The 72,089-nt window shown below is 31.4% G+C and overlaps 1 protein-coding gene and 1 pseudogene across 2 annotated transcripts in view; one reads left to right on the top strand and one right to left on the bottom strand.

Annotated features, from left to right (window-relative positions):
* Positions 1-3,516: 3,516 nt before the first annotated feature.
* Positions 3,517-52,571, bottom strand: LOC143257771 (glycine receptor subunit alpha-1-like). Its single transcript, XM_076516805.1, has 8 exons — positions 52,482-52,571; positions 49,650-49,717; positions 41,091-41,323; positions 33,594-33,676; positions 24,382-24,507; positions 19,958-20,307; positions 17,355-17,495; positions 3,517-3,696 (listed from the first exon to the last, which is right to left on the bottom strand). Exons 1-8 carry the CDS (start codon positions 52,501-52,503, stop codon positions 3,517-3,519), a joined length of 1,203 nt encoding a protein of 400 aa, XP_076372920.1. The 5' UTR covers positions 52,504-52,571.
* A 13,087-nt stretch (positions 52,572-65,658) lies between these two features.
* Positions 65,659-72,089, top strand: part of LOC143257772 (SLIT-ROBO Rho GTPase-activating protein 1-like) — a 28,162-nt pseudogene continuing 21,731 nt past the window's right edge. The window contains exons 1-2 of the transcript XR_013031995.1: positions 65,659-65,729; positions 70,556-70,562. The product of XR_013031995.1 is annotated as an SLIT-ROBO Rho GTPase-activating protein 1-like (transcript). The remainder of the gene's footprint in view (positions 65,730-70,555; positions 70,563-72,089) is intronic.

Raw genomic sequence — 72,089 nt, forward strand, 5'->3', positions numbered from 1 at the left:
TGAAACACAGCATATATAGTAGTAAAAGTAGAACTTCAGTCTTGATTCATAGTATGAAACACAGCATATATAGTAGTAAAGTAGAACTTCAGTCCTGATTCATAGTATGAAACACAGCATATATATAGTAGTCAAGTAGAACTTCAGTGTTGATTCATAGTATAAAACACAGCATATATAGTAGTAAAGTAGAACTTCTGTGTTGATTCATAGTATGAAAACACAGCATATATAGTAGTAAAGTAGAACTTCAGTCCTGATTCATAGTATGAAGCACAGCATATATAGTAGTAAAATAGAACTTCAGTATTGATTCATAGTATGAAACACAGCATATATAGTAGTAAAGTTAGAACTTCTGTGTTTATTCATAGTATGAAACACAGCATATATAGTAGTAAGAGTAGAGCTTCAGTCCTGGTTCATTATAGGTATAAAACAGTATATATAGTAATAAAGAGTAGAACTTCTGTGTTTTATTCAATGAGTATGAAACACAGCATATATAAGTAGTAGAGTAGAACTTCTGTCATTATTCATAGTATGAAACACAGCATATATAGTAGTAAGATAGAACTTTAGTCCTGATTCATAGAGTGAAACACGTATGAGCCACAGCATATATATTGTGAGTAGTGGGAACTTCTGTGTTTATTCATAGTATGAAACACAGCTTATATATAGTAGTAAAGTAGAACTTCAGTTCACAGATTCATGAGTATAGAACACAGCATTATATAGTAGTAAGAGTAGAACTTCAGTCTGATTCATAGTATGAAACACAGCATATATAGTAGTAAAGAGTAGAACTTCAGTTTTTAGTTCATAGTATGAAACACAGCATATATAGTAGTAAAGTAGAACTTCTGTGTTTATTCATGAGTATGAAACATACAGCATATATAGTAGTAAAGTAGAACTTCAGTCCTGATTCATGAGTATGAAACACAGCATATATAGTAATAAATTAGAACTTCAGTCCTGATTCATAGTATGAAACACAGCATATAGTAGTAAAGTAGAACTTCAGTGTTGATTCATGAGTATGAAACACAGCATATATAGTAGTAAAGTAGAACTTCAGTCCTGATTCATAGTATGAAACACAGCATATATAGTAGTAAAGTAGAACTTCTGTGTTGATTCATAGTATGAAACACAGCATATATAGTAGTAAAGTAGAACTTCTGTCTTGATTCATAGGTTGAAACACAGCATATATAGTAGTAAATAGAACTTCTGTGTTGATTCATAGTATGAAACACAGCATATATATAGTAATGTAGAACACAGCATTCATATACACAGCATATAAAGTAGAACTTCAGTTTGATTCATAGTATGAAACACAGCATATATAGTAGTAAAGTAGAACTTCAGTCCTGATTCATAGTATGAAACACAGCATATATAATAGTAGTAGAACTTCATGATTCATAGTATGAAACAGCATATATAGTAAAGTAGAACTTCAGTACAAACACAGCATATATAATAGTCTGATTCATAGTATGAAACACAGCATATATAGTAGTAAAGTAGAACTTCAGTGTTTATTCATAGTATGAAACACAGCATATATAGTAGTAAAGTAGAACTTCAGTCCTGATTCATAGTATGAAACACAGTAATAAAGTAGAACTTCAGTCCTGATTCATATAGCATATATAGTAATAAAGTAGAACTTCAGTCCTGATTCATAGTATGAAACACAGCATATATAGTAGTAAAGTAGTATTGTGTTTTCTCTCGCTAATAGTGTATGCAGCGTTGTGGTTGGCCGGTCACAGCATCATTCGCTACTCAGGTACTATGCTTGATCTTAACCATAAATATGTCAGGTTTCATTTTCACGCATATACAACCCTCTCAAATTACCGACTTGTTTAAACCTTCATATCAACTTGTTTTTTATAGTGTTAAGTGCTGGTGAGGTTCTCGTATTGAGTATGTGTAAGGTATTGAGTATAAAGAAATATCCGACAACTCTAGTCAGATCATATATTTTATATGTAAAGCACTAGAGAGACTCCATCTGTGATTCACTTATTAACACAACGGATAACAGTTAATTTGGATCATAAAAAACTTAGAAAAATACTCTTAAGAAATCGAGGGACAGGAACCCCACCAGTAATTCCAAGAGTTCAACATCACGTGATTACTGAGGGGTTATGGGCTCCACCAGTAATTCCGAGAGCTCAACATCACGTGATTACTGAGGGGGTATGGGCTCCACCAATAATTCCGAGAGCTCAACATCACGTGATTACTGAGGGGGTATGGGCTCCACCAGTAATTCCGAGAGCTCAACATCACATGATTACTGAGGGGGTATGGGCTCCACCAATAATTCCGAGAGCTCAACATCACGTGATTACTGAGGGGGTATGGGCTCCACCAGTAACTGCAGGATTCAACATGACGTGATTACGGAAGGGATATGGACCCCGCCAGTAACTCTAGATTTCAACATCACGTGATTACTGGGGACTATGAACCCCGCCAGTAACTGTAGAGTTTAACGTAACGTGATTACTGGGGATCACATCACACAAAGTAACTTTAATTTCTGAACATGTTAAAGCCGTCTAAATGTTAAATAGTAACATTATAGTTTAGCAGCTGAAAGGATTAGTTATTAATATATTCATGTAGAGAGATCGTAGATGATGTGAAAAGTGTTATTTGATATTGCACATGTGTCATGACGTTCACCGCAAGAAAACACCTTATTGTTAGCTCAATAATCAAGGTCTGTCCTACTACCGGAATTCATCAGATAAGTGTAAAATGAATCTAATACTTATTATGTAAATATTAAGAAACTCTGCGTTAGAGAGTATACTAAATAAGAAGAGATCACCTTTGTATGCATATTTTAATATGAGGTTTATGTAAGCCGGACATAACAACAAGTAAAGCAAACCACACACAAGTGACAAAAACCACGAAGTTTCGATTCAGGTACAAGTAGACGAAGTCTTCTTGAATAGAACACTCCAAGGTTTATAGGTGGGTCTTCTTGAATAGAACACTCCAAGGTTTATAGGTGGGTCTTCTTGAATAGAACACTCCAAGGTTTATAGGTGGGTCTTCTTGAATAGAACACTACAAAGTTTATAGGTGGGTCTTCTTGAATAGAACACTCCAAAGTTTATAGGTGGGTCTTCTTGAATAGAACACTACAAGGTTTATAGGTGGGTCTTCTTGAATAGAACACTACAAGGTTTATAGGTGGGTCTTCTTGAATAGAACACCCAAGGTTTATAGGTGGGTCTTCTTGAATAGAACACTACAAGGTTTATAGGTGGGTCTTCTTGAATAGAACACTCCAAGGTTTATAGGTGGGTCTTCTTGAATAGAACACTCCAAGGTTTATAGGTGGGTCTTCTTGAATAGAACACTACAAGGTTTATAGGTGGGTCTTCTTGAATAGAACACTACAAGGTTTATAGGTGGGTCTTTTTGAATAGAACACTCCAAGGTTTATAGGTGGTTACGTTCTGACTTTTCCTAGCCTCGACTGGACTGATGGGATTCCTGAACTCGTACAAGGGGACCAGGAAGGACGAGGACACGGGCCTCATGAGGAAACATGTGAGGTACTACTCGCATGAGGTCCGAACTTTCAGAAAGTAGTCCAGGAGAAGTATACAGCGACACAGCTTTCACAGAAGGAGAGCAAGCGAAGGACTAGAACAAACTCGTTAAAAACAACACTGATATTTCCTCTTCTCTATAGTTGATTCATTCTCAAGAAATCTCGGCGTAATTGTAGCCTTCGCTATTTGATAGCTGCTCCGAGCCATTATAAATCTAATTGATAACTATTTCGTTAGCTTTTCGTCGTAAGATGTATTGTCAGCTTCATTCACTGTTAAACCATCAATATGTTCCTTACAGGTAGAAAACCTATTGTTTGAAACGTACAGTTTGCTCAACCTGAAACGAACACACACATTTCCGTAAAATTAAAGCAAAATAGTTTGTGCCATCAGCTACATGTTTTCGCTTTCCAAGGTTAAATTTTCGAAAAAAAGGAATTAAAAAATCAAACTTCACAGTATGAAATTGTAGACAAATAATCACCTCTTCTTCCTTGTAGACAGATTCAGTTTATTCTAATGTTCAGAACAGCCGTATTAATTAAACACAGATAATCACCTCTTCTTCATTATAGACAGATTCAGTTTATTCTAATGTTCAGAACAGCCGTATTAATTAAACAAAAATAATCACCTCTTCTTTCTTATAGACAGATTCAGTTTATTCTAATGTTCAGAACAGCCGTATTAATTAAACAAAAATAATCACCTCTTCTTCCTTATAGACAGATTCAGTTTATTCTAATGTTCAGAACAGCCGTATTAATTAAACACAGATAATCACCTCTTCTTCCTTATAGACAGATCCAGTTTATTCTAATGTTCAGAACAGCCGTATTAATTAAACACAAATAATCACCTCTTCTTCCTTATAGACAGATTCAGTTTATTCTAATGTTCAGAACAGCCGTATTAATTAAACACAAATAATCACCTCTTCTTCCTTATAGACAGATTCAGTTTATTCTAATGTTCAGAACAGCCGTATTAATTAAACACAAATAATCACCTCTTCTTCCTTATAGACAGATTCAGTTTATTCTAATGTTCAGAACAGCCGTATTAATTAAACACAAATAATCACCTCTTCTTCATTATAGACAGATTCAGTTTATTCTAATGTTCAGAACAGCCGTATTAATTAAACACAAATAATCACCTCTTCTTCCTTATAGACAGATTCAGTTTATTCTAATGTTCAGAACAGCCGTATTAATTAAACACAGATAATCACCTCTTCTTTCTTATAGACAGATCCAGTTTATTCTAATGTTCAGAACAGCCGTATTAATTAAACACAGATAATCACCTCTTCTTCCTTATAGACAGATCCAGTTTATTCTAATGTTCAGAACAGCCGTATTAATTAAACACAAATAATCACCTCTTCTTCCTTATAGACAGATTCAGTTTATTCTAATGTTCAGAACAGCCGTATTAATTAAACAAAAATAATCACCTCTTCTTTCTTATAGACAGATTCAGTTTATTCTAATGTTCAGAACAGCCGTATTAATTAAACACAAATAATCACCTCTTCTTCCTTATAGACGGAATTAGTTCCACGTTTTATTTATACAAGTATATTTGATGTAGTTTCTAAATGTGTTAAAGCAAGTAAAGTTAGATCCTATACCCACATTCTAAAGATGGTTCTATTTTTACATTGTTTGTATCAATTTATAATGTCTAGGATAAAAAATTATATATTTAAATACGGCTGGTATGGATAGAGAAACCACTAGTGGAGGAGCGAACAACGTTTCGACCTACATCGGTCATCGTCAGGTTGGTGACGATGAGTGGTCTCTCTGCCCATACAAGCTGTTTAAACATATAATTTTTTTCGCTACAAATGGGTTTTCTCGTCATCACGAATGTCTAGGATAATAAATTTTCTTGTATTGGTCAGGTTGTCTTTAGGTAGCTTTTCAGTAATCTGTAGCTTTTCACTACAGTGTTATGGTTGAAAAAAAGAAGAGAAAATAACGTTTGATTCTGTTTGAAATTCCCAGGTTTAACATAACGTTTTATATCAACTCAGCTCACATTATCAAGAATCAAATAATTACGATTGGGGCTGCGCACAATATTACCAAGTAATGCTTGGCTTATCTCAGAATGATGATGAAAGATTGGATTACAAAACAAAGTGTAGCTAGGGACTGACATATACTGAGGCTAAAATATTTAATTTGTATAATTTCTCTGTACCAGATTTATACAAATACAACTTGTACGTATAACGATATCAGGACAAATATTAAATAATGGCATTATTACTCAGAGTTGTAATGAAAATAATAAATTAGAACTTGTTTGAGGAAAAATTAAATATTTGTAAAAATTATATTACCTAAAATCAAAACAAACAAAAACGTCTTAGAATAGTTAGTTTGCCCAACAAAAACAAATATTTTGTTGAGTGTGGCTACTTCATAAAATACATATGTAAAAAGATGATATAATGTAAGCTTTGCATACCTCAGGTAAAATACTTTAAATGATAAAGCAAAAAATGTTACACAAAATTTACAATAAGTGGGATAAAAATTTGATTTTTCTAAACTGAAAAGTGAGAATATATAAATGAATTGAACAAGTTCAGTTGTTGTTCAATCATCACATTAAGTCTTATATAAATAGGATTTACATAAAGGATTATATGAATTTCGTCAAACTTACAAAATATTTTACCACTTACTTCTGACGTAATTGGCTTTGTTTCTAATCCTGAACACAAATTAATCATACTGTTATACGTTATGTTATTCTAATACAGTACATAAGTTAATTATAGTAGCTATAAGATATTAATTTTATTCTAATACAGTACATAAATTAATTTTAATAGCTATAAGATATTAATTTTATTCTAATAGAGTACACAAGTTAATTATAGTAGCTATAAGATATTAATTTTATTGTAATACTGAACACAAGTTAATTATAGCAGCTATAAGATATTAATTTTATTGTAATACTGAACACAAGTTAATTATAGCAGCTATAAGATATTAATTTTATTGTAATACTGAACACAAGTTAATTATAGCAGCTATAAGATATTAATTTTATTGTAATACTGAACACAAGTTAATTATAGCAGCTATAAGATATTAATTTTATTGTAATACTGAACACAAGTTAATTATAGCAGCTATAAGATATTAATTTTATTGTAATACTGAACACAAGTTAATAATAGTAGCTATAAGATATTAATTTTATTGTAATACTGAACACAAGTTAATTATAGTAGCTATAAGATATTAATTTTATTGTAATACTGAACACAAGTTAATTATAGCAGCTATAAGATATTAATTTTATTGTAATACTGAACACAAGTTCATAATAGTAGCTATAAGATATTAATTTTATTGTAATACTGAACACAAATTAATTATAGCAGCTATAAGATATTAATTTTATTGTAATACTGAACACAAGTTAATAATAGTAGCTATAAGATATTATTTGAAAAATAACAACAACAACAACTTAAATTATTAGATGAAAGATTTACTCCAATGATTTATTGAAGGTTCTTGGTTTAATATAAAAAAATACTTTTTTGTTTTTTAAGGTAAATTGTATTCATCAATAGGGGGTAATTTGTCATGGGAACAAATACAGTGCTTAGAAGTTATACGTTTTTATAAAACTGTAATGGATAACACAGTTAGAGTAGTTTTATCTGTATTAATATCATTATACGCGTAAAAATTAGCGAAGATATTTAATCACTGTTTCTTGAGTGAAATCATTTATTTAGTTTTCTAATTGTCTGGTATCATGATTAAAGCATAAATATACGAACATTACATCCACAGTGGATAGCATCGGAAAATATCTGTTTAAAAATGAAACGGTAATAATAAAGCATAATAATTAACCATTTTGTTTTATAACCTCCAAAATAGTCATTACAGACAAGATAAACTGGGAATTATTTTTACTTTATCTAAAACGTTCATTTAGACCGCTAGTGAAAGAGAGATATGCGAAATATAATTTCATAGTACAGAAACTTAACTGGAAACAGTATTTCTCGTATGAAACATTAGGACTCACGGCCTCAATGTACTAGCCCAGTGCTACCATAAACATGGTATGAATGAAACCTTTGGATCATAAACTTGAGGATGGAGTGTACATATTTGTTATAGGAGTGTATTAAGAGGTTGATGTTAAATTTTGTAGCAATCATTACCAGTCGATCTAACAATTATTGAAGCAACGTTGAAACTAGAGCAGATATTAATTATTGAAGCAAATTAATTAATATTTTAGTGCAATTATGTTATGAAACAGGTTTTATCACAGATACGAGTTAATAAACTTACCGTCGGAAACGGTTTAGATATTATAGAGACTCAGTATATTTGTTAGGTTAGGTCAACCCACTTTTTTTATGGATGTAGCCTAACTTGACTAGTAACCATGGTAACTTAGATGTCAACAATTCTTGTCATATACATAATCATCTAAGATTTCTAAACTAAATAAGCCTACATCGGTTCTTATCTTTATATACATGCATTTAAAAGTTACTTCTTGATACATTTTTAAAATATAATTAGACAGGTTTAAGCATGTCAGACGATTGCAACTTTAACCACTAAACCCAATGTTATCAGCTGTGGGTATACATTTGTTGCTTAACTAGTACTAATAATAGGCTTAGATCTATCTAATTAGTATAACAGAGTAAAATTTAGATCTACGCAATCACAATTATTAAAAACCAATATTATAAAGGCATACATCAAATACACACTTCTAGGAAAGGAAAGTTAACTGCGTGTATTAAAAAAATATATCACATTACTTTTGGCCGAAAAAATACATAGGGTGAAACCTCTAGATTGAATGAACTGTTCAATTTGTAAGTTACAATGAGAACTTACACAATACAGAAACGTGTATTTCAATTTCAGAAATTGCAGCTGTGGTAACTCACACATATAGTTCTTATGTTAGATGTCACGTAACTTTGTTAGATCTAAACATCGTTTATTACAGATCTAATCAACAAAAGTTAACATAAGACTGGGATAAGCCTAGTTTTAATACGACGCGTTTAGCAGTAACAATAGTCCGTTATGCGTGTAGTTTAATGAATACTGTCAACAGTAATAAATTACAAACCAAATATGCATTTTTGTTTTGCCTTAAATGTACGTAAACATTGAAAAATATTGGTAGGGCAGCCACAAGACTGCCCAATTGTCGCTCATATACGACTACCTTTATTTAATGTGAATTGGTGGAAAGGCAGTTTCCTCTGTCGTTTAAGTCCTGTTTGTCTTTATAACTCCAGTTGCTGCAGTTCGACTCCGAGCAATGAGTCATTTGTTAGTAAAGATAGGTCTCCCTTTGAAATTGTAATGACAAAAGCATGGTTTATGCTTATTAGGCCTCGTAGAGGAACGCTTAACTAATTCACTTATGTACCCAGAATTTTCCATTATGTAAGACATTCTATTAATATCAGTTTATCGTAAACCTATAAAAAATTTAAATAGTTAAGAAAATGAAATTTAAAGGTATTGAAACTTGAGAAGATGGTAGATGTCAAATATGTTTCAATAGTAATTGGAAAAATAAAGCTATTAAGTGTTTACACAGGAAAGTATTTCAAACTTTCAACTGTCATTAAAGAATTTGCCTTTTTAACAGTATGCTAACCTATCGGGCCCGGCATGGCCAGGTAGGTTAAGGCGTTCGACTCGTAATCCGAGGGTCGCGGGTTAGAATCCCGGTCTCACTAAACATGCACGCCCTTTCAGCCGTGGGGGTATTATAATGTTACCGTCAATCCCACTATTCATTGGTAAAAGAGTAGCCCAAGAGTTGGCGGTGGGTGGTGATGACTAGCTGCCTTCTCTCTGGTCTTACACTGCTAAATTAGGGACGGCTAGCAAAGACAACCCTTGGGTAGCTTTGCGCGAAATTCAAAAAACAAACAAACAAACAAAGCTAACCTATCGAGCTTACGAGGAAAATTATGTGAGGCATACGGTGATATTTAGAATTCGTATGAACGTCCACAAATATCACGTAAGAAACCCAGAAAATAGACTTGCAAGTTAAACCATTGAAAACCTTTGGATGAATTAAATCAATCATATTCCGTTATACTGGGAACGTGGTAACTTACAGATAAGACTGGAATCTAAAAACACTTTTATTAAAATATTCAGTTGTCTGTTAAAATGGAGTTTAATTCAGAGAAATAAATGTGTTAAATTTTTATCAGAACAACTTTTATTTTCTAATTATTTTGAAGGTATAAAAAATTGAAATTATTTAGATACATTTATATAAATCTTATATCACATGTTACCATGGCGGGGTTTCAGACTAGAATTTTGTAACAAACAAACAGTTATCAGTAATGTCGTGTGTATAATATATTTCACATTTCACACCGTGTGACTTTTACTGTTAATTTCTTTGTAGATGCGAGAGACTGAGGACTAAACTTTTTTAAAAATTCCAAAATTGTTCTTTTTAGTTACTTACAATTGCACAGACTGTTATTAATTTTGTAGACAACGTGTTTAAATTCTCAAGTTTAATGCACATAAATAAGTTTTAATAAAATATTGTTTTCATTTTCATCTCAGATTTAATTAAGGATCTACTAGTTTAAACATGCTTATGATATCACGTGTAACAGTGTGGAGAGAAAATGGTTTAATTTTTTATTTAAAACGTGCTAACGCCACATATATAGATATATTTCGTCAGTAAGATATTAGCTCTTTCGAAAATGATACAGTGTATTTTTTATAAACTTGTTTCGTCCATTACGCAGCTTTAATGCTTAATAACGATTACTATGTGGACATTATTGGTCCACATCGTTTAATTACAATCTTGGTAAATACATAGCATGGGCATTCTCCAAATATGTAACATCAGCCAGCTCATTCATCAAAGACTCTTTTAATTTCAAGTCTAATCTAAATCAACTTAATCATAAAGCCTTAATGGCCAGATTCGATGTTATATCCCTCTTTACAGAAGTTCCAACCACTGAAGCCTGCAAGATAGCCTTAGAACTCTATATCCGAGACCCTAACCCAACTATAGAAATTCCCAGTAACCAGTTAGCAACCCTCATAGAATTCACCACGATAAAGACAAACTTCATGTTCAACAACCAAACCTATATACAAACAAATGGCCTAAGCATGGGCAACCCAGCATCACCAGTTCTAGCCAATATTTTTATGACACAAGTTGAAACACAAGCATTTAACACAGCATTACATCCACCGCTATACTGGTACAGATATGTAGATGACACGGTTGCGGGATTCAAATCTACAGAACACATACTTAATTTTTTCAATCACATTAACTCTATACATCCCAACATTAACTTCACATGTGAACAGGAAGAAAGCAATCAAATATCATTTCTTAACCTCAAAATTACAAGAACTGACACACAATTCAAAACAGAAATCCACCGAAAAATCACCCATACTGGACTATACATTCCTTGTCTCTCAGCACATGAAACAAAACAAAAACTCAACATACTAAGAAACCAAATAAACACAGCCATAAAACTATGCTCACCAGATAAAATTAACGATGAATTAGACAAAATAAAACAATACTTCATCAACATCAATAAGTTTCCTCCACAAACCGTAGAAAACATTATACGCACACACCTAGACAGAAAGCAAAATCAACCAACTAAAGTAAATACAGCTCACGAATAAAAAATCCACGAAACCATATACTGCTGTATACCATATATTCCTGACATCAGCAAACAAATAACCAACATTTGGCAAAAATTAGTAACAAAATATGACATTCCAGTTAATAACAAATTTATTCAAAAAACCAGGCACAAAACTGAGGTCTATACTATGTAAAAACTACACTGACAAACACCACACCAACATTATTTATAAAATACAATGTGATAACTGCCACGACTTCTATATTGGAGAAATAAGTAGAAAAATGGAAACCAGATTCAAAGAACATAAAAAAGTCACCTTCACACATTTTCGAACACTGCAAGTCAAATAAACACAACATAACCATAGAAAACACTCAAATACTAAATAAAGAAACAAACATAAACAAACGCAAAATTAAAGAAGCCTTACTTATACAACAACTTAAACCCAAAATAAACCAATATAAAGGAACGCCTTTATACCTATATTAATATAATAAAATAAATAAAATTATATTCAAACATCTAATACCGCCCTCTACATTTCGACACACAGTTACACAACCCCTTTCAAACATGTGGTCAGCTTCCGGTCAGTTACCTCTTTCTTTGTGAACCTGATGATGACCGAAGAAGGTTGTTCGCTCTTCTATGTAAAATATTTCTCAACCCAAACGAGCCGTATTTGCATATAAATTTGCGAGGTTTATTTATGTATTTCATAATTTAGTGGGTGGCATATGTGTTAATGTTTTGTCAACTACAAGCTGGTATCTTTATTGGTTAGGAACCACATCACAGTTTTATTTTCTGGTATGTTTTTTTATACGGAATATTTTAACCACGTTTTACTGCCGTAATCCTAAACTTTAGGTGTTTGTTGTGCCATTTACCTGTTATACACTCTGTTTTGTTTTTGTTTACAACTTAGTAAGTGGAATGGTTGTTTGAAGAAATATCTGTTTATAATTCTATATTTCTCTGAACAATACACAAAACTACAATTCATCTTGTGATCACCACTTTAGCTGCAGGTTAACAGGTTTTCTTCTCTCGTCTATTGCAGAAAGAGAAAGTTTAGGAAGAGAAGTCGAAACACAACATTGGTTAATTCTTTAGTTACCTTTGAAACTGTTTGTCTGGTCTATCTAGTTAATTCATTTTGATATTCTCGTATATTAAGTGAAATTTTTAATAATCTAATTATGGTTTTCATATTTGTCTGTGGTTAGTAGTTGTTGGTAACTTTCCAAATGTAAACTCAAGTGTTCAACCGTGAACGTTATTAAACAATGCGTTTAGATACATGTTTGTGTATACTGCCAGCACGCGAATTTATGCTTAATTGAGGGCTAAACTTGTTGTTGTCGAGTTGTAGCAATTAAAAATGCATTGTTAAAAATTTATAAAATTTATGTGTTATATCCCTATTCGAAATTAGCAGTTTTCTCTCATTAATTAGTTCTTCGAGGTATTTTATTGTACCGTGAAAAAAGCAAACACTTTTTTTATCGATCTTAAATTTAATAACCTTTGCTTATGTCTGAAAATTTGACGTGAGGGGGGAGCTTGTAAATATAAGAGTAATCATTGAACAAGAAAATTGATTAGAGAAACAGTGGCCGATCTGACGCTGGTGTGAACTAAACAAGGCACATTGTAAAGAACACTGACCGATCTGACGCTCGCTGATGTGTACTATATAAAGCACGTGATTAGAATAATATTGTTTGATCTGACGTTGGCTAATTCTTAAGGTTTTGATGTTCCTTCAGGTGACTATTAAGCAGTTATATATATATATATATTTGTGTGATGTATTGTAATTGAAAATAAACCTTTTAAACATCTTAGAGTTTGTTGAAATCAATGTATTACAGACTACATTATTGTGAACTAACTTTACTATACAATCTGCATTGTTAAAATTACAAAACCAAAAGTTTACAGTTGCGAGTCCTGACTGGCAGATACTATACATCAACACCGTGTATTGTTCCACTCTATTCATGCTACAATTAGTTACCAAAATAACATATATACGCAGCGAGATTTTTTAAACGAAAACGAGCCAAAATGTAACACCTCACTTGAATGTTCTCTATACAAGTGGAAAATTCGTTCAAGTTTCGCACAGCAAAAGGCTTCAAAACCATACTAACCCAGTCAATTGAAAAAATTTCATCAAAGTAAAGCCTGATTACGAAAATGAACCTTTTGACTCTAAAATTCATTACGATAAAGCTCGGCATATAACATGGTATTGTTACCAAACCAAGATTTAAAGCTAATAAAGGCTCAAAAGATAAAATGTTCATAAGTTGTAACAGTTGTTTTATCAACTTCTCTGAACAACGTGGGTGATTAAGTTGAATTACGTGACTTCCATTTAAGCAATACCATTTAACTTTCAGTTTCAGCAACTCTGGCTTTTTTGAAACATGACATTAGAAGCCTAGAAGCTCATAGTATATGGTTTGTGGAAAATATGCCAAGATGTTACTCTACAAATTGATCTCTGGACTTCATAAACAGTTAATAATATTACTGGTGAGACTTGACACGATACTGATGAAGGAAACGTTTAGTTGAAACACCAAACCTCGAATATAGTTCGTAATCACAACTCGATAATTTAAGATCATGTCCAATCTTCAATATGGTGGGACTTTCCTCTGTATAGTTTAAACACGTTGATTCAGTACAATACCTAAGTAGTGAACAGAATAACAAACATAAAACCAGTTGACGACTGATGGTGGAGGACAATAGTATAAATAATGGTGTTATTAAGTTTGTATTAAACTGACAGCTAACAGTGGAGGACATTGAGTTAAAGGTTGGTGTGGTTTAGTTTGAACTAAGCTTACAGCTAATAGTGGAGGACACTGAGTTAAATGTTAATGTGGTTCAGTTCATATTAAACAAATCATTGACAGCAGAAGACTAGTGGTAGAGAACACCTATATACATATTGGTGGGTTTTAGTTTGTATTAAGCTGAAGACTAGTTCTGAAGGACACTTATAGAAATATTATCGTGGTTTAGTTTAAAGTTATCTGACGACTTGTGGTGGAGGATAACTATATAAATGCTGATATGGTTTAGTTTGTACTAAGCTTGAGACTAGTGATGGAGGACACCTATATAAATGTTGATGTGGTTTAGTTTGGAGTTATAGGACGCCTAGTGGTGGAGGATAACTATATAAATATTGATGTTGTTTAATTTGGAGTTATCTGATGACTAGTACTGAAGGATAACTATGTAAATGTTGATGTGGTTTAATTTGTACTAAGGTTGAGACTAGTGTGGAAAACACCTATTTATAATGTTGATGTGGTTTAGGTTGTACTAGGCTTGAGACTAGTGATGGAGGACACCCATATAAATGTTGATGTGGTTTAGTTTGTACTAGGCTTGAGACTAGTGGTGGAGAACACCGATATAAATGTTGAAAGTGTTTAATTTGTACTAAGCTTGAAACTAGTGATGGAGGACACCTATATAAATGTCGCTGTGGATTAATTTGTACTAAGTCTGAAACTAGTGATGGAGGACACCTATATAAATGTTGATGTGGTGTACGTTGTACTAAGCCTAAGACTAGTGGTGGAAAACACCTATATAATGTTGATGTGGTTTAGTTTGTACTAAGGCTGAGACTAGTGGTGGAGGACACCTATATAAATGTTGATGTGGTTTAATTTGTACTAAGCTTGAGACTAGTGATGGAGGACATCTATATAAATCTTGATGTTGTTTAATTTGTACTAAGCTTGAGACTAGTGATGGAGGACACCTATATAAATGTTGATGTGGTTTAATTTGTACTAAGCTTGAAACTAGTGATGGAGGACACCTATATAAATGTTGATGTGGTTTAGTTTGGAGTTATCTGATGACTTGTGGTGGAGGATAACTATATAAATATTGATGTTGTTTAATCTGGAGTTATCTGATGACTAGTACAGAAGGATAAATATGTAAATGTTGATGTGGTTTAATTTGTACTAAGATTAAGACAAGTGATGGAGGTCACCTATATAAATGTTGATGTGGTTTAGGTTGTACTACGTTTGAAACTAGTGATGGAGGACACCTATATAAATGTTGCTGTGGATTAATTTGTACTAAGTCTGAGACTAGTGGTAGAGGACACCTATATAAATGTTGGTGTGGTTTAGTTTGTACTAAGCCTGAGACTAGTGGTGGAAGACACCTATATAAATGTTGGTGTGGTTTAAGTTGTACTAAGTCTGAGACTAGTAGTAGAGGACACCTATATAAATGTTGATGTGATTTAATTTGTACTAAGCTTGAAACTAGTGATGGAGGACACCTATATAAATGTTGATGTGGTTTAGTTTGGAGTTATCTGACGACAAGTGGTGGAGGACACCTATATAAATATTGATGTTGTTTAATTTGTACTAAGCCTGAGACTAGTGTAGAAAACACCTATATAAATGTTGATGTGGTTTATGTTGTACTAAGCCTGAGACTACTGGTGGAGGACACCAATATAAAAGTTGATGGGGTTTAATTTGCACTAAGCTTGAAACTAGTGATGGAGGACACCTATATAAATGTTTATGTGGTTTACTTTGTACTAAGTCTGAGACTAGTGTGGAAAACACCTATATAAATGTTGATGTGGTTTAGTTTGGAGTTATCTGACGACTAGTGGTAGAGTATACTTATATAAATGTTGATGTTGTTTAATTTGTACTAAGCCTGAGACTAGTGTAGAAAACACCTATATAAATGTTGATGTGGTTTATGTTGTACTAAGCCTGAGACTACTGGTGGAGGACACCAATATAAAAGTTGATGGGGTTTAATTTGCACTAAGCTTGAAACTAGTGATGGAGGACACCTATATAAATGTTTATGTGGTTTACTTTGTACTAAGTCTGAGACTACTGGTAGAGGACACCTATATAAATGTTGATGTGGTTTAATTTGTACTAAGTCTGAGACTAGTGATGGAGGACACCTATATAAATATTGGTGTGGTTTGGTTTGTACTAAGCCTGAGACTAGTGGTGGAAGACACCTATATAAATGTTGATGTGGTTTAGTTTGTTATAAGCCTATATAAATGTTGGTGTGGTTTAGGTTGTACTAAGCCTAAGACTAGGGGTGGAAAACACCTATATAAATGTTGATGTGGTTTAGTTTGTACTAAGTCTGAGACTAGTGATGGAGGACACCTATACAAATTTTGATGTCCTTTAGTTTGTACTAAGTCTGAGACTAGTGGTGGAGGACACCTATATAAATGTTGATGCGGTTTAGTTTGTTGTAAGCTTGAAACTAGTGATGGAGGACACCTATATAAATGTTGATGTGGTTTAGTTTGGAGTTATCTGAGGACTAGTGGTGAAGGATAACTATATAAATATTGATGTTGTTTAATTTGTACTAAGGTTGAGACTAGTGTGGAAAACACCTATTTATAATGTTGATGTGGTTTAGGTTGTACTAGGCTTGAGACTAGTGATGGAGGACACCCATATAAATGTTGATGTGGTTTAATTTGTACTAAGCTTGAGACTAGTGATGGAGGACACCCATATAAATGTTGATGTGGTTTAATTTGTACTAAGCTTGAGACTAGTGATGGAGGACACCCATATAAATGTTGATGTGGTTTAGTTTGGAGTTATCTGATGACTAATACTGAAGGATAACTATATAAATGTTGATGTGGTGTAATTTGTACTAAGCCTGAGACTAGTGTAGAAAACACCTATATAAATGTTGATGTGGTTTATGTTGTACTAAGCCTGAGACTAGCGGTGGAGGACAGCTATATAAATGTTGGTTTGTTTGGTTAGTTTGTACTAAGTTTGAGACTGGTGTTGCAGGACTCCTATATAAACGTTCTTGTAGTTTAGTATGTTGTAAGCCTGAGACTAGTGGTGGTGGACATCTATATGAATGTTGGTGTGGTTTAGTTCAGATTAAATTCAGTGAGGAATATATATAAAACAATAGCTGGTGCAGAATATCACAAAACCTACAGGGAAAATTATTCTGGAGAGACGATCAATTGTGTTGTAGCTGATTTTGATCTTGCCGGAGGATTGTTGAAATGTTCCGGTAGGTGGCATTGTATTATTTCTTTTAAACAGTTCATTCGTATTTCCATATATACTTGTAACCTGAAATGAAAACATTATTTAATTACGTACATAATATTTAAATTATACATTCTAATTCATCAGATCAACATTTTTCAAATAATAATATTTAAAGTGAACACCAAGGTTTTGTCCATCGTTTAAAGTAAAGTGTTGAACGTTAAGTAGTATAATGTTTACATTCTTTAAACTAACGTGTTGGATGTTATGAAGTAAAATATTAACATCCTTTAAACTAACGTGTTGGATGTTAAAAAGTAAAATATTAACATCCTTTAAACTAACGTGTTGAATGTTAAAAAGCTAAATATTAACATCCTTTAAACTAACGCGTTGGATGTTATGAAGTAAAATATTAACATCCTTTAAACTAACGTGTTGGATGTTAAAAAGTAAAATATTAACATCCTTTAAACTAACGTGTTGGATGTTATGAAGTAAATTATTAACATCCTTTAAACTAACGTGTTGGATGTTAAAAAGTAAAATATTAACATTCTTTAAACTAACGTGTTGGATGTTATGAAGTAAAATATTAACATCCTTTAAACTAACGTGTTGGATGTTAAAAAGTAAAATATTAACATCCTTTAAACTAACGCGTTGGATGTTATGAAGTAAAATATTAACATTCTTTAAACTAACGTGTTGGATGTTATGAAGTAAAATATTAACATTCTTTAAACTAACGTGTTGGATGTTATGAAGTAAAATATTAACATTCTTTAAACTAACGTGTTGGATGTTAAAAAGTAAAATATTAACATTCTTTAAACTAACGTGTTGGATGTTATGAAGTAAAATATTAACATTCTTTAAACTAACGTGTTGGATGTTATGAACTAAAATATTAACATCCTTTAAACTAACGTGTTGGATGTTAAAAAGTAAAATATTAACATTCTTTAAACTAACGTGTTGGATGTTAAAAAGTAAAATATTAACATTCTTTAAACTAACGTGTTGAATGTTATGAACTAAAATATTAACATCCTTTAAACTAACGTGTTGGATGTTAAAAAGTAAAATATTAACATTTTTTAAACTAACGTGTTGGATGTTAAAAAGTAAAATATTAACATTCTTTAAACTAAACGTGTTGGATGTTATGAAGTAAAATATTAACATTCTTTAAACTAACGTGTTGGATGTTATGAAGTAAAATATTAACATTCTTTAAACTAACGTGTTGAATGTTATGAACTAAAATATTAACATCCTTTAAACTAACGTGTTGGATGTTATGAAGTAAAATATTAACATCCTTTAAACTAACGTTTTGGATGTTAAAAAGTAAAATATTAACATTCTTTAAACTAACGTGTTGGATGTTAAAAAGTAAAATATTAACAATCTTTAAACTAACGTGTTGGATGTTAAAAAGTAAAATATTAACATTCTTTAAACTAACGTGTTGGATGTTATGAAGTAAAATATTAACATTCTTTAAACTAACGTGTTGGATGTTATGAAGTAAAATATTAACATTCTTTAAACTAACGTGTTGGATGTTATGAAGTAAAATATTAACATCCTTTAAACTAACGTTTTGGATGTTAAGAAGTAAAATATTAACATTCTTTAAACTAACGTGTTGGATGTTATGAAGTAAAATATTAACATTCTTTAAACTAACGTGTTGGATGTTATGAAGTAAAATATTAACATTCTTTAAACTAACGTGTTGGATGTTATGAAGTAAAATATTAACATCCTTTAAACTAACGTTTTGGATGTTAAGAAGTAAAATATTAACATCCTTTAAACTAACGTGTTGGATGTTATGTAGTAAAATATTAACATTCTTTAAACTAACGTGTTGGATGTTATGAAGTAAAATATTAACATCCTTTAAACTAACGTTTTGGATGTTAAGAAGTAAAATATTAACATTCTTTAAACTAACGTGTTGGATGTTATGAAGTAAAATATTAACATTCTTTAAACTAACGCGTTGGATGTTATGAAGTAAAATATTAACATTCTTTAAACTAACGTGTTGGATGTTATGAAGTAAAATATTAACATTCTTTAAACTAACGTGTTGGATGTTATGAAGTAAAATATTAACATCCTTTAAACTAACGTGTTGGATGTTAAGAAATAAAATATTAACATTCTTTAAACTAACGTGTTGGATGTTATGAAGTAAAATATTAACATTCTTTAAACTAACGTGTTGGATGTTATGAAGTAAAATATTAACATCCTTTAAACTAACGTGTTGGATGTTAAGAAGTAAAATATTAACATCCTTTAAACTAACGTGTTGGATGTTAAGAAATAAAATATTAACATCCTTTAAACTAACGTGTTGGATGTTAAGAAGTAAAATATTAACATCCTTTAAACTAACGTGTTGGATGTTAGTAAGTATACCTGATGTTATAAGAACGAATTTTAGAGTGTAGTTGGATGTACAAACTTTGTCGTGCAGTGACGGAAAAACCTTAATTAATACTGAGCAGACAAAGTCCAATCACCTTTTCTCTAACAAATACAGGGCGAAGAGGCGACACTTGGTTTTCTTTGACCGCAATGACCAGAGCGTATTCCAGGAGAGTACTAAATACGAACCCAATGCACGACAACATCCAGATGTTTAAAGCAACCACGTAGGATACGGACGGCATTGCAGTCTGGTACTGTTGCGTCACGATGGTGAGGAGTGAGGTCACACTCAGTGTTACCCTTGCCGGGTAGGCCTCAGCTGGGATCCAAAATGTTATCTGAGACATTGTAACAATAAGAATGCTGGGAATGAACTTATTTATAAGAAAGTAGCCTAGACGTCTAGACAGTCTGATATTTCCAACCAGACACGAGAATGTTCCTGAAAGACAAAAACAGACTTGTCAGGAAATAACGAAACCTTCTGAGCGTATTTATAGCCAGTGAGTGATACATCCGACTGAAAACAAACTGGATCATGAATAATAAAACCAGTAAATATTTTTCAATATTTCAGCAAATCTATGAAAAGAAGAAATTAAAAAAATCTTTACTACAAATACTAAATAGAAATACAATAAATAGTGTTAGGAAATTATAAAATATTGAATTGAAAAACAAAGGATTAACAGATGTTTGAATGAAGAAGTAGAAACGAGTTGAATTTATACTGAGGTGTGGTTTAAGATCAGTAGATGGAACTGAGAAGTTTTCTAAGGAAATGGGATATGAGGAAAGTCCTGTTCTGTTTCCACGTATTAACAAGGTGCGTGCTTGTAAACACTGAGAAGTCTTGTCTACCTAGGTGTCTTTAGAGATACTAAATGTATATTTATATACGACCTTTGAACGAGTTAGGATTTTAACACAAAAATGTAATTTCTTGGTTTCCCAGACAAGATATAACAAGTGTTAGAGGAAATTTTAAACATGATTGGATATTATTTGGTGGAGTTGTTTTCTTAGTAAGAATGTTCATAGTAAAGATGAACTAAACCTCGAGTTTCTTAAGGAGAATGAGTTTATTATGAAGGGATACATAGACACAGGGTGGCCTGTATTATGAAGGGATACATAGACACAGGGTGGCCTGTATTATGAAGGGATATATAGACACAAGGTGGTCTGTATTATGAAGGGATATATAGACACAGGGTGGCCTGTATTATGAAGGGATATATAGACACAAGGTGGTCTGAAGGAGAGTGAATTTATTATCAAGGAATATATAGACATAGGGTGGCCTGTTGGATTAGCAAGTGTGCAAGTTTAAAACAATTGTTAAAGTGACATAAAACTGAAACATAACTGTGAAAGTGACATAAAATTAAAACATAATTGTCAAAGTAATATAAAACTGAAACATAATTGTTAAGGTGACAATCAACTAAAACATTGTTGTTAAAGTAACATTCACTAAAACATAATTGTTAAAGTGATGTAAAACTAAAACATAATTTTTAAGGTGACAATAAGCTAAAACATAATTGTTAATGTGACGTAAAATTGAAACATAATTGTCAAAGTAATATAAAACTGAAACATAATTGTTAAGGTGACAATCAACTAAAACATTGTTGTTAAAGTAACATTCACTAAAACATAATTGTTAAAGTGATGTAAAACTAAAACATAATTTTTAAGGTGACACAAAACTGATACAGGGTGACCCCACTACTAAGGAGGACTGGATGATCTGTTGGAAGTGGTATTATTCTTATCTTACAGTTTTATCATAAATTTAAGTTCACACATATTTCTCAAGGCAAGTTTAAAGTAGAAGTGTGGAAAGATATACCAGTTTATTTCTGATATATGTGTACATATAAATCCAAACAATCTATACTCTTAGCAAACGTTACGTGTAAATAAACGGGTCTTTAATTTTCGTTGTCCATTGGGTGAGTCGTAAATTAAGAACTAACAGAACTAAAATTAACGTGTTGGTCTCAACAAAAACAGAATATTTTGTAATGTTGTGTTAAAACGAAAGGAATCGAACCTGGACAAATGAGTTCAGCAAGCAGAAAGTTGGAGAACAGAAAAGTTTAGTAATAACGTCCAGTAGGTGGTGTTATATCTCTAGATTGTAGCGAACACCATTACTGTACCCATTCCAAATTACTTTCTAAACTATTAAAGTTCTAAACTTTTCTATAAATAGTGCTATTCTGCATACGAATGATAAACATTTATAGCTTCATATAACTCAAATATATGTTTCAGTTTAGTATCACAGAACTAAGGTTCAGTTAATGACATGGTTTAAGGTTTTATAAGCTATGATTTTGAAGACCAGAGTGAACTTTTCTTGATATAAATATGTTATACTGTAATCATGTTACACCAATATTGACTGAAATATATAGATCCATATTCTTTACGAACCGGCTCCTGGTGGCTGACATTCCAATTTTTTGCGATAGTTAATCGAAATCTTCACATCACAGATTTAAGATTTTTAGTTTCAGAAAAGACAGAAAGTAGAGATCGTTCATAGAACGTTGTTGTTGTTGGTAATGTCCGGGATCCTTACCTTGGTACGGGGAGAATCCATGCATTCAGATCTTTCGATGTTCGAGAAGGAAGTTAATATTTTAGAAATTTACTAACCAGTCGTACATCAAACATATGTCAGACTTAACATTGTGTTATCAATAATACATTTCAGGTTTATAAAAAATGACATCACTTCCAGACTGCTCTAGCTGTTTACAATAAACTTTATAATCACCCTGTATTTCTTACGTAGTTCGTCCTGCAGACTGCTCAAGATACTTACCATAAACTTTATAACCATCCTGTATGTCTTACGTGGTTCGTCCTGCAGACTGTTTTAGATACTTACCATAAACTTTATAATCACCCTGTATTTCTTACGTGGTTCGTCCTGCAGACTGTTCTAGATACTTACCATAAACTTTATAACCACTCTGTATTTCTTACGTGGTTCGTCCTGCAGACTGTTCTAGATACTTACCATAAACTTTATAACCACCCTGTATTTCTTACGTAATTCGTTTGCAGACTGCTCTAGATACTTACCATAAACTTTATAATCACCCTGTATTTCTTACGTGGTTCGTTTGCAGACTGCTCTAGATACTTACCATAACTTTATAATCACCCTGTATTTCTTACGTGGTTCGTTCTGCAGACTGTTCTAGATACTTACCATAACTTTATAATCATCCTGTATTTCTTACGTGGTTCGTCCTGCAGACTGCTCTAGATATTTACCATAAACTTTATAATCACCCTGTATGTCTTACGTGGTTCGTCTTGCAGACTGCTCAAGATACTTACCATAAACTTTATAACCACCCTGTATTTCTTACGTGGTTCGTCCTGCAGACTGCTCTAGATACTTACCATAACTTTATAATCACCCTGTAGTTCTTACGTGGTTCGTCCTGCAGACTGCTCAAGATACTTACCATAAACTTTATAACCACCCTGTATTTCTTACGTGGTTCGTCCTGCAGACTGCTCTAGATACTTACCATAAACTTTATAATCACCCTGTAGTTCTTACGTGGCTCGTCCTGTAGGATACTTACCAAAATCTTTATAATTACCCTGTAGTTCTTACACGGTCACGTTGCGCCATACACTAAATTATAAAATAAACACGTGAGAAAGAGAAGGAATACTCAGGAAGTCCTTTTTGATAGGAACGTCTGAGAACTGTGTTGGAAGTTGATATGGAGGACAGGTGTAATCATTCGTGAAAACCACTTATATGTTCACTAGAAGTTTTGTGTTGGTAATAAACAATTAGAACAACCACACACAATAAAAAGATGGATACATATCCTTACCTATGTTGATATGGAGGACAGGTGTAATCATTCGTGAAAACCACTTATATATTCACTAGAAGTTTTGTGTTGGTAATAAACAATTAGAACAACCACACACAATAAAAAGATGGATACATATCCTTACCTATGTTGATATGGAGGACAGGTGTAATCATTCGTGAAAACCACTTATATGTTCACTAGAAGTTTTGTGTCGGTAATAAACAATTAGAACAACCACACACAATAAAAAGATGGATACATATCCTTACCTATGTTGATATGGAGGACAGGTGTAATCATTCGTGAAAACCACTTATATATTCACTAGAAGTTTTGTGTCGGTAATAAACAATTAGAACAACCACACACAATAAAAAGATGGATACATATCCTTACCTATGTTGATATGGAGGACAGGTGTAATCATTCGTGAAAACCACTTATATATTCACTAGAAGTTTTGTGTTGGTAATAAACAATTAGAACAACCACACACAATAAAAAGATGGATACATATCCTTACCTATGTTGATATGGAGGACAGGTGTAATCATTCGTGAAAACCACTTATATGTTCACTAGAAGTTTTGTGTTGGTAATAAACAATTAGAACAACCACACACAATAAAAAGATGGATACATATCCTTACCTATGCTGTATGTTTTGGTACAGTTGGCGTAGTTACGTCCTGTGACGTCAAACTGAGCTAGCAACAATTTGTCAGTTACTTGAAATTCTCTCCATAACAAGAGAACGTTGTCCGCTGTGTACTGAACTGTAATAACGGATAACATAACGTTAGAAAGTTGTCCGCTGTGTACTGAACTGTAATAACGGATAACATAACGTTAAATCGTTGTCCGCTGTGTACTGAACTGTACAAAGAGGGTATCGTGTTAGCTCGTTGTCCAATGTGTTTTAAACTGTACTGAGATGTAGCACATTGTTAGAAAGTTATCCATTGTCAATTGAACATTAATATCACAAACATATCGTTAGAACGTTGTCTGATGAGCAGTAAAAACATCATATCCTTAGAGCTTTGTCTGTATAGTGAACTCTAATAAGAGTAATCATGTTGTCCGCTGTATACTCAACAATAATGTGAAATAACACACATCACGTTGTTAACTACTAGACTGTATAGTTAAATAACACACATCACGTTGTTAACTAGTAGAATGTATAGTTAAATAACACACATCACGTTGTTAACTAGTAGAATGTATAGTTAATTAACACACATCACGTTGTTAACTACTAGAATGTATAGTTAAATAACATACATCACGTTGTTAACTACTAGAATGTATAGTTAAATAACACACATCACGTTGTTAACTAGTAGGCTGTATAGTTAAATAGCACATCACGTTGTTAGCTACTAGAATGTATAGTTAAATAACACACACCACGTTATTAACTAGTAGGCTGTATAGTTAAATAACATACATCACGTTGTTAACTAGTGGGCTGTATAGTTAAATAGCACATCACGTTGTTAGCTACTAGAATGTATAGTTAAATAACACACACCACGTTATTAACTAGTAGGCTGTATATTTAAATAACACACATCACGTTGTTAACTACTAGAGTGTACATTTAAATAACACACATCATGTTATTACCTAGTAGGCTGTATAATTAAATAATACACACCACGTTATTAACTAGTAGGCTGTATAGTTAAATAACACATCTCACGTTATTCACTAGTAGGCTGTATATTTAAATAGCGCACATCACGTTATTAACTAGTAGGCTGTATAGTTAAATAATACACATCACGTTATTAACTAGTAGGCTGTATAGTTAAATAGCACACATCACGTTATTAGCTAGTATGCTGTATAGTTAAATAATACACACCACGTTATTAACTAGTAGGCTGTATAGTTAAATAACACATCTCACGTTATTCACTAGTAGGCTGTACATTTAAATAGCACACATCACGTTATTAACTAGTAGGCTGTATAGTGAATAACACATCACGTTATTAACTAGTAGGCTCTATAGTTACATAACATACATCACGTTATTAACTAGTAGGCTGTATGGTAAATAACACATCACGTTATTAACTAGTAGGCTGTATAGTTAAATAACACACATCACGTTGTGAACTAGTAGGCTGTATAGTTAACTAACACACACCACGTTGTTAACTAGTAGGCTGTGTATTTAAATAATACACATCACGTTATTAACTAGTAGGCTGTGTATTTAAATAATACACATCACGTTGTTAACTAGTAGGCTGTGTATTTAAATAATACACATCACGTTATTAACTAGTAGGTTGTGTATTTAAATAATACACATCACGTTATTAACTAGTAGGTTGTGTATTTAAATAATACACATCACGTTATTAACTAGTAGGTTGTGTATTTAAATAATACACATCACGTTATTAACTAGTAGGTTGTGTATTTAAATAATACACATCACGTTATTAACTAGTAGGTTGTGTATTTAAATAATACACATCACGTTATTAACTAGTAGGTTGTGTATTTAAATAATACACATCACGTTATTAACTAGTAGGTTGTGTATTTAAATAATACACATCACGTTATTAACTAGTAGGTTGTGTATTTAAATAATACACATCACGTTATTAACTAGTAGGTTGTGTATTTAAATAATACACATCACGTTATTAACTAGTAGGCTGTGTATTTAAATAATACACATCACGTTATTAACTAGTAGGCTGTGTATTTAAATAATACACATCACGTTATTAACTAGTAGGTTGTATAGTTAAATAACACACATCACGTTGTTAACTAGTAGGCTGTATAGTTAAATAACACACACCATGTTGTTAACTAGTAGGCTGTATAGTTAAATAACACACATCACGTTGTTAACTAGTAGGCTGTATAGTTAAATAACACACATCACGTTGTTAACTAGTAGGCTGTATAGTTAAATAACACACACCACGTTGTTAACTAGTAGGCTGTGTATTTAAATAACACACACCACGTTGTTAACTAGTAGGCTGTGTATTTAAATAATACACATCACGTTGTTAACTAGTAGGCTGTATAGTTAAATAATACACACCATGTTGTTAACTAGTAGGCTGTGTATTTAAATAATACACATCATGTTGTTAACTAGTAGGCTGTATAGTTAAATAACACACATCACGTTGTTAACTAGTAGGCTGTATAGTTAAATAATACACGTCACGTTGTTAACTTGTAGGCTGTATAGTTAAATAATACACGTCACGTTGTTAACTAGTGGGTTGTATAGTTAAATAATACACGTCACGTTGTTAACTAGTAGGCTGTATAGTTAAATAATACACGTCACGTTGTTAACTAGTAGGCTGTATAGTTAAATAATACACATCACGTTGTTAACTAGTAGGTTGTATAGTTAAATAATACACGTCACGTTGTTAACTAGTAGGCTGTATAGTTAAATAATACACGTCACGTTGTTAACTAGTAGGCTGTATAGTTAAATAACACACATCACGTTGTTAACTAGTAGGCTGTATAGTTAAATAACACACATCACGTTGTTAACTAGTAGGCTGTATAGTTAAATAACACACACCACGTTGTTAACTAGTAGGCTGTGTATTTAAATAACACACACCACGTTGTTAACTAGTAGGCTGTGTATTTAAATAATACACATCACGTTGTTAACTAGTAGGCTGTATAGTTAAATAATACACACCATGTTGTTAACTAGTAGGCTGTGTATTTAAATAATACACATCATGTTGTTAACTAGTAGGCTGTATAGTTAAATAACACACATCACGTTGTTAACTAGTAGGCTGTATAGTTAAATAATACACGTCACGTTGTTAACTTGTAGGCTGTATAGTTAAATAATACACGTCACGTTGTTAACTAGTGGGTTGTATAGTTAAATAATACACGTCACGTTGTTAACTAGTAGGCTGTATAGTTAAATAATACACGTCACGTTGTTAACTAGTAGGCTGTATAGTTAAATAATACACATCACGTTGTTAACTAGTAGGTTGTATAGTTAAATAATACACGTCACGTTGTTAACTAGTAGGCTGTATAGTTAAATAATACACGTCACGTTGTTAACTAGTAGGCTGTATAGTTAAATAACACACATCACGTTGTAAACTAGTAGGCTGTATAGTTAAATAATACACGTGATATTGTTAACATTCATATTCTGCTGTTTTCGTGTTAATAGTTCCTTATATATGTTGTAATTGTGTTTCAATACAGAAACATTCACTGTGAAGGTTAAACATAAATAAACAGTAAAGTTTACATCAACACCAACAAAACAATATCAAATTTCTATAGATATTAGTTTCAACACTTGACACGCCCTCTTGAGGCAAGTATTGATACTGTTCCGTGAGGGTGTGATTCAAGTTTCTTTTAAACCACATTACGTTATTATGTGTATACAGTTATTATTAGAAGTAAACCTATGACTGAGAAACGATACCAAACGAATTTAAAAAAAATTACTAAAAACAAAAGATAAACAATGGAAGAAATAAGAACTGTAGAATTAAAACCTAACTTTAACATGAGAAACACTTTTGAGTTAGTTAGGTCTAAAATCAGGCAGAGCTAGTATCAAACATCGAATTATTTGATTAGATGCGTTTGTAATTTAAATGCTTTACGTGATCATTTCTCACTGTTAGAGAGAAGAAAAAAAAAAAAGAAAAAATATATTATAAATAACTGTCAGGAAAGGAATATAACACGTAACTACAAACACGTGATTATTTATCTTTAAATAATAATATAACATGTTACCTATTACTACAAACACGTGATTATTTATCTTTAAATAATAATATAACACGTAACCTATTATTACAAACACGTGATTATTTATCTTTAAATTATAATATAACACGTAACTTATTACAAACACGCGATTATTTATCTTTAAATAATAATATAACACGTAACTTATTATTACAAACACGTGATTATTTATCTTTAAATAATAATATAACACGTAACTTATTATTACAAACACGTAATTATTTATCTTTAAATAATAATATAACACGTAACTTATTATTACAAACACGTGATTATTTATCTTCAAATGATAATATAACACGTAACATATTATTACAAGCCCGTGATTATGTAGCTTCAAATGATAATATAACACGTAACATATTATTACAAACACGTGATTATGTATCTTCAAATGATAATATAACACGTAACTTTACTATCACTAACACGCTAATAATTATAATACTATAGCACGTAACTTTACTATTACAAACACGTTATTGTTTATTTATATTCAAATAATAATACCACACGTAACTTTACCATTACTATATATTACGTATGTGTTACGTACATTAAAAAAGGCCGGAGAAAATTAGAACATACAAAATGATGTATTTTGTAAAACGTTATTAAGTGTAAGTTTGTTTAAGATAATATATAGAAACATACACTCTACGATGATTCAGTAAATAAATCAATATTTGGAACCTTGCCGGTCGTGCTATGTCTGATGACTGTGCATCTAGAAAATAACTTTGCAGCCTAGATTACATCGCAAAACGCTTTATTGTGAGGTTGATACGTTCAAGGTACAGCTATCCTTCCTACTGACTTCAAATATACGCGAAATACAGAAGAATACTGGATTTTACCATTATGGAATATTATGAAATTTTGTTTAATTTTCCAGTTACTTGAAGTATGCAACTTTTGAACAAATATGTCGTTAAGTAAATTGTATACCCTTTAGGATGGCGATCCCCGGATTATGTTGCATTGTTACTTGCATCACTGAAAGGCTTCTGCTTTTGAAATTTGTGTTAATATATTTCCACTTGTTACAAATTATCATGCGCTGTTTACAATGGCTGGACAAAAAAATTATTGCAGGTCTCTTTCTGGGTAATCCTAGTACCTCATGATGATACATATTTCATTACTTTCAAATGATATTACGACAGAAAATATTATAACTTCCTGATGTAAATACATGTTTATAACATGTACGAGTGAATATTTACAAAAAAGATCAGTTTTAAATGGGACCACACTACCTACAAAACGAAAATTGGTGTTAAAATAGTTCTGATACATGCCGTTTCAAGATTATTTTCTATCAAGCATTAAACTGACTGTGTTATCATATAGGAACTAACTCAAGAAAGTGGTGAGAGACTAACAGAAGAAACTGCTTGAAATGTATTCAGTTCCTACTTTTAGTTCTACAACAAAAATATTTGTAAAATGTTTACCGTTTCTAAACTTACTGATGTTCCTCACCCATCTAACAAACAAATGTGATTTTAACACAATTTGTGTTTGTTTTTTGTTATTTGAGTAAAATTACATTATTTTACTTAATCATGTAATGTATTTTACAATAACAAAAACACAACATCCTCTCCGTGAATCTAATGATGTAGTTTACAATAATAATAAAAAATATTCTCAATGAATCTTATAATGTAGTTTACAATAATAAAAACAAACCATCTTCTCAATGAATCTTATAATGTAGTTTACAATAATAAAAACAAACCATCTTATCAATGAATCTTATAATGTAGTTTATAATAATAAAAACAAACCATCTTCTCAATGAATCTTATGATGTAGTTTATAATAATAAAAACAAATCATCTTATGAATGAATCTTATAATGTAGTTTACAATAATAAAAACAAACCATCTTCTCAATGAATCTTATAATGTAGTTTACAATAATAAAAACAAATCATCTTATGAATGAATCTTATAATGTAGTTTATAATAATAAAAACAAACCATCTTCTCAATGAATCTTATGATGTAGTTTATAATAATAAAAACAAATCATCTTATGAATGAATCTTATAATGTAGTTTACAATAATAAAAACAAACCATCTTATGCATGAATCTTATAATGTAGTTTACAATAATAAAAACAAACCATTTTCTCAATGAATCTTATAATGTAGTTTACAATAATAAAAACAAACCATCTTATCAATGAATCTTATAATGTAGTTTATAATAATAAAAATATACCATGTTATCAATGAATCTTATAATGTAGTTTATAATAATAAAAAGATACCATCTTATGAATGAATCTTATAATGTAGTTTACAATAATAAAAACAAACCATCTTATCAAAGAATCTTATAATGTAGTTTATAATAATAAAAACAAACCATCTTATTAATGAATCTTATAATGTAGTTTATAATAATAAAAACAAACCATCTTATCAATGAATCTTATAATGTAGTTTACAATAATAAAAACAAACCATCTTATGAATGAATCTTATAATGTAGTTTACAATAATAAAAACAAACCATCTTATCAACGAATCTTATAATGTAGTTTATAATAATAAAAATATACCATGTTATCAATGAATCTTATAATGTAGTTTACAATAATAAAAACAAACCATCTTATCAATGAATCTTATAATGTAGTTTATAATAATAAAAACAAACCATCTTATTAATGAATCTTATAATGTAGTTTATAATAATAAAAACAAACCATCTTATCAATGAATCTTATAATGTAGTTTACAATAATAAAAACAAGCCATCTTATCAATGAATCTTATAATGTAGTTTATAATAATAAAAACAAACCATCTTATGAATGAATCTTATAATGTAGTTTACAATAATAAAAACAAACCATCTTATCAATGAATCTTATAATGTAGTTTATAATAATAAAAATATACCATGTTATCAATGAATCTTATAATGTAGTTTATAATAATAAAAATATACCATCTTATGAATGAATCTTATAATGTAGTTCACAATAATAAAAACAAACCATCTTATCAATGAATCTTATAATGTAGTTTATAATAATAAAAATGTACCATCTTATGAATGAATCTTATAATGTAGTTTATAATAATAAAAATATACCATCTTCTCAATGAATCTTATAATGTAGTTTACAATAATAAAAACAAACCATCTTATTAATGAATTTTATAATGTAGTTTACAATAATAAAAACAAACCATCTTATGAATGAATCTTATAATGTAGTTTATAGTAATAAAAACAAACCATCTTATCAATGAATCTTATAATGTAGTTTATAGTAATAAAAACAAACCATCTTATGAATGAATCTTATAATGTAGTTTACAATAATAAAAACAAACCATCTTATCAATGAATCTTATAATGTAGTTTATAGTAATAAAAACAAACCATCTTATCAATGAATCTTATAATGTAGTTTATAATAATAAAAATATACCAACTTATGAATGAATCTTATAATGTAGTTTACAATAATAAAAACAAACCATCTTATCAATGAATCTTATAATGTAGTTTATAATAATAAAAATATACCATCTTATGAATGAATGTTATAATGTAGTTTACAATAATAAAAACAAACTATCTTATCAATGAATCTTATAATGTAGTTTACAATAATAAAAACAAACCATCTTATCAATGAATCTTATAATGTAGTTTATAATAATAAAAACAAACCATTTTCTCAATGAATCTTATAATGTAGTTTACAATAATAAAAACAAACCATCTTATCAATGAATCTTATAATGTAGTTTATAGTAATAAAAACAAACCATCTTATGAATGAATCTTATGATGTAGTTTACAATAATAAAAACAAACCATCTTATCAATGAATCTTATAATGTAGTTTACAATAATAAAAACAAACCATCTTATGAATGAATCTTATCATGTAGTTTACAATAATAAAAACAAACCATCTTATGAATGAATCTTATAATGTAGTTTACAATAATAAAAACAAACCATCTTATCAACGAATTTATAGTGTAGTTTATAATAATAAAAATATACCATCTTATGAATGAATCTTATAATGTAGTTTACAATAATAAAAACAACCCATCTTATTAATGAATCTTATAATGTAGTTTACAATAATAAAATATACCATCTTATGAATGAATCTTATAATGTAGTTTATAATAATAAAAATATACCATCTTCTCAATGAATCTTATGATGTAGTTTACAACAATGACAAAACAACATGTGATCAAACAGTTAATTCACTTCTTCTAGATGAATTCCGAAAATTGATAATTTTGAAAACTTTGAGTGACAAGTTATTTATTTTTAAACTAAAGTGTTAGTAGAGTTTAGTCTTTATGGATATTATCCATACATTATCTATGAATTATCGATATATAATATATACATTATCCATACATTAACTGTACATTATCTATATACTATTAATACATTATCCATACATTAACTGTACATTATCTATATACTATTAATACATTATCCATACATTAACTGTACATTATCATTATCTATATACTATTAATACATTATCCATACATTAACTGTACATTATCTATATACTATTAATACATTATCCATACATTATACATTATCTATATACTATTAATACATTATCCATACATTAACTGTACATTATCTATATACTATTAATACATTATCCATACATTAACTGTACATTATCTATATACTATTAATACATTATCCATACATTAACTGTACATTATCTATATACTATTAATACATTATCCATACATTAACTGTACATTATCTATATACTATTAATACATTATCCATACATGAACTGTACATTATCTATATACTATTAATACATTATCCATACATTAACTGTACATTATCTATATACTATTAATACATTATCCACATATTATCCATACATTTCGTTTTCCAAACTTTGTTTCTTTTTATTTTGTTTATTTTGTAGTTAAGTTTGTAAAACGTGTATCTGTCTTATCTTGAAAGTTATGTTTTAAAGTGTTGAAACCAACAGCTGTGTTACTTACGACTCATTATCTTGATGCTACAGTCTTGAACGTCATGAGGGTAAGATCCCAGGTTCATCTCACAACTTAACGTGAGAGACATTCTATAAAAAACATCATAGTTAGAGAACTTCCATGAACCTGACAACAGCAGAATTTGGTGTAAAAAATGTTATATGAATCATAAACCTAGAAACCATAAGACACTGAAGGAACTGATGTGACTTCCTTTATTTCTCAGCTGTTAAACATGATGTTACCTAGATGACATTATGAACCTAGCAACAGTAAAAGTTGATGAGAAACCTGGGACGACTTTCAATGCTTAAACTTTTTGTAACATTTGTGAGTTACCAGTCCTTGTGTTACTCGATTTGTAGCCATGTCAGTTATTTTCCCTATAATCTTCTCTTGTTCGAACTTGGCTTTTGCCAAAACGTGGCTGTCACGGAAACCTCTCATTACAGGTAAACTAAACTTTGTGATATCAGAATAGAAGATATGGTTTATTCTGTAATCACGATTCTATAATACGTTCTGTTTCACCCAAAATCGATTGTAAGGTAAAATTATCTTTCTATACTCGAATAAAGAAAACTAAAATGTGATTTGGCATGAGTGAAATAAATTATTCAAACTTATTTAGACTGAATTAAGAAATATTGGACACTTTTTTTTTGCGTTTTTATGCGTTACCAAAACTACATAAAAATAGTAGATATTCTTTTAAACCAGTATTTAACACTTACACAATATTGGATTGTTTGTTTTTTGAATTTGGCGCAAAGCTACACGAGAGCCATATGAGCGCTAATTATCCCTAATTTAGTAGTGTAGAAGTATAGAGAAGGCAGCTAGTCATCACCACCAACTCTTGGGCTATTTTTTTTAGAAACAAATAGTGGGATGAATTGCACGTTATAATTCCCTTACGGCTGAAAGGGCGAGCATTTTTGGAGTGAGGGGATACGAACCCGCAACCTTATATTATGAGTCCAGCGCCCTAACTACCTAGACATGTGGTTTTAAAATCAGTTTGTGAAACGCCAAGGTGGATTGAGATAATAACAAAACTGAAATTCTACGTAACCTACGAACTATAACAACGCTGAAAAAGTGATTTACCTATAGAAGAAACTAACCTGAAACAGTAACGTGATGTATCTAGTGTAACAACAAAACTGAAACACAAATGTGATGTATCTAGTGTAACAACAGAACTGAAACAGTAACGTGATGTATCTAGTGTAACAACAAAACTGAAACACAAACGTGATGTATCTAGTGTAACAACAAAACTGAAACAGTCACGTGATGTATCTAATATAACAACAAAACTGAAACAGTAACGTGATGTATCTAGTGTAACAACAAAACTGAAACAGTAACGTGATGTATCTAGTATAACAACAAAACTGAAACAGTAACGTGATGTATCTTGTGTAACAACAAAACTGAAACAGTAAGGTGATATATCTAGTGTAACAACAAAACTGAAACAGTAACGTGATGTATCTAGTGTAACAACAAAACTGAAACAGTAACGTGATGTATCTAGTGTAACAACAAAACTGAAACACAAACGTGATGTATCTAGCGTAACAACAAAACTGAAACACAAACGTGATGTATCTAGTATAACAAAACTGAAACAGTAACGTGATGTATCTAGTGTAACAACAAAACTGAAACACAAACGTGATGTATCTAGTGTAACAACAAAACTGAAACACAAACGTGATGTATCTAGCGTAACAACAAAACTGAAACAGTAACGTGATGTATCTAGTATAACAACAAAACTGAAACAGTAACGTGATGTATCTAGAGTAACAACAAAACTGAAACAGTAACGTGACGTATCTGGTGTAACAACAAAACTGAAACAGTAACGTGATATATCTAGTGTAACAACAAAACTGAAACAGTAACGTGACGTATGTAGTGTAGCAACAAAACTGAAACAGTAACGTGATGTATCTAGTATAACAACAAAACTGAAACAGTAACGTGACGTATCTAGTGTAACAACAAAACTGAAACAGTAACGTGATATATCTAGTGTAACAACAAAACTGAAACAGTAACGTGACGTATGCAGTGTAGCAACAAAACTGAAACAGTAACGTGACGTATCTAGTGTAACAACAAAACTGAAACAGTAACGTGATATATCTAGTATAACAACAAAACTGAAACAGTAACGTGATGTATCTAGAGTAACAACAAAACTGAAACAGTAACGTGACGTATCTAGTATAACAACAAAACTGAAACAGTAACTTGATATATCTAGTATAACAACAAAACTGAAACAGTAACGTGATGTATCTTGTGTAACAACAAAACTGAAACAGTAAGGTGATATATCTCGTGTAACAACAAAACTGAAACAGTAACGTGACGTATCTAGTGTAACAACAAAACTGAAACAGTAACTTGATATATCTAGTATAACAACAAAACTGAAACAGTAACGTGATGTATCTTGTGTAACAACAAAACTGAAACAGTAAGGTGATATATCTAGTGTAACAACAAAACTGAAACAGTAACGTGATGTATCTAGTGTAACAACAAAACTGAAACAGTAACGCGACGTATCTTGTGTAACAACAAAACTGAAACAGTAAGGTGATATATCTAGTGTAACAACAAAACTGAAACACAAACGTGATGTACCTAGTGTAATAACAAAACTGAAACAGTAACTTGATATATCTAGTATAACAACAAAACTGAAACAGTAACGTGATGTATCTTGTGTAACAACAAAACTGAAACAGTAACGTGACGTATCTAGTGTAGCAACAAAACTGAAACAGTAACGTGATGTATCTAGTATAACAACAAAACTGAAACAGTAACGTGATGTATCTAGTGTAACAACAAAACTGAAACAGTAACGTGATGTATCTAATATAACAACAAAACTGAAACAGTAACGTGATGTATCTAGTGTAACAACAAAACTGAAACAGTAACGTGATGTATCTAGTGTAACAACAAAACTGAAACAGTAACGTGACGTATCTAGTGTAACAACAAAACTGAAACAGTAACGTGATATATCTAGTGTAACAACAAAACTGAAACAGTAACGTGACGTATGTAGTGTAGCAACAAAACTGAAACAGTAACGTGACGTATCTAGTGTAACAACAAAACTGAAACAGTAACGTGATGTATCTAGTATAACAACAAAACTGAAACAGTAACGTGATGTATCTAGAGTAACAACAAAACTGAAACAGTAACGTGACGTATCTAGTATAACAACAAAACTGAAACAGTAACTTGATATATCTAGTATAACAACAAAACTGAAACAGTAACGTGATGTATCTTGTGTAACAACAAAACTGAAACAGTAAGGTGATATATCTCGTGTAACAACAAAACTGAAACAGTAACGTGACGTATCTAGTGTAACAACAAAACTGAAACAGTAACTTGATATATCTAGTATAACAACAAAACTGAAACAGTAACGTGATGTATCTTGTGTAACAACAAAACTGAAACAGTAAGGTGATATATCTAGTGTAACAACAAAACTGAAACAGTAATCTAGTGTAACAACAAAACGTGATGTATCTAGTGTAACAACAAAACTGAAACAGTAACGATGACGTATCTTATGTAGTGTAACAACAAAACTGAAACAGTAACGTGATGTATCTAGTGTAACAACAAAACTGAAACAGTAACGTGATGTATCTAGTGTAATAACAAAACTGAAACAGTAACGTGATATATCTAGTATAACAACAAAACTGAAACAGTAACGTGATGTATCTTGTGTAACAACAAAACTGAAACAGTAACGTGACGTATCTAGTGTAGCAACAAAACTGAAACAGTAACGTGATGTATCTAGTATAACAACAAAACTGAAACAGTAACGTGATGTATCTAGTGTAACAACAAAACTGAAACAGTAACGTGATGTATCTAATATAACAACAAAACTGAAACAGTAACGTGATGTATCTAGTGTAACAACAAAACTGAAACAGTAACGTGATGTATCTAGTGTAACAACAAAACTGAAACAGTAACGTGATGTATCTAGTGTAACATCAAAACTGAAACAGTAAGGTGACGTATGTAGTGTAACAAAAAAACTGAAACAGTAACGTGATGTATCTAGTAAAACAACAAAACTGAAACAGTAACGTAATGTATCTAGTATAACAACAAAACTGAAACAGTAACGTGATGAATCTAATATAACAACAAAACTGAAACAGTAACGTGATGTATCTAATATAACAACAAAACTGAAACAGTAACGTGATGTATCTAGTGTAACAACAAAACTGAAACAGTAACGTGATGTATCTAGTGTAACAACAAAACTGAAACAGTAACGTGATGTATCTAGTGTAACAACAAAACTGAAACAGTAACGTGTATCTATGTAACAACAAAACTGAAACAGTAACGTGACGTATCTATAACAACAAAACTGAAACAGTAAGTATCTAGTATAACAACAAAACTGAAACAGTAACGTGATGTATGTAGTGTAACAACAAAACTGAAACAGTAACGTGACGTATGTAGTGTAACAAAAACTGAAACAGTGATGTATCTAGTGTAACAACAAAACTGAAACAGTAACGTGACGTATCTAGTGTAACAACAAAACTGAAACAGTAACGTGATGTATCTAATATAACAAGAAAACTGAAACAGTAACGTGATGTATCTAGTGTAACAACAAAACTGAAACAGTAACGTGATGTATCTAGTGTAACAACAAAACTGAAACAGTAACGTGATGTATCTAGTGTAACAACAAAACTGAAACAGTAACGTGACGTATCTAGTGTAACAACAAAACTGAAACAGTAACGTGACGTATCTAGTGTAACAACAAAACTGAAACAGTAACGTGACGTATCTAGTGTAACAACAAAACTGAAACAGTAACGTGACGTATCTAGTATAACAACAAAACTGAAACAGTAACGTGATGTATGTAGTGTAACAACAAAACTGAAACAGTAACGTGATGTATCTAATGTAACAACAAAACTGAAACAGTAACGTGATGTATCTAGTGTAACAACAAAACTGAAACAGTAACGTGATGTATCTAGTGTAACAACAAAACTGAAACAGTAACGTGATGTATCTAGTGTAACAACAAAACTGAAACAGTAACGTGACGTATCTAGTGTAACAACAAAACTGAAACAGTAACGTGATGTATCTAGTGTAACAACAAAACTGAAACAGTAACGTGATGTATCTAGTGTAACAACAAAACTGAAACAGTAACGTGATGTATCTAGTGTAACAACAAAACTGAAACAGTAACGTGACGTATGTAGTAACAACAAAACTAACGTGATGTATCTAGTGTAACAACAAAACTGAAACAGTAACGTGATGTATCTAGTGTAACAACAAAACTGAAACAGTAACGTGACGTATCTAGTGTAACAACAAAACTGAAACAGTAACGTGATGTATCTAGTGTAACAACAAAACTGAAACAGTAACGTGACGTATCTAGTGTAACAACAAAACTGAAACAGTAACGTGACGTATCTAGTGTAACAACAAAACTGAAACAGTAACGTGACGTATCTAGTGTAACAACAAAACTGAAACAGTAACGTGATGTATGTAGTGTAACAACAAAACTGAAACAGTAACGTGATGTATCTAGTGTAACAACAAAACTGAAACAGTAACGTGATGTATCTAGTGTAACAACAAAACTGAAACAGTAACGTGACGTATCTAGTGTAACAACAAAACTGAAACAGTAACGTGATGTATCTAATATAACAACAAAACTGAAACAGTAACGTGATGTATCTAATATAACAACAAAACTGAAACAGTAACGTGATGTATCTAATATAACAACAAAACTGAAACAGTAACGTGATGTATCTAGTATAACAACAAAACTGAAACAGTAACGTGATGTATCTAGTAAAACAACAAAACTGAAACAGTAACGTAATGTATCTAGTATAACAACAAAACTGAAACAGTAACGTGATGTATCTAGTATAACAACAAAACTGAAACAGTAACGTGATGTATCTAGTATAACAAAACTGAAACAGTAACGTGATGTATCTAATATAACAACAAAACTAAAACAGTAACGTGATGTATCTAGTGTAACAACAAAACTGAAACAGTAACGTGATGTATCTAATATAACAACAAAACTGAAACAGTAACGTGATGTATCTAGTGTAACAACAAAACTGAAACAGTAACGTGATGTATCTAGTGTAACAACAAAACTGAAACAGTAACGTGACGTATCTAGTGTAACAACAAAACTGAAACAGTAACGTGACGTATCTAGTATAACAACAAAACTGAAACAGTAATGTAATGTATCTAGTGTAACAACAAAACTGAAACAGTAACGTGATGTATCTAGTGTAACAACAAAACTGAAACAGTAACGTGATGTATCTATTGTAACAACAAAACTGAAACAGTAACGTGATGTATCTAGTGTAACAACAAAACTGAAACAGTAACGTGATGTATGTAGTATAACAACAAAACTGAAACAGTAACGTGATGTATCTAGTGTAACAACAAAACTGAAACAGTAACGTGACGTATCTAGTGTAACAACAAAACTGAAACAGTAACGTGATGTATCTAGTGTAACAACAAAACTGAAACAGTAACGTGACGTATCTAGTGTAACAACAAAACTGAAACAGTAACGTGATCTATCTAGTATAACAACAAAACTGAAACAGTAACGTGATGTATCTAGTGTAACAACAAAACTGAAACAGTAACGTGATGTATCTAGTGTAACAACAAAACTGAAACAGTAACGCAATGTATCTAGTGTAACAACAAAACTGAAACAGTAACGTGACGTATCTAGTGTAACAACAAAACTGAAACAGTAACGTGATGTATCTAGTGTAACAACAAAACTGAAACAGTAACGTGACGTATCTAATATAACAACAAAACTGAAACAGTAACGTGATGTATCTAATATAACAACAAAACTGAAACAGTAACGTGATGTATCTAGTGTAACAACAAAACTGAAACAGTAACGTGATGTATGTAGTGTAACAACAAAACTGAAACAGTAACGTGATGTATCTAGTGTAACAACAAAACTGAAACAGTAACGTGATGTATCTAGTGTAACAACAAAACTGAAACAGTAACGTGACGTATCTAGTGTAACAACAAAACTGAAACAGTAACGTGACGTATCTAATATAACAACAAAACTGAAACAGTAACGTGATGTATCTAGTGTAACAACAAAACTGAAACAGTAACGTGATGTATGTAGTATAAGAACAAAACTGAAACAGTAACGTGATGTATGTAGTGTAACAACAAAACTGAAACAGTAACGTGATGTATCTAATATAACAACAAAACTGAAACAGTAACGTGATGTATGTAGTATAACAACAAAACTGAAACAGTAACGTGATGTATGTAGTATAACAACAAAACTGAAACAGTAACGTGATGTATGAAACTCACCTTGCCGCGAAAAATACTTCGCTGTTGTTGTAAAGAACCATGTACATGTAAGGGTTAACGATGTCATGAACTTGTCCATTCAGCGAGTTCTTGAAGTAAGTGTCTGGGGTCCAGATATCGCTGCGCCACTTGTTTTGCAGAATAACTTTGTAATCGTGGTAGTTGTTAGCGATGCTGGAGTTAAGACGGTGATCTTTCCAGAACTGATGGTAGAATATGTCTGCCTGATAGGCCTGGAATATGTTTGAGTTATCTTTTATTTTCTTTAAAGAGAAAGATATTTAAGTAATTGAGAACTCAAAACAATTCACGTGATAAACTTTGATCAACAAAGAAGTGTTCTGACTAGGGCGTTAATTGTAAAAAACCATAATTATTTATCAGACATATTGTAATTTTGTCCTGTGTTAAAACCTTTGTAAAACTGGGAATGTGAGGTCCAGTCTGACGGAGTTTTTTTAACATACACTGTGAGGAAAGTTATTAATAAGTTACATATTGGGTTAAGGATTCTTCTACAGTAGGTGTCTGTGAGTTGTTAGCTGCAAATTCAATAATAAACGAACAGTAAGCACTCCACTTGTTTTTAAAATAATATATATATTCAAACTAGCTAAATGGATATATAAAAACTTTTTTCACTTTGTATTTCATAGTTGTATGTTAATTGTGTGTCATCATATAACAAACATAACATGCACCTCTTATCTTGTCTGTTCCGTAACGTTTGGTAGATTTATGGTTCTGGTCAGCCACCACTGGTTTTACACTAAACTGGATATTCTTGGACTCGCCAGTTATATTACCTCCATGGACTTCCATATACTTTATGCTCACTTGTTCCTTACGTCTACGCCTTTACATGCTTCTCTTTGATAAGTGATATGTGAATTGAACACGTGAGCATGAAATGTTTCTACACTAATAGGTCTGCCAGTTCCTGAAAAATACTTTCATAATGGCCATATCAGTTCGTCTTGTGACGATATGCCACAAACTGAAACAGATTCTCCAGTGTCAGGTTTGACTCTTTTGAACTTGACAATGAAAGTCTTCTATAAGTTCATACAATTTCAGTAAAGTCAGTTTTAATTTCTCATAATCCATGATATCTGTATGTACTTGTAGGCCTTTTCTTTTGAGAAATTGACTCAGACAGACTGTCCAGCCACCGTTGTTCCAGTTCTGAATTTGGACAACTTCCCTACATCTTTCCAGAAAGCATCCATTCCATCTTTACGTTTATCAGTATTTGGGCATCTTGAGCCATCTGGCCTTGACTCCTTTGTTATTCTTTCTTTGTATTTTCATTCTCTCTATTTCCAGCTTCTCCTTTCTTAATTCAGTTTTTCTTCCTTTCTTTTTCTTTGGTTCTTCTTGTTGTTTAACAAACTCTCGTAATTTACTGTCTTTTAACTCAAGTCGTTCTCCTCTGTATCCCTTTATCAAAATCATCTGATATGTTAATACAGAGTAATAGTAATCTCCCCACTGTTTCTGTATATAGACCTATATGTCGTTCAAATTTGCTTCTACTGTCGTTTCAAAATTTATTATTGTGGCTATAGCTAGCTAATTGTAAAAGAAACCATTTGTAACTAGTAGTAGAATATATAGTATGTGTTTTTGGCGATGAATTCGATAATAAACGAACAGCATGCACTCCGCTTGTTTATTAAAATAATACATATATATTCGAAAGAGTTAAAGGTCTATACCATATATATTCGAAAGAGTTAAAGGTCTATACCAAAAAGCTCTTGATACTATGTATTTCATAGTTCTAACTTAACTACCATAAAGTTCAATTCTTCTCGTCAAAAGTCCACTATTAAGTTGCTTTGGAATTCATATGACAAGCCGAATTATTTTTCTCACATCATCATCAGTGTAAAATTGACGTTTCTTTTGTTTTTTCTATTTTATCACAGAAGTATCAGTCTATAATTCACATACACTGACCGCAGTTCTGTCCTGAACTGTGGATACTTGTGTTTTGTTGTTGTTGTTGTTTATTTTTGTATTTAAGCCTGTTTCTAATAAACATCTGCTTTTCGCATATAGGCCTACAATGGCAGGTACAATTGATTTAGAACACCGTTTGACAAGACCAGTTCTTCTCCTAAAATGCGATAAATATTAACATTAACTCCTATGACAGTTAACTTATCGTTTTATAACTTTTCTCATCAACTTATCTTACTATTTTTTTACCCTTTATATTCTATGCTTGTCGCTAATTGTAGGTCTATCACTTAGGCCTTCCAAAGTTTCTATATCCTCAACACCAGTGGACTGAAAGAGACATTCGATAACCTCAACATCAAAGAATTATAAAAATAAAGTACGATTCTTACCGTCTTTCGTCCGCAAACGTATAATAAGTATCGCTTTTTAATAATTGCTTTCAACAATACTTATTTATTATCGTTTTATTCAACAAAACATGACTTTCAGTGAATAAAAGAGATTGTACAGGCCAAATATATTAATTTCATCGTTCACTACTTCTGCGAACCATGACAGCAAGAAATCCTATATGTTCTTGAAATCCAGTCGATTCCATAATATATCTCAAGATCCAAGTAGTTTCAAATTATAATGAGACCCAGGGATTTCCCCTTCTCCTTTAAATACAGATAAATTATATTTAAATTATTTGAAATACGTATATAATGTTTCTGAAATGCCATGGAAGGATACGAAATTGATTTCTTCATGCTAGCCTTGATGTTAACTAAATAGTTTTATATACTTTTTTACGCTTGGCTTGATGTTATTAACTAAATGGTTTTATATACTTCTTTACGCTTGGCTTGATATTAAGGAAATGAAGGTTTACATATTTCTCTAGATTTGGCTTGATGTTAACTAAATCGTTTTATATACTTCTTTACGCTTGGCTTGATATTAAGGAAATGAAGGTTTACATATTTCTCTAGATTTGGCTTGATGTTAACTAAATCGTTTTATATATTTCATTACCCTTGGTTTGATATTAACTAAATGTAGTTTGTGGATATATATATATTTCTTTAAGCTTGGTTTGATATTAACTAAATTCAGTTGATGCACACAAATATAAAGGCTATCAACTTGATATGGTAGATTAGAATAATGAATAGAATTATCTATGGATTAGGATAATGAAAGAGGATTAGTTACGGATTAAGATAAACAACGAAGTTACTTATAAATCAGTCCCCTGCTTGTACAGCGGTAAGTCTACGGATGTAAAAATAAATTTAGTTTTAGACAGCCCCTCGCTAGTACAGCGGTAGTGTCTCCGGATTTACAACGCTAAAATCAGGGGTTCGATTCCCCTCGGTGGGCTGGACAGTTAGTCCTTTGTGGCTTTGCTATACGAAAAACACAAACACGCAGCTTTAAAACACACACACACACACACAAATATTTATAAATCAAAAGAATTAATTTACAAACTAGAAAAAAGGAAATCATTCTAATAACATCATTTTATGGATGATTTCCAGTCTTGAAATAAAGTGTTTTGTTTTCGGGGGGAGCGATGATTGTCATACTTTTCTTTCATTAATTTCTAAGTTTTATGTTTGTTTATAACGCTCGTGGAAAGCTATCTACAGTTGTCTCCAATTTGAAGTGGAAGACTAGAGGAGAGTCAACGCTAACAATAGCTACTATTATCTGATCAAATAGTTTGATGTCTCCTATTGCTACAAAGTGCGCTAACTATATAACAATCGGGACATGAATGGACCAATAGGCCATGGTTGGCTAGATACCGCCAATTTTGTGTAAAAATATAACAATAACACGTTCTATGAACTGAGAAGCGGCGGATTCATTATAAGGGGAGAAATTCAAATCCTACTATTCTATTAATATAACGGAGGATGGTGTAGACTAGCTGTCTTTAGTGTGTAACACCAAAAGTAGGGATAACTAGATGGTGCTGACTGGCTGTCTTTAGTGTGTAACACTAAAAGTAAGCATAACTAGATGGTGCTGACTAGCTGTCTTTAATGTGTAACACTAAAAGTAGGGATAACTAGATGGTGCTGACTGGCTGTCTTTAGTGTGTAACACTAAAAGTAAGCATAACTAGATGGTGCTGACTAGCTGTCTTTAATGTGTAACACTAAAAGTAGGGATAACTAGATGGTGCTGACTGGCTGTCTTTGGTGTGTAACACTAAAAGTAAGCATAACTAGATGGTGCTGACTAGCTGTCTTTAGTGTGTAACACTAAAAGTAGGGATAACTAGATGGTGCTGACTAGCTGTCTTTAGTGTGTGACACTGAAAGTAAGGATAACTAGATGGTCCTGTATTTGATGTTGACATTTGGTATTATTGTGTAGTTACCATGAATTAAGTTCCTGTATTTGAGGATAAGTTACCATTATAAGATGGTCCTGTATTTGATGTTGTTATTTGGTATTATTGTGTAGTTACCATCATGACTATTAAGTTCCTGTATTTGATGTTGTTATTTGGTAGTATTGTGTAGAACTATTAACCATCATATAACTATTAAGTTCCTGTATTTGATGTTGTTATTTGGTATTATTGTGTAGTTACCATCGGAACTGTTAAGTTCCTGTATTTGATGTTGTTATTTGGTATTATTGTGTAGTTACCATCGGAACTATTAAGTTCCTGTATTTGATGTTGTTATTTGGTATTATTGTGTAGTTACCATTAGAACTATTAAGTTCCTGTATTTGATGTTGTTATTTGGTATTATTGTGTAGTTACCATTAGAACTATTAAGTTCCTGTAATTGATGTTGTTATTTGGTATTATTGTGTAGTTACCATTAGAACTATTAAGTTCCTGTATTTGATGTTGTTATTTAGTATTATTGTCTTTTGTGGAAGATATTGAAAACTCATTTAGTAACAAAAACCTAGGAACATGGAACGTTAAATAAGTCAATAAAAGATTGTAATTACTGTGACTTGTGAAGAAGACAATCCATTACGAAGTTGATGAAGCCTTTCTAACATAAATTATTTTTTTAACGTATAAGCAAAACATAAATAACACAGTAGTTGTTTGAATAAAGCGCGATATTTCGTGTAATCCGACAGTATCATATTTCGATTCATTTATATATGCTCTACGATTTTTTTTTCACTTCTGAGTTTGAACTACACTGTTCTGTGTCCACGACTATACGACTATATTGCTCGTGACGTCCTCTATCCGCTATAGGTTCAACAATATTAACTTTATTACGTACAAATAACGTGGATTTTGAGAAACGACTCATGTTTATATGTGCGTGTATATAATTTACATTTACACTTGGTTTACCTTGTAACATGGAGGTAACATGAATAAAAACATACAACACCTTAACAAACACACTACATACGACTACATGAACAAATATCCAGGCCCGCCTCTCTTGTTTTAACGTCTTTGTTTTCACTGTTTCTGTGTATGAAACATAGCTTCCTTATTACTCAGTTACATCTTGACAAAGATTACACTGACAATTGAAATGTTGTAACTAAACATAAATTAATGTAATAGAAATGTTTTTTCCCACAACTGTTTTCAAGTGATTGGATATTTTATTACATTACAATCCTAGTTTAAGCTGACTATTGAATGATTATCACCTCTTTCTCACCAGAGGTAAAATTGTAAATTCAACCCGCGATATAAAAAGAACTTTTAAACCCTATAAATAGTGCGCGTGAGCGTTCGGGAAATAACACTTTACAGCCCAGTCGATTTAATAAATATAGTTTGGAATCAATGGTCTTCCAACATGTCGATTAAATAAACAAGTATGCCAATGACCACTGTGAAAATCAATATTGAGTTTTATGTTTGTATGTTCGTATCTTACACTGTCATTCTTTATAGCTTTTATATGGGCGCAAACAATCTTGTTATGTTGCATAATTCATAAATCATTTGGATAAATATCCCTTGGATACGTTACGTCTAGGATCTTTAGAGTTCGGTTTTATTTAGAAATAAACAAACTTGGTCAAACACGCGTTTTTATGTTACTGAAGTCAATAATCATATGGATAGTCTTTATAGATAGTTGTTTATAAGACGCAGCCTAACCAGTAGAGGTTAGATGTACGTCATGTTTACATGTGTTTTTGTGTACTAATTCTGCAGTTCTTTACGTTAGTGCTAAGTAAGATGAGTTAAGCCTAACTTAAATCGACTAAGAAAACTGAAGCTGATGGTTGTAAATATTGTCAACAGAAGAATTCAGTCACTGTAGGTTATATACTCAATCACTGTGGGTTATATAGTATATATTCAGTCACTGTGGGTTATATAGTATATATTCAGTCACTGTGGGTTATATAGTATATACTCAATCACTGTGGGTTATATAGTATATATTCAGTCACTGTGGGTTATATAGTATATATTCAGTCACTGTAGGTTATATAGTATATATTCAGTCACTGTAGGTTATATAGTATATATTCAGTCACTGTAGGTTATATAGTATATATTCAGTCACTGTAGGTTATGTAGTGTATATTCAGTCACTATAGATTATATAGTATATATTCAGTCACTGTAGGTTATATAGTATATATTTAGTCACTGTAGGTTATATAGTATATATTCAGTCACTATAGATTATATAGTATATATTCAGTCACTGTAGGTTATATAGTATATATTCAGTCACTATAGGTTATATAGTATATATTCAGTCACTGTAGGTTATATAGTATATATTCAGTCACTGTAGGTTATATAGTATATATTCAGTCACTGTAGGTTATATAGTATATATTCAGTCACTATAGGTTATATAGTATATATTAAGTCACTGTAGGTTATATAGTATATATTCAGTCACTATAGGTTATATAGTATATATTCAGGCACTATAGGTTATACAGTATATATTCAGTCACTGTAGGTTATGTAGTATATATTCAGTCACTATAGATTATATAGTATATATTAAGTCACTATAGGTTATATAGTATATATTCAGTCACTGTAGGTTATATAGTATATATTTAGTCACTGTAGGTTATATAGTATATATTCAGTCACTATAGATTATATAGTATATATTCAGTCACTGTAGGTTATATAGTATATATTCAGTCACTATAGGTTATATAGTATATATTAAGTCACTGTAGGTTATATAGTATATATTCAGTCACTATAGGTTATATAGTATATATTGAGTCACTATAAGTTATATTGTATATAATCAGTCACTGTAGGTTGATATAGTATATATTCCGATAAGAAAAAAAAAATCCAAATAGTTGTCATCAGTCATATGGGTGTTACACAAAATACCTGTTCATTTACAATGATGTAGACATCTACGTTCTCACTTAAACAGCATATTGACCAATAAGGAAGCAATGTTTGTTATTTCGTTATGTTCGAAAATTTGAAGATTAATTTACATTTTAATTTTTAAATACCAGTAAATTTTTAACCTGAACATCGTAGTTTTGAAGGTATTTATACAGATGTATGGTAACTATGAGCGACGGAACATCACCCACAGTGTCGGATGTTTTTGCCTCGTTTTTAAAAACATTTTCCTTTGCAGGTCTATTCCATTCGTGCATGTAATCATGTAGCTCCAAATATTTATAGTTGCGAGTTGTTATTGGCTTGAATACCAAATCCTAAACATATTACAATTACAAGTTTAATTCAGATCTAGGCTCCCGAATATAGAACAATCCAATCTGACAGAAGCTGGATATCTGTCTATTTACCATTTTGTAAGCTCTACCTCCACAGATATATCGCAGCTTATTCCTTGTTATTATTTATCTATAATTTATGTACAGAGCCCTTCGGTTTTAAAAGTAATATATATATATAACAGAATTTCTCCTATACAGATTGAGTTTAAATAAATAACTAGGTTGATGAATGTTTGGGTTTTGGGAGCCTTTTCAACTTTAACGCCTTTCAAAATACGTGGAGATGAAGCCAAACAAAAGTTATGTTTAGTGCCATGCTTGGCACAGGTACTGGTGCATTGGACGAACGGATCGTGTCTTGCGGCTTAAAAAGGTGAAAGAGGCGGCCCATGCCTCTATTTTTAACATTATTTTCATTAGAATGTAGTGATAGTTGTTATCATTGTTTTGTATGGACAAATCACTAAAAAAATTAGGTAACATTCTGAAACACGTAGCAGTTGTAAAATATGTTTAAAATTACCTTGGAACCACATAACGCTAACACATTTCTAACGTATACAATATGATAATGTCTGTGACAACAATGTCTAACTTAATGTATAAAACAACAGTATCTAACATAACATAATATACAAGTTAACAGAAATATTATAGTTAAGTGAACTCATGACAATCACTAAGTCACAACAACCCTTTGTGAATTTAAAACAATGAACACAAAAGGTCTAAAATCACTCAAAATTATCTGTGTTTTTCGCCCTATCAATTTAACTGGTGAGTTTAGTAAGAGATTTACAAACTTATGTTTACAAAGTGACTTGTCTTTACAAAGCTTACACTTCTTGAAATAATAATTTTACTCGAACTAATGAAAAACAAAACAAAACATGGGTTTACCTGCATTTCCTCGTCTACTGAGAGGATATTTAGAATCGCAATTTTGATATAGACTTTGACAGGACTTCCTGGAAACATATGAAACATTGTTAGAAATACATTAAATAACTTTTAGTTTACTGTTTTAATTAACAAACACAAGATGACACTTTTCTGAGCCTTAAATACGTCACTCGCTTACTACTATTTTTGAATGTCTGACAATTTGTTTTAATTCTTTCTAACAACACACGAATATTTATGCCTCGTTTTATCGTATTATTATGCATGTAACAACAGTTCAAAACACGACAGGACAGATACCTATAATTCGTATGCGAAAGTAGAAAAACAAATAATTTGAGAATCACAATATAAGTCAAATATTACCATCTCATGTAAATATAAAATATTACAGCACTCAGTTTTTACGTTTTAGTAAAGAACAATTTTAAAATTCCAATAACGTGCCAACTAATAAATCACCGAATCCAAAAACAATGACTATTAACATCACAAAGTCAGACCCTAATTGTTCTATAGTTCAAAAACAATGACTATTAACATCACAAAGGCAGACCCTAATTGTTCTATAGTTCAAAAACAATGACTATTAACATCACAAAGTCAGACCCTAATTGTTCTATAGTTCAAAAACAATGACTATTAACATCACAAAGTCAGACCCTAATTGTTCTATAGTTCAAAAACAATGACTATTAACATCACAAAGTCAGACCCTAATTGTTCTATTGTTCAAAAACAATGACTATTAACATCACAAAGTCAGACCCTAATTGTTCTATAGTTCAAAAACAATGACTATTAACATTCATACCCTAATTGTTCTATAGTTCAAAAACAATGACTATTAACATTCATACCCTAATTGTTCTATAGTTCAAAAACAATGACTATTAACATCACAAAGTGAGACCCTACTTGTTGTTTCGTTAAAAAAACAATGACTATTAACATTCAGACCTTAATTGTCCTATAGTTAAAAAACAATGACTATTAACATTCAGACCCTAATTGTTCTATAGTTAAAAAACAATGACTATTAACATTCAGACCCTAATTGTTCTATAGTTCAAAAACAATGACTATTAACATTCAGACCCTAATTGTTCTATCGTTCAAAAACAATGACTATTAACATTCAGACCCTAATTGCTCTATAGTTCAAAACCAATGACTATTAACATTCAGACCCTAATTGTTCTATAGTTCAAAAACAATGACTATTAACATTCAGACCCTAATTGTTCTATAGTTCAAAAACAATGACTATTAACATTCAGACCCTAAAAACAATGACTATTAACATTCAGACCCTAATTGTTCTATAGTTCAAAAACAATGACTATTAACATTCAGACCCTAATTGTTCTATAGTTCAAAAACAATGAGTATTAACATTCAGACCCTAATTGTTCTATAGTTCAAAAACAATGAGTATTAACATTCAGACCCTAATTGTTCTATAGTTCAAAAACAATGAGTATTAACATTCAGACCCTAATTGTTCTATAGTTCAAAAACAATGAGTATTAACATTCAGACCCTAATTGTTCTATAGTTCAAAAACAATGAGTATTAACATTCAGACCCTAATTGTTCTATAGTTCAAAAACAATGACTATTAACATTCAGACCCTAATTGTTCTATAGTTCAAAAACAATGAGTATTAACATTCAGACCCTAATTGTTCTATAGTTCAAAAACAATGACTATTAACATTCAGACCCTAATTGTTCTATAGTTCAAAACAATGAGTATTAACATTCAGACCCTAATTGTTCTATAGTTCAAAAACAATGAGTATTAACATTCAGACCCTAATTGTTCTATAGTTCAAAAACAATGAGTATTAACATTCAGACCCTAATTGTTCTATAGTTCAAAAACAATGAGTATTAACATTCAGACCCTAATTGTTCTATAGTTTAAAGGAATGAAATTCTCAAACTAAGCTTTTCAATTTTTCTAGTTAATAATGGGATAATCCGTCGTTATATAAAGAATTTCACAGACCTTTTCTAATGGCGAGAAACAGCTCGACTGGCATAGTTAAATATTTGTCATTTAGGTTAAAGGAGTTCTTTCAAAGTAAGGTTTTGAAGCAACAGCTGTCAAAGTTGTCAGAATATATGAACAATTACACCCAACCACACCCTTTCACTTACGTCACCAGCGTAACTAGGTGTTGTTTATCAGTTGGAAGGTTTTATGAGACTATAGAATTATATTTATAGGACTAAATTTGACGCATCAGTTTGGAAAGTTTTACTTTTCTTATCAATTGAGAAATTTCAGACTACTAGGCTTGACATATCAGTATAGAAGGTTTCATAAGACTACATATGTACATAGGACTGGGTTTCACACATTACTGTGGAAGATTTCATGCATCTGGAGGCTCACTTTATTTTAACTGGTTTTTGAAACCTCTCTATAAATTCCAACAAGCGTGTTATTAACGTGAAACCCAGATGTTAAACTTAGTTATTTAAGTTTACAGACAGTTTGTTTCAAAATGAATACGTTAGAGATAGATGTAATCTGTCTATATATACAAAACACGTGAATATTCGAGACGACACAGAACTAAAATCTCTCTATAAGCAAGTTAGTCACGTGTTCGTGAAAGTAAACACCGTTTCAACGTTAATTTATGTCATAATGTATGATGTAGTTATTTGTCGTCGTGTTTGTACTTGTGACGTAGATTGTTAAACTTACTTGTACAGACAGTGAAAGTAATGAGGTGGAAAAACATAGGTTAACAGAACTAGTTACATTTCTAATCACCATTGATTGAATTAAGATTTAGGAAATAGAATTCCTACCGTTCCAAATGGGCGGTCTCATTCTATCGTACGATGAGGATACGATATCGCTAAGTTCAACAGCTGGTTTTATTTGGTCATTATCACAACTGGGAATTACCAGACAGAGAAACTAGTTAGAAATCCAGTAAAAAACTTTATGTAAAAGGTATAAAATAAACAGTTTAATTGTTAGAAATTGATTATTTTACTGTAATACAAACAGTAAAAGTATTTTTATTCGAAAAATAAATACATTTTGGTTCTCACCTGAAGAGATCGTTCTGTTCACTTCATCTTCATTGTTACTAAAACGCTTAACCGTCTGACATTAAACGTATTATTACGATAAAGAAATGAAAACCTGTTTTACAATATCATAAAAATGGAGCTGTTGGAAAATTACGTGCCACTTTTAAATCAAAATATTGTATTATTAGACAAACCTGATACACAGTTGTACAGAAGTATACTAAAGCTATGGTTTCGTGTTTTTATTTTCACCAGTAACTAGTGTTGTAATACACTGTTGCACTATTGAAGTCATGTAGAAACAGACGACATAGTGTTACTATACAAACCCGATAGAAGATATTGGTTTTGAGGTACTGACTTAGTGTAGTTATAGTTGACGCTTCGGTACTTTTATTGTAAATCTATTGTTTATTTGGAACCTGGCATATTTATTGTCTTCAGTCTGAGATCGATCTATAACGATATTTCTGTAAGCCTAACTAATGAGCTCCAGTTTGAACGGACACATAATCTGACCAGCGACGTATGGTAGACAAAACAGAAATTACACTAACACCATTCATTTCAAAAACTTAAATATTTAAAGCGAGTAATAACCACAGAAGAGAACACAAGCAGAAAGACACGGAATGGACTATCTATGATGTGTCGACCACCGTTATAGAAATCCGACTTTTAACGTTATAAGCTTCAAGTTTACGACACAACGATTGGGTGGCAAGATTAACATTGTTTGAAACATGTACAAGTTCTGAAGCTAATTCACGATAGTAACATATTGGAAACGTTAAAAGGTGTATTGTCACCAAACGTTTCAGGTTTAATTGTTGAAACAACTATAACACATCTTAACACTAAAAATAAGTCTTATATAACATCAAGTAATTTTCAATAACTGAACATTCAATATTTTGTTTTACAAGTTTTTAGGAACTCTCCTGAAAAATCTGTAAAGCGAAACGTTGAGTTTTAAATTCAACATAAACAGCAAATTTAGTGTTATTATGTCATTTATTAGTAGTTGAAAAATATATACAACAATATGTATCTCACACAGAAACTAAATAATTTTGATAGATCGATAACAACAAGAGATTGACCAATAAACCAGTTCCACTGTTTCGTTATTCAGTCCTAGCAACAGACTTGTCTTTATTCGTAAGCTGTGTCATCTAGCATACATTCAAGTGAAGTATAGATATATATTATGCATGATGATAGATTGCAGTATTTTTTTCCCCGGACATAAAGACTATATCTGCCCTCAAAACGTCTATTGTTATGTATGATTATACATTTAGTAAATGTTCTATAGGTTGTATAGGAACCACCATTAGGTGGCTAATTGTTTATATTTAATATCTACGCTATTTTCAGGTACTGAAAAACATTGCGCTAAATGAAAAATGCAAAGCCAAATCTATCATGTGACTTTTTAAAAGATCACACATAAACATTAAATGAATGCCATGAACATTTAAGTGGTCAATAATATAAAATCATTGCTAAAGCCAATGGTAGTCACGAACCGAGAATAAAGAAAACGCTATTGATAAGTAGGCCTAAAGAAGAATTACACCAACGGAATAGTGTAGTTCGTTAATTGTTAGAACAAATTTAAAGATAAAACATTGTTTTTTAGTACTTATAACATTGTTGTCATCAAATATAAAACACATAATTCGATCACTATATTCCTACAGAATAAAATATGTTATAGTTTTTTATGTCGATTCTTTAACGACATTCTAACGATTCAATTTCATTTCGCATTCCCCGTTCCATAATATTGATGTTTTATCTGCTGACAACAACAGGCCTGTTTATAATTTTAGAAACTTAATCGAACACAGGTGCTTTTAGCTTAAGAAACTGTTTGTACTTAAAGTGAATGTTGGACTTCCAAAGTTAAACAATGAATAAGATATTAGTTATGTTAAACAAAGGCTTTTGTTATTTGCTATTTAATATATTGTAACATTGTGTTACTAATGGCGAGAAGCCGTTCTTGGTTATGACTGTTTAGCCTCATTATAACTTGTCTTGTGTTTAGTCTCATTATAACCTGTCTTATGTTTAGTCTCATTATAACTTGTCTTGTGTTTAGCTTCATTATAACTTGTCTTGTGTTTAGCTTCATTATAACTTGTCTTGTGTTTAGCTTCATTATAACTTATGTTTAGTCTCATTATAACTTGTCTTGTGTTTAGCCTCATTATAACTTGTCTTGTGTTTAGCTTTATTATAACTTGTCTTATCTTTAGTCTCATTATAACCTGTCTTATGTTTAGTCTCATTATAACTTGTCTTGTGTTTAGCCTCATTATAACTTGTCTTGTGTTTAGCCTCATTATAACTTGTCTTGTGTTTAGCTTCATTATAACTTGTCTTGTGTTTAGCCTCATTATAACTTGTCTTGTGTTTAGCCTCATTATAACTTGTCTTGTGTTTAGCTTCATTATAACTTATGTTTAGTCTCATTATAACTTGTCTTGTGTTTAGCTTTATTATAACTTGTCTTGTGTTTAGCCTCATTATAACTTGTTTTGTGTTTAGCCTCATTATAACTTGTCTTGTGTTTAGCCTCATTGTAACTTGTCTTGTGTTTAGCCTCATTATAACTTGTCTTGTGTTTAGCCTCATTATAACTTGTTTTGTGTTTAGCCTCATTATAACTTGTCTTGTGTTTAGCCTCATTATAACTTGTCTTGTGTTTAGCCTCATTATAACTTGTCTTGCTGCTTACTGCGCAGAACGCTTTTTGTTTCTTTTCTTACTGTAAGTTGTATCTGGTTAATTTCTAATAATTCAAAACATGCTATTGTGTATTTGAAAAATAAATAGTTTAATATATTTCTTCCATTTATTAGCCGAATCACAAAGTTAAAATGAAAGTACTCCTTATAACAATGACAATTCTCCACTAGGCTGAACCAATACGAAAAACACAGAATAATATTTACCTGACCAAAACAGACGTACTAAACCTGACATTTCTTTACTTAAGCCAGCAACAAACACTATTGACAACGCTGATGTACAGAGATTGACAATATTATAATAAAACGATTTTTGGAGCCTTAGAATATTATTATCGTCTATCAGTCATGACCGTTTATATTCTATTTGGCGACCATTATTTGACAATAACCCGTTAGCGCATTTTCCACTGCAGAACCATTCTTCGTAAAGATACCACGTCCAAATCACGTTTCGTTTTTCATTAACCATCTTCTAATTGAGGACAATGGTCGAACGCCATGTTCAACACTCCCATCCCACAGAAATCCAGAGGGGTTGCGCGTAACGATTTGTCTTTCTATAGAATAGCATGAATACATATTTGATTTTCCAGATGATCAGTGATGGTTCTATGAGAGGTTTTAACCTGTTCAACCCATACTCTGTTGGCTTGATTTGGTTTGGTTTAAATTTCACGCAAAGCTACACGAAGGCTATCTGCATTAGCTGTCCCTAATTTAGCACCCACCGCCAACTTTTGGGCTACTCTTTTTACCAACGAATAGTTTGTTCTGACGAGGATTTGAACCCGCGACCCTCATATGTCGAGTGCCTTAACCACCTGGCCATGCCGGGCCTGGCCTGATTTAAAAACTAGGTTCGTCTTAATAATGCTAAGTTACGTGGATTCTCATCTGTTACAAGACATTCATTTTGACAAATACGGCAATGATACTTAATGTTAAATGTTAACAAGTAGAATGAATACACATTCCCGTCTAGAAGATTTCAAATCTCTATCTGAACATATAGTTATGATACCAATGTACAACTGAACATATAGTTATGATACCAATGTACAACTGAACATATAGTTATGATACCAATGTACAACTGAACATATAGTTATGATACCAATGTAAAACTGAACATATAGTTATGATACCAATGTACAACTGAACATATAGTTATGATACCAATGTACAACTGAACATATAGTTATGATACCAATGTACAACTGAACATATAGTTATGATACCAATGTAAAACTGAACATATAGTTATGATACCAATGTACAACTGAACATATAGTTATGATACAATGTACAAATGTTTTGCGTCGAGAAGACTATTTCCAATCTCTTTCCAAACTGATCTATTTTTGATAGGATGACACCACTTATCAAAGAAAACCAAACAATATCAAACTGTACTTCTGATACAATCTGTTCCACAACAGCTTTACATTGGCTATGATTGTCTTGTAACTGGTTGATAGATAGTTGTCAATAAATTAATTTCACTGCCTGCTAGGACGATACATAGTTGTTAACACTTTGAGTTACACAACCGGCTAGGACGATACATAGTTGTTAATAAATTAATTTCACTGCCTGCTAGGACGATACATAGTTGTTAATATGTTGAGTTACTCTACTTGGTAGGTCGATACATAGTTGTTAATACGTTGAGTTACACAACCGGCTAGGTCGATACATAGTTGTTAATACGTTGAGTTACTCTACTTGGTAGGTCGATACATAGTTGTTATTACATTCAATTACTCTACCTGCTAGAATGATACGTAATTGGTAATACGTTTAGTTACCCTACCATTACGAACATATCTAGTTGTTAATACATTACGTTACTCTACTTGCTAGAACTATACTCAGTTGTTAACGCATTACGTTACTCTACTCGCTAGAACTATACACAGTTGTTAATACATTACGTTACTCTACTTGCTAGAACTATACACAGTTGTTAATGCATTACGTTACTCTACTTGCTAGAACTATACACGGTTGTTAATACATTACGTTACTCTACTTGCTAGAACTATACACAGTTGTTAATACATTACGTTACTCTACTTGCTAGAGCTATACACAGTTGTTAATACATTACGTCACTCTACTTGCTAGAACTATACACAGTTGTTAATACATTACGTTACTCTACTTGCTAGAACTATACACAGTTGTTAATACATTACGTTACTCTACTTGCTAGAACTATACACAGTTGTTAATGCATTACGTTACTCTATTTGCTAGAACTATACACAGTTGTTAATACATTACGTTACTCTTCTTGCTAGAACTATACACAGTTGTTAAAGCATTACGTTACTCTACTTGCTAGAACTATACACAGTTGTTAATACATTAAGTCACTCTACTTGCTAGAACTATACAGAGTTGTTAATACATTACGTTACTCTACTTGCTAGAACTATACACAGTTGTTAAAGCATTACGTTACTCTACTTGCTAGAACTATACACAGTTGTTAATACATTAAGTCACTCTACTTGCTAGAACTATACACAGTTGTTAATACATTACGTTGCTCTACTTGCTAGAACTATACAGAGTTGTTAATACATTACGTTACTCTACTTGCTAGAACTATACACAGTTGTTAAAGCATTACGTTACTCTACTTGCTAGAACTATACACAGTTGTTAATACATTACGTTACTCTACTTGCTAGAACTATACACAGTTGTTAAAGCATTACGTTACTCTACTTGCTAGAACTATACACAGTTGTTAATACATTAAGTCACTCTACTTGCTAGAACTATACAGAGTTGTTAATACATTACGTTACTCTACTTGCTAGAACTATACACAGTTGTTAATACATTACGTTACTCTACTTGCTAGAACTATACACAGTTGTTAATACATTACGTTACTCTACTTGCTAGAACTATACACAGTTGTTAATACATTACGTTACTCTACTTGCTAGAACTATACACAGTTGTTAATACATTACGTTACTCTACTTGCTAGAACTATACACAGTTGTTAATACATTACGTTACTCTACTTGCTAGAACTATACACAGTTGTTAATACATTACGTTACTCTACTTGCTAGAACTATACACAGTTGTTAAAGCATTACGTTACTCTACTTGCTAGAACTATACACAGTTGTTAATACATTACGTTACTCTACTTGCTAGAGCTATACACAGTTGTTAATACATTACGTTACTCTACTTGCTAGAACTATACACAGTTGTTAATACATTACGTTACTCTACTTGCTAGAACTATACACAGTTGTTAATACATTAAGTCACTCTACTTGCTAGAACTATACAGAGTTGTTAACGCATTACGTTACTCTACTTGCTAGAACTATACACAGTTGTTAAGGCATTACGTTACTCTACTTGCTAGAGCTATACATAGTTGTTAATACATTACGTTACTCTTCTTGCTAGAGCTATACACAGTTGTTAATACATTACGTCACTCTACTTGCTGGAACTATACACCGTTGTTAATGCATTCAACTGCTCTCCCTCCTATGACGATACATATTTGATAGTATATTCAGTTACACTACTTGCTAGGACGAAACACACTTGTTGTATTCAGTTACTTTACCTGCCAGGACGATATATAGATGTTATTATAAGACATTCCAGGAGTATCAGTGGAACGTTACTGGGCAGGTGCATATTCCTAGGAAACATGAAGATGTTCCACCTGTTGTGAAAACCTAGAGCAATGACGTGGTAAATCTGTAATCGTAGAATTAATTTTTCACACATAATATATATTTTCGATATTTTGATAAAAAGTTTAGAAAAATCTACCTTTACATTTCACTTGCCCCCTAGTGGCACAGAGGTATTTCTATAAATTCACACCTTTAGAAACCGAGTTTAACACCTCTGGTGTGAAGAGCACAGATAGCTCATTAAATTCTAGCGAAACAAATAATTCAATTTATGTTAGAAAAAATTACTAAAAGAAACGTTTTTATTTGTTTTTTTAATATGTTGAGTTTTTGTTTTGTTTCACGTGTTCCAGGGAATGTATAATCCAGTATGGGCGATGCTGCTCGTTCAGTGTCAATGTACAGAACTGGTTGGTATTAGAATATTCGTTAAGCTATAAAATGGATTTTAATATTACATTTGTCGAGTCTGTCGTAAGGAGAGACGAACAATGTATAAATTATCAAAACTGTTTCATTATACTTGCAGTGCTAACAATATAAATATATTACGTGTGCATTTCATTTATAACTTACTTTATGTAAGATTAAACAGAAGTGGCCCAGCATGTTAAGGCGTGCGACTCGTAATCCGAGGGTCGCGGGTTCGCATCCTCTTCGCGCCAAACATGCTCGCCCTTTCAGTCGTGGGGACGTTATAATGTTACGGTCAATCCCACTATTCGTTGGTAAAAGAGTAGCCCAAGAGTTGGCGGTGGGTGGTGATGACTAGCTGCCTTCCCTCTAGTCTTATACTGCTAAATTAGGGACGACTAGCACAGATAGCCTTCGAGTAGCTTTGTGCGAAATTCAAAAACAAACAAACAAACTAAACAGAAGTACAATATGTTTTATGATTGTTGATTACGAGAAACCCACTTGAAATACTTATGTATCTCAGAACGGCTGGTACGGGTATTAACACTTTTATTGATAAGGAGAGAACAACGTTTCGACCTTCCTTGGTCATCTTCTGGTTAAGAAAGAGAGTTTTTATGTGACCGTTAAAGGACACATATTTTAGGGACGAGAGTATAAACGGGTACTGGATTGTAGGGAGCGTTGCTGTTTGATGTCAGGTTATTAATTAGTATAGGTATAAAGGTGTTCCTTGATAATGGTTTAATTTTGGTTTTAGTTGCTGTATAAGTTGGGCTTCTTTGATTTTGCGTTTGTTTATATTTCCCTACTTAATATCTGGGTGTTTTCTATGGTTATGTTGTGTTTATTTGATATCCAGTGTTTAAAAACATGTGAAGGTGTTTATTGTGTTCTTTGAATCTGGTTTCCGTTTTTCTGCTTGTTTCTCCAATACAGAAGTAGTGACAGTTGTTGCATTGTATTTTATAAATTATGTTGGTGTTGTGTTTGTCAGTGTAGTTTTTACATATAATATATTTTAGTTTTGTATTTGTTTTTTAAAATAAATTTGGTGTTTTGTTATAAGTTTTTCCAAATGTTGGTTATTTTTTCGCTGATGTCAGGAACATATGGTATGCAACAGTATAAGGTTTTCTTGTTTGTTGTTTCTTAGGATTGTTGTTTGTTGTTGGTGTGTATAATTTTTTCAACGCTTTTTGGATGAAACTTGTTGATGTTGATGAAGTGTTGTTTTATTTTGTTGTTTTCGTCAGTAATTTTATCTGGTGAACATAGTTTTGTGGCTGTGTTCATTTGGTTTTTTAATATGTTCAGTTTTTGTTTTGTTTCATGTGCTGAGTCCCAGGGAATGTATAATCCAGTATGGGTGATTTTCCTGTGGATTTCTGTTTTGAATTGTGTATCAGTTCTAGTGATCTTGAGGTTAAGAAATGATATTTGATTAGTTTTTTCCAGTTCTTCGGTGAAGTTAATATTGGGTTGTATAGAATTAACGTGATTGAAAAAACTAAGTGTGAGCTCTGTAGATGTGAATCCAGCAATTTTATCTTCAACATATCTGTACCAGTATAGTGGTGGGTGTAAGACTGAATTGACCACTTGAGATTCAACCTTACACCCTTACTCTACAGATAAACTAGATACAAAAACATTCAGTATACGTTTTCACCCGTGTAACTTCTTCAAAACGAACAGTGTGTGTATACTATAGAAAACCCAGGGCTATCTGCTGTGTCCATCGAGAAGAATCGAACCTCCGGTTTTAGTGAACTTGCTACTGTCCCACCAGAGGGCAACTGTACAAGAACTCTGATATTCACATTAAACAAATTAAGTGTTAAACATTTGTTTTTGTTCTGTTTTGTTTTATATGATTACACCACCATAAAGAAGCTTTATGTATCGGTCTGGTTTCTCTCGACCTTCTACAAACTGAACAAGTGTTTTCTATACAGCAAACATTAGTAAAAGTAATCAAATATATTTTATTACGTACAAGTTTCTGGTCTTCTGATTACGAATACAAGTGATGGAAGATGTCAGTTTTCAGGGGCGAATGTAATGTTAGCTATCTTTGTTTGTTGTTCAGCCTTTGTCATCCATCTCGAACTATGGGTGTAAAATTACCTGGATGAACGGGTTGTATGAATAAAATTATAATAAAACTAGAATATTTATCTTGAAAATTAAGTAACACTGACAGTAGTACAAAGGGATTACAATACTACAAGAAGTAACTCTATTCTAACGTCTTGTTCCCTACAAGAAGTAACTCTATTCTGACGTCTTGTTCCCTATAAGAAGTAACAATTCTATTCTGACGTCTTGTTCCCTATAAGAAGTAACAACTCTATTCTCACGTCTTGTTCCCTACAAGAAGTAACTCTATTCTGACGTCTTGTTCCCTACAAGAAGTAACTCTATTCTGACGTCTTGTTCCCTATAAGAAGTAACAACTCTATTCTCACGTCTTGTTCCCTACAAGAAGTAACTCTATTCTGATGTCTTGTTCCTTGTCCCACGATGCTTACATTTCAACATGCTGATCCTTCTAGCAAATAACAATATTTAAAACAGCTTGTAATGTTATTGTACGTTGAACTTTGACAATCTTCACTCCCGACTCCATAAAGTTCGTTCTCACTTTCAGAGCCGACGAGGCCTTACGTAAAAAGTCAAAAAGGCCTTGTTTTTGAATTTCGCACAAAGCTACACGAGGGATATCTGCGCTAGCCGTCACTAATCAAGCAGTGCAAGACTTAAGTGAAAGCAGCCAGTCATCACCGCCCACTCCCAACTTTTGGATTACTCTTTCACCTACGAATAGTGAAATTAACTGTTACATTATAACGCCCCCACGGCTGAAATGGCAAGCATGTTTGGTGTGACGGGATTCGAACCCGCCACCTTGTGATTACGGGTCGAGTGCCCTAACCACCTGGCCATGCTGGGCCTCAATAATAATTGTAAAAAAAATACAAAGTTAGTTGTCAGTGTTAAAAACAAACGGTAAGACTGCTCGATGTTCCAGAGTATACAAATGTTAAACTGAAAATAGAAGCGTTTTCCAATATATATTAGGAGAAGTTTTATAGCTTAAGGAATATTCTAACATGAAACAGTTTTATACATACATTAACCCTAATGAAGCCGTAAAGGTGAAACATTAGTTAAAGTACAAAATGTAATATAATAATATTATATATACAGTGTAAAGATCAAATCATCTAATTTTTTATAAAGATAAGTATAAAAAGTTAGTCACATCTCACACACTATAAACTTTAAAAACAGACAATAATTACGTTACGCTACATGATATCATAAGGTACTGAACACAATAGTACACGTCACAAAGTCCGCCAAGTTGGAGACGTCAACCATATTACTTCGACTTAAGACTAGTACAAAACTATTAATTGTGTTTTTTTTTCTTAAAGGTTTGTGTTACTTTATTAATTGTGTGTACAATTGTATTGAGTACCCTAATATAGCAGTTTAACAACGGCGAACGTTTATTTCTAAATTACATATTTATATGTTTCCGATATAATTCATCCAGGATTAATCTATTCTACCTCTTCCTCATTTTAAGTGAAACCTAACTGCTCGTGTTAAACAAGTCAAAAACACAATTTTTGTCACACAATATTATCGTAAATTATTCATACATTTATCACTAAACAAAGACCCTGTACTTAATGAATTATTTTAACGTTGTACTCAGTTCGTTCAAACATGCACCACGTGATTAAATAAAGCCAACCATATCACCTGACAAGCAGTGACACAAACTTCAAAACTATTAAAAAGAGATTTATAAATAAGTAAAACAAACTGGTGGATCACAGCGTGCAGTTCATACTGTTTAAACAGAATATGTACACATTCCATAAGTCAACGTCCTCAACATTTACAGAAATACCAAATAGGTGTTGGCAATATTACTAGTGCTAACTATGACTCACTAACCACACAAAATTCTACCTGTTATTACTAACAGTAACTCACTAACCACACTAAGTTCCATCTGTTATTACTAAGTTACTCACTAACCACACTAAGTTACAGCTGTTATTACTAACAGTTACTCACTAACCACACTTAGTTCCATCTGTTATTTTAACAGTTACTCACTAACCACACTAAGTTCCATCTGTTATTACTAACAGTTACTCACTAACCACACTAAGTTCAATTTGTTATTACTAACAGTTACTCACTAACCACACTAAGTTCCATCTGTTATTACGAACAGTTACTCACTAACCACACTAAGTTCCAGCTGTTATTACTAACAGTTACTCACTAACCACACTAAGTTCAATCTGTTATTACTAACAGTTACTCACTAACCACACTAAGTTCTATCTGTTATTACTAACAGTTACTCACTAACCACACTAAGTTCTATCTGTTATTACTAACAGTTACTCACTGTCCACACTGAGTTCCATCTGTTATTACTAACAGTTACTCACTGTCCACACTGAGTTCAATCTGTTATTATTAACAGTTACTCACTAACCACACTAAGTTCCAGCTGTTATTATTAACAGTTACTCACTAACCACACTAAGTTCCATCTGTTATTATTAACAGTTACTCACTAACCACACTTAGTTCCATCTGTTATTTTTAACAGTTACTCACTAACCACACTAAGTTCCATCTGTTATTATTAACAGTTACTCACTAACCACACTAAGTTCCAGCTGTTATTACTAACAGTTACTCACTAACCACACTAAGTTCCATCTGTTATTACTAACAGTTACTCACTAACCACACTACGTTCCAGCTGTTATTACTAACAGTTACTCACTAACCACACTAAGTTCCATCTGTTAGTACTAACAGTTACTCACTAACCACACTAAGTTCCATCTGTTATTACTAACAGTTACTCACTAACCACACTAAGTTCCATCTGTTATTACTAACAGTTACTCACTAACCACACTAAGTTCCAGCTGTTATTACTAACAGTTACTCACTAACCACACTAAGTTCCATCTGTTATTACTAACAGTTACTCACTAACCACACTACGTTCCAGCTGTTATTACTAACAGTTACTCACTAACCACACTAAGTTCCATCTGTTAGTACTAACAGCTACTCACTAACCACACTAAGTTCCATCTGTTATTATTAACAGTTACTCACTAACCACACTAAGTTCCATCTGTTATTATTAACAGTTACTCACTAACCACACTAAGTTTCATCTGTTATTACTAACAGTTACTCACTAACCACACTAATTCCATCTGTTATTAGTAACAGTTACTCACTAACCAAACTAAGTTCCATCTGTTATTACTAACAGTTACTCACTAACCACACTAAGTTCTTACTATTATTACTAACAGTTACTTATTAACCATACAAAGTTCTGGTTGTTATTACCAACTGTTACTCAGAAACCAACGATGCTACAGCTGCTGTTACCAAGTGTTACTCATTAATTTGAGCTGGTACCATTACTGCTAGTGTTCAGTTCTAAGTGAATTCTAAAACACTGCATTCAGCGTTGTTTTGTTGTTCACTCCCCACAATGAGTGTTAGGGTTTGATCATGGAGTTATAGCAACACCGAGTTTTAGGGTTAGATCATGGAGTTATATCGCTCGTAGCTACTCTCAAGGTAACTTATTTATAAATTATCTATCTTCAGTAAGGTGTTAAAAGTTTAAACTTTATGTTTGGTTTTTACATTTTATTAAATACTTAACCTCAAGCAATGTGAATAATTTATAATTTAATAAATTAAGAAGAAACCTACTTGACTATTGTTTTAAGTTTAGAAATGCTCCTACCAACGAAACTTCAAACTTAACGTGAATAGCCATAAAACTGGTTACCGACTCTTGGAGAAATAAAAATAATAAAAAAGTATTTGGTTTACTTACAAACTGCTCCTTTAAGAAAGTTTAGTGATGTGTGTCTTTTTTAAAGGATGCTCATTACTATTTTCTTTCGGGTGTTTCTAAAAATATATGTACATTTGAATAATAGCCTTTTGTACTCGAATACTAACCAGAGAACATCAAAGAATACGTCTTGCAGAATGTGTGTAGGGCCACAAACACAGCGAATGTTGAATGAGTGTAAGATTCGCTCAGGTGAAGAAATGGGCGGGTACTTGTAACTTATTGACACTGGCTGTAACCAATAGTTACTATTCATTTCTTTTTCTAATGATTTATCTCAATAGAGGCTTATCTTGAACTGAGATTGAAGAAGCACGTGCAATAGACGTCTGAACGCGGGACTTAATAAAGTTAAATATATGTAAGTAGAGAGACTATTAGTTGTTTATTGTAAGCAAAGTGTCCGTGGCTGTGGTATCAGCCATCTTGTCGGAGTTTCTATGTCTATAGAGTAATAACAGCACGTTACAGTACAAAACTACACAATGGGTTATCGGTGCTAATTTATCCAAAGGCATCAAAACCCGATTTTCAGCGTTGTGGTTCAACATATATGCTACTGTTAAAATTGAGGGTGGAACGTAGGTATAAGAAATTGAACTATCCTGAATTATTTATTATAAAATATTCACATGCAAATAGACCATCATCCAAATGTGAAGATTTTGGATTATAATATAGCTTACTTTTTATCTAATGAGACAAGGATACAGAGTTAACTTCACATGTGACTTGATTACAATAAAATATGTACTACATATATAATGGGATTACAATATAGTGTTTACTTCACATTTAATGACATTACAGAACAGTTTACTTCATATCTAACGAGATAATAATACAGTTTCTTCATATATAATGAGATTACAATACAGTGTTTACTTCATAAGTAATGATATTACAATACAGTTTACTTCGTATCTAACGTGAGAACAATACTGTGTTTTCTTCATGTGTCACGAATTTACAATACAGTTTACTTCAAAACATGATTCGTTACAGTGTTTAGTTTATATCTAATAATATTACAATACAGTTTACTTCAAAACATGATTCATTACAGTGTTTACTTTATATCTAATAATATTACAATACAGTTTACTTCAAAACATGATTCATTACAATGTTTACTTTATATCTAATAATATTACAATACAGTTTACTTCAAAACATGATTCATTACAGTGTTTACTTTATATCTAATAATATTACAATACAGTTTACTTCAAAACATGATTCATTACAGTGTTTACTTTATATCTAATAATATTACAATACAGTTTACTTCAAAACATGATTCATTACAGTGTTTACTTTATGTCTAATAATATTACAATACAGTTTACTTCAAAACATGATTCATTACAGTGTTTACTTTATATCTAATAATATTACAATACAGTTTACTTCAAAACATGATTCATTACAGTGTTTACTTTATATCTAATAATATTACAATACAGTTTACTTCAAAACATAATTCATTACAGTGTTTACTTTATATCTAATAATATTACAATAAAATTTACTTCATGTCTTACTTGATTACAATGGAATATTTACTTCATGTCTTACTTGATTACAATGGAATATTTACTTCATGTCTTACTTGATTACAATGGAATATTTACTTCATGTCTTACTTGATTACAATGGAATATTTACTTCACATCTAATGAGATTACAATACAGTATTTACTTGATATTTTATGACATTAAATTACAGTTTACTTGATATCTAATGAAACTACAATATAGTTTACTTCATATCTAACGTGATTACCACAGAGTGTTAACTTCATATTTTATAAATTTACAATATTGTTTACTGCATAACTAATAAGATTACAATACAGTGTTTACTGCTTATGTAACGAAATTGCAATACAGTTTAGTTCATATCTAAGGAGATCACAATATAGTTTGTTAAATATCTAACTTGATTATAATATAATGTTTATTTGATGACTAATGAGATTACAATATATTCGTTACTTCATATCTAATGAGACTACAATACAGTTCACTTGATATATTACTATATTATGACACAGTGTTTATTTTATAGCTAGTGAGACTACAATACAATTTACTTCTTTACTAATGAAATTACAATACAGTTTACTTTGTAACTAATGAAATTACAATACAGTTTACTTTGTAGCTAATAAATTACAATACAGTTTACTTTGTAGCTAATGAAATTACAATACAGTTTACTTTATATCTATTGATACTTCTGTAAAGTCAATTTGACATCTAACGTGATTAGAATACAACGTTTACTTCATATGTAACGTCATTACAATACAGTGTCTACTTCATATTTAATAAGATTACAATATAGTTAACTACTTATCCAACGTGACTACTATGCAGTGTTTACTTCATATGTTACGACTTTACAATACAGTTAACTTATTATGTAATGAGACGGCAATACAGTTTACTCATATTCAACTCCATTACAATACAATGTTTACTATATATCTAATTGATTACAATACAGTGTTTACATCATATGTAAGGAGATTACAATACTGCTTACTTCGTGTCTAATCAGACTACAATATAGTTAACTTCTTATTCAACGTGATTATTATGCAATGTTTACATCACATTTTACGAGTTTATAATACATTTTATTTCATAACTAATAAAATCACACTACAGAGTTTACTTCACATCTAACGAGATTTGGTTACAGTTTACTTAATATCTAATAAGATTACAATACATTATCTTACTTGATTACAGTAACATTTTTACTTCATATCTAATGAGATTATAATGCAGTTTACTTAATATCTGAAACTATAATACAATTTATTTCCTATCTAACGTGATTACAATACAGTGTTCACTTGATATCTAATGAGTTCACAATACAGTTTACTTCATAACTAATTAAATTACAATACAGTGTTTACTTGATATCTAATGAGATTACAAATTACTTCATACCTGATGAGAGTACATAACAATTTACTTCGTATCTAACGACATTGCAATATAGGTTACTTCATAAGTACGAGACTACAATAAACTGTTTACATCATATCTAAGGAGATTACAATATAGGTTACTTCATAAGTACGAGACTACAATAAACTGTTTACATCATATCTAAGGAGATTACAATATAGTTTACTTCATAAGTACGAGACTACAATACACTGTTTACATCATATCTAAGGAGATTACAATATAGGTTACTTCATAAGTACGAGACTACAATAAACTGTTTACATCATATCTAAGGAGATTACAATATAGTTTACTTCATAAGTACGAGACTACAATACACTGTTTACATCATATCTAAGGAGATTACAATATAGGTTACTTCATAAGTACGAGACTACAATACACTGTTTATATCATATCTAAGGAGATTACAATATAGGTTACTTCATAAGTACGAGACTACAATAAACTGTTTACATCATATCTAAGGAGATTACAATATAGGTTACTTCATAAGTACGAGACTACAATAAACTGTTTACATCATATCTAAGGAGATTACAATATAGGTTACTTCATAAGTACGAGACTACAATAAACTGTTTACATCGTATCTAACGACATTACAATATAGTTTACTTCATCAGTACGAGACTACAATACACTGTTTACATCATATCTAAGGAGATTACAATATAGTTTACTTCATAAGTACGAGACTACAATACACTGTTTACATCATATCTAAGGAGATTACAATATAGGTTACTTCATAAGTACGAAACTACAATACACTGTTTACATCATATCTAAGGAGATTACAATATAGTTTACTTCTAAGGAGATTACAATAAGTACGAGACTACAATACACTGTTTACATCATATCTAAGGAGATTACAATATAGTTTACTTCATCAGTACGAGACTACAATACACTGTTTACATCATATCTAAGGAGATTACAATATAGTTTACTTCATAAGTACGAGACTACAATACACTGTTTACATCATATCTAAGGAGATTACAATATAGGTTACTTCATAAGTACGAAACTACAATACACTGTTTACATCATATCTAAGGAGATTACAATATAGTTTACTTCATAAGTACGAGACTACAATACACTGTTTACATCATATCTAAGGAGATTACAATATAGGTTACTTCATCAGTACGAGACTACAATACACTCTTTACATCATATCTAAGGAGATTACAATACAGGTTATTTCATATTAGTGAGATCACAATGGATATAAAGAACAAATTGTATTGTAATCAAGAAACCTAAACTGTAATCTCATTAGATATGAATTAAACTGTATTTAATCTCATTAGATATAAAGTAAACACTGTGTTACAGTCTCAGTGCTTATGAAGTAAACTGTATTGTGAATCCGTAAGACATGAAGAAAACCCTATACTGTAATCACGTTAGATATGAAATAAACTACACCGTAGTCACAATAGCTATTAAGTAAACTGTATTGTAATCTCGTTAGATGTAAAGTAAACTGTATTGTAATCTCGTTAGATGTAAAGTAAACTGTATTGTAATCTCCTTAGATATGAAGTAAATAGTGTGTTGTAGTCTCATTAGATATAAAGTGAGTACTGTATACTAATATTGTTTGATATGATGTCAACACTGCATTGTAATGGCGTTAGATATGACGTAAACTGTATTGTAATTTTGTTACATATGAAGTAAACACTGTATTGTAATCCCATTAGAAAGGAAGTAAACTTTGTATTCTAACCAAGTAATATCAAGTGGATATCAAGTAAACTGTGCTTTAATTTTATTAGATATTACGTAAACTGTATTGTAATTTATTAAGATATGAAGTAAACAGTGTATTGTAATGACATTATATATAAAGTAAACTGTGTTGTATCTCGTTAGATATGAAGGAAACTATACTGTAATCTCAATAGATGTGAAGTAGTGTTATAAGATATGACGTAAACTGTATTGTAAATTTTTAAGATATGAAGTAAACACTGTATTGTTGTCACGTTAGATCGAATGTAAACTGTATTGTATTCTTTTTAGGTATGTAGTAAGCAATATTTTAATTTCATTATATATGAAGAAAAAAGTTGTATTGTAACCAAGTTAGATATTAAGTAAATTATATTGTAATCTCATTAAGTACAAAGTAAACACTGTATTGTAATCTGAATAGATATGAAGAAAACTGTATTATATATTATTATCTTGTTAGATATGAAGCAATAATGTATTGTAAACTAATTAGTCATAAAGTAAAATGTATTGTATATTCAAAAGATATAAAGTAAACACTGTAATGTAATCATGTTAGATATGAAATGAACTGTATTGTAATTTCACCACTTATCGTAATATAGTTAGAATCAATTAGACTCTGTACTGTAATCTCATTAGATCTGATGTAAACTTTATTGTACTCTCGTTAGATCTAAAGTAAAAACTGTATTGTAATCTCATTAGAGATGAAGTAAACTTTGTATTGTAATCACGTTAGATATGAAGTAAACAGTATGGTAATCTCATTAGGTATGAAGTAAACAGTATTATAGTCTCATTAGGTATGAAGTAAACTGTATTGTAGTCTCATTAGGTATGAAGTAAACTGTATTGTAGTCTCATTAGGTATGAAGTAAACTGTATTGTAGTCTCATTAGGTATGAAGTAAACGGTATTGTAGTCTCATTAGGTATGAAGTAAACGGTATGGTAATCTCATTAGGTATGAAGTAAACTGTATTGTAGTCTCATTAGGTATGAAGTAAACTGTATTGTAGTCTCATTAGGTATGAAGTAAACTGTATTGTAGTCTCATTAGGTATGAAGTAAACTGTATTGTAGTCTCATTAGGTATGAAGTAAACAGTATGGTAATCTCATTAGGTATGAAGTAAACAGTATGGTAATCTCATTAGGTATGAAGTAAACTGTATTGTAGTCTCATTAGGTGTGAAGTAAACTGTATTGTAGTCTCATTAGGTATGAAGTAAACTGTATTGTAGTCTCATTAGGTATGAAGTAAACTGTATTGTAGTCTCATTAGGTATGAAGTAAACTGTATTGTAGTCTCATTAGGTATGAAGTAAACAGTATGGTAATCTCATTAGGTATGAAGTAAACAGTATGGTAATCTCATTAGGTATGAAGTAAACTGTATTGTAGTCTCATTGGGTATGAAGTAAACTGTATTGTAGTCTCATTAGGTATGAAGTAAACTGTATTGTAGTCTCATTAGGTATGAAGTAAACTGTATTGTAGTCTCATTAGGTATGGAGTGAACACTGCATTGTAATGTAATTAGTCATGAAGTAAACAGTGTATTGTAATCATGTTAGATAGGATGTAAACTATATTGTATTCTCATTAGATATGAAGTAAACACAGTATAGAAGTCTCACTAGATATAAAGTGAATACTGTACTTAATGTAGTTAGATATGAAGTGAAAACTATATTGTAGTTTATTTAGATATGAAGTAAACACTGTATTTTAATTACAGTAGATATGAAGTAAACACTGTAGTTTAATTACGGTAGATATGAAGTAAACACTGTATTTTAATTACGGTAGATATGAAGT

This window comes from Tachypleus tridentatus, chromosome 7 (genome assembly GCF_004210375.1).
Source record: "Tachypleus tridentatus isolate NWPU-2018 chromosome 7, ASM421037v1, whole genome shotgun sequence".
NCBI classification, from domain to species: domain Eukaryota; kingdom Metazoa; phylum Arthropoda; class Merostomata; order Xiphosura; family Limulidae; genus Tachypleus; species Tachypleus tridentatus.

What these genes read in the sequence shown, in the direction of transcription:
- LOC143257771 (XM_076516805.1), bottom strand. Translation starts at nt 52,503, where the DNA reads ATGAGACCGCCCATTTGGAACG. An exon ending in GAGACCGCCCATTTGGAACG is followed by an intron (nt 49,718 to 52,481) that starts GTAGGAATTCTA and finishes ATATGTTTCCAG; the next exon opens with GAAGTCCTGTCAAAGTCTAT. An exon ending in CAGTAGACGAGGAAATGCAG is followed by an intron (nt 41,324 to 49,649) that starts GTAAACCCATGT and finishes AACATATTCCAG; the next exon opens with GCCTATCAGGCAGACATATT.